This window comes from Nannochloropsis gaditana (assembly GCF_000240725.1).
Source record: "Nannochloropsis gaditana CCMP526 unplaced genomic scaffold scaffold142, whole genome shotgun sequence".
In the NCBI taxonomy this organism is placed as follows: Eukaryota; class Eustigmatophyceae; order Eustigmatales; family Monodopsidaceae; genus Microchloropsis; species Microchloropsis gaditana.
In genome coordinates this window covers 1-53,460 of record NW_005803811.1, presented here as the reverse complement: position 1 = coordinate 53,460, position 53,460 = coordinate 1, and the positions used below count along the sequence as shown (strand labels likewise).

The 53,460-nt window shown below is 55.4% G+C and overlaps 15 protein-coding genes across 15 annotated transcripts; 7 read left to right on the top strand and 8 right to left on the bottom strand.

Annotated features, from left to right (window-relative positions):
- Positions 1-2,447: 2,447 nt before the first annotated feature.
- NGA_0607000 (nonsense-mediated mrna decay protein) lies at positions 2,448-2,881 on the top strand (the record flags this gene model as incomplete). Its single annotated transcript, XM_005855664.1, has 2 exons — positions 2,448-2,611; positions 2,765-2,881. Coding segments are annotated over exons 1-2 (261 nt in total), but the record flags the coding sequence as incomplete, so codon positions are not given.
- Positions 2,882-4,860: 1,979 nt separating this feature from the next.
- On the bottom strand, positions 4,861-6,413 carry YIDC (preprotein translocase subunit YidC; the record flags this gene model as incomplete). Its single annotated transcript, XM_005855653.1, has 2 exons — positions 5,294-6,413; positions 4,861-5,214 (listed from the first exon to the last, which is right to left on the bottom strand). The coding sequence occupies exons 1-2, from the start codon at positions 6,395-6,397 to the stop codon at positions 4,861-4,863; spliced, it is 1,458 nt and encodes a 485-aa protein (XP_005855715.1). The 5' UTR covers positions 6,398-6,413.
- Positions 6,414-6,970: 557 nt separating this feature from the next.
- Positions 6,971-8,402, top strand: NGA_0606810 (uncharacterized protein; the record flags this gene model as incomplete). Its single annotated transcript, XM_005855662.1, has 3 exons — positions 6,971-7,410; positions 7,739-8,072; positions 8,214-8,402. The coding sequence occupies exons 1-3, from the start codon at positions 7,181-7,183 to the stop codon at positions 8,400-8,402; spliced, it is 753 nt and encodes a 250-aa protein (XP_005855724.1). The 5' UTR covers positions 6,971-7,180.
- Positions 8,403-11,418: 3,016 nt separating this feature from the next.
- On the bottom strand, positions 11,419-13,375 carry NGA_0605600 (uncharacterized protein). Its single transcript, XM_005855650.1, has 2 exons — positions 12,530-13,375; positions 11,419-12,364 (listed from the first exon to the last, which is right to left on the bottom strand). The coding sequence occupies exons 1-2, from the start codon at positions 13,328-13,330 to the stop codon at positions 11,900-11,902; spliced, it is 1,266 nt and encodes a 421-aa protein (XP_005855712.1). The 5' UTR covers positions 13,331-13,375; the 3' UTR covers positions 11,419-11,899.
- A 1,199-nt stretch (positions 13,376-14,574) lies between these two features.
- Positions 14,575-14,934, top strand: NGA_0606900 (uncharacterized protein; the record flags this gene model as incomplete). Its single annotated transcript, XM_005855663.1, has 1 exon — positions 14,575-14,934. The coding sequence occupies one exon, from the start codon at positions 14,575-14,577 to the stop codon at positions 14,932-14,934; it is 360 nt and encodes a 119-aa protein (XP_005855725.1).
- Positions 14,935-15,171: 237 nt separating this feature from the next.
- Positions 15,172-15,915, bottom strand: RP-L3 (large subunit ribosomal protein L3; the record flags this gene model as incomplete). The annotated part of the gene is made up of 1 exon (XM_005855657.1): positions 15,172-15,915. One exon carries the CDS (start codon positions 15,913-15,915, stop codon positions 15,172-15,174), a length of 744 nt encoding a protein of 247 aa, XP_005855719.1.
- Positions 15,916-16,849: 934 nt separating this feature from the next.
- Positions 16,850-18,567, top strand: NGA_0606500 (nad-dependent epimerase dehydratase family protein). The gene is made up of 2 exons (XM_005855659.1): positions 16,850-17,313; positions 17,461-18,567. The coding sequence occupies exons 1-2, from the start codon at positions 16,935-16,937 to the stop codon at positions 18,180-18,182; spliced, it is 1,101 nt and encodes a 366-aa protein (XP_005855721.1). The 5' UTR covers positions 16,850-16,934; the 3' UTR covers positions 18,183-18,567.
- Positions 18,568-19,534: 967 nt separating this feature from the next.
- NGA_0606400 (uncharacterized protein) lies at positions 19,535-20,559 on the top strand (the record flags this gene model as incomplete). Its single annotated transcript, XM_005855658.1, has 1 exon — positions 19,535-20,559. One exon carries the CDS (start codon positions 19,535-19,537, stop codon positions 20,246-20,248), a length of 714 nt encoding a protein of 237 aa, XP_005855720.1. The 3' UTR covers positions 20,249-20,559.
- Positions 20,560-22,927: 2,368 nt separating this feature from the next.
- Positions 22,928-25,317, bottom strand: PHHA (phenylalanine-4-hydroxylase). The gene is made up of 3 exons (XM_005855651.1): positions 24,239-25,317; positions 24,041-24,144; positions 22,928-23,871 (listed from the first exon to the last, which is right to left on the bottom strand). The coding sequence occupies exons 1-3, from the start codon at positions 25,279-25,281 to the stop codon at positions 23,414-23,416; spliced, it is 1,605 nt and encodes a 534-aa protein (XP_005855713.1). The 5' UTR covers positions 25,282-25,317; the 3' UTR covers positions 22,928-23,413.
- Positions 25,318-26,113: 796 nt separating this feature from the next.
- MMSB (3-hydroxyisobutyrate dehydrogenase) lies at positions 26,114-26,935 on the top strand (the record flags this gene model as incomplete). Its single annotated transcript, XM_005855661.1, has 1 exon — positions 26,114-26,935. One exon carries the CDS (start codon positions 26,114-26,116, stop codon positions 26,933-26,935), a length of 822 nt encoding a protein of 273 aa, XP_005855723.1.
- A 1,186-nt stretch (positions 26,936-28,121) lies between these two features.
- NGA_0606200 (rieske (2fe-2s) domain protein) lies at positions 28,122-30,959 on the bottom strand (the record flags this gene model as incomplete). Its single annotated transcript, XM_005855656.1, has 1 exon — positions 28,122-30,959. The coding sequence occupies one exon, from the start codon at positions 30,957-30,959 to the stop codon at positions 28,122-28,124; it is 2,838 nt and encodes a 945-aa protein (XP_005855718.1).
- Positions 30,960-32,247: 1,288 nt separating this feature from the next.
- NGA_0606100 (cell adhesion domain-containing protein) lies at positions 32,248-35,372 on the bottom strand. The gene is made up of 3 exons (XM_005855655.1): positions 35,265-35,372; positions 34,312-35,071; positions 32,248-34,170 (listed from the first exon to the last, which is right to left on the bottom strand). Exons 1-3 carry the CDS (start codon positions 35,319-35,321, stop codon positions 32,558-32,560), a joined length of 2,430 nt encoding a protein of 809 aa, XP_005855717.1. The 5' UTR covers positions 35,322-35,372; the 3' UTR covers positions 32,248-32,557.
- A 9,630-nt stretch (positions 35,373-45,002) lies between these two features.
- NGA_0605800 (uncharacterized protein) lies at positions 45,003-45,719 on the bottom strand (the record flags this gene model as incomplete). The annotated part of the gene is made up of 1 exon (XM_005855652.1): positions 45,003-45,719. The coding sequence occupies one exon, from the start codon at positions 45,717-45,719 to the stop codon at positions 45,003-45,005; it is 717 nt and encodes a 238-aa protein (XP_005855714.1).
- A 623-nt stretch (positions 45,720-46,342) lies between these two features.
- Positions 46,343-48,499, top strand: NGA_0606600 (sphingosine-1-phosphate lyase; the record flags this gene model as incomplete). Its single annotated transcript, XM_005855660.1, has 3 exons — positions 46,343-47,027; positions 47,146-47,665; positions 47,769-48,499. Exons 1-3 carry the CDS (start codon positions 46,443-46,445, stop codon positions 48,497-48,499), a joined length of 1,836 nt encoding a protein of 611 aa, XP_005855722.1. The 5' UTR covers positions 46,343-46,442.
- Positions 48,500-48,933: 434 nt separating this feature from the next.
- On the bottom strand, positions 48,934-50,999 carry NGA_0606000 (protease). The gene is made up of 5 exons (XM_005855654.1): positions 50,893-50,999; positions 50,559-50,751; positions 50,051-50,329; positions 49,660-49,924; positions 48,934-49,487 (listed from the first exon to the last, which is right to left on the bottom strand). Exons 1-5 carry the CDS (start codon positions 50,988-50,990, stop codon positions 49,036-49,038), a joined length of 1,287 nt encoding a protein of 428 aa, XP_005855716.1. The 5' UTR covers positions 50,991-50,999; the 3' UTR covers positions 48,934-49,035.
- Positions 51,000-53,460: the final 2,461 nt, after the last annotated feature.

Sequence of the window (53,460 nt, the reverse complement as noted above, 5' to 3'; positions counted from 1 at the left end):
CTCGTTGCCTACACCTCCTCCTCTTTGCACGTGGAGATGCTGCGGATTTTTACGGACGTTCGCTGCCGCCTTCCCAACGTTGTGATTGGCTTTATCACCCGTGCCAGTGTCCGCCGCGCCATGGCTTCCGGCATCACCGCCGCCACCATCCTCTCCTTCTTGAAGACCCACACCCACGTGGCGGTCCGTGCGGGAAAAGGCAGGCTTCTCCCCGAGAACGTGGAGGCGCAGATCGAGCTCTGGCACCAGGAGCGAAGCCGGGTGAAATTTGAGGAGGTGATGATGATCGATTTGTCCAGTTTAATGGTGGAGGAGTTCGAGGAGGTACGGACGTATGCAGAGAACCTGGCGGTCGTGTGTTGGGCGAGCCAAAGGAGGGGGGGGCGGGCTGGGGAGGCAGAGGAAGAGGAGGAAGAGAGGGGCATGGGGGAAATCCGGGGTCCCGAGGGGGGGCGTCGTAAGCGCAAGCAGTTACTAGCGGTGCGACCGGAAGGTCTAGAGAGGATTCGAGCGTTTGTGGAAGACCGAGGTTATACGCAGCACTAGCAGCTATGGGCGAGGAGCGGGAAGGCGGGCGGGAGGGCGGGCGGGGGAGTTGGACGGTCCATGCCGCTGGAGCTAGGGGGAAGAGGGAATTTCCAATATACCCACGGCGATCTCGGTGCTCGGGCCTGCCTCTAGACCTGGACCCATGCTTGTATGCGCATGGAGGGGGGTTTGCACCCTAGACATTCACGTGTAACTATAGTCATTCGGATGTAATTCTCTGCTGGCGTGACCTAGACATAGAAAAGCAAGTCTTCGATCAGTCCTTCGCATTGATTTGGTACTTGATAATCACTAATTCGTGTACGACGTTACGCTCCCTGCGACAAGCTGTCCCCTGAGTAAGTTGATGGATTTCTTCATCAATACGCGTCAAAGTCAACACAGAAACACGCTTTTGAGAGCGTGAAAGTCTACTTTTGTACGGTAGCTATACCAGCGTATCTGACTGTTGATATTCTCTTTCCCCCCCCAACGCTCATTTTATGCCTCTTACCATGTTCCTAGACATATGAGGTGTCTTAGAAATTTTTTTAAGTATGTACATGCGCTTATATTGAATGTATGTGCTAGAGTTTGAGTGCCAATGATCTTACAAAATTTTACGTGCTATTTATTCTTGCTGATACTAGAAGTAGCTAGGACGCGGCAAGTGGTATTCATGCATTAGCATTCCGTCGTATGTATATACAATATCGCTCTGATAGCAATTTTTACCTGTAAGGAATGAGGGCGCATAGAAAAAAACTTCGCAGCGTCGTCTTGGTGCGTTGCACTGTAGTACCAATGCGACGAAAACGAAGACGGTGGCGTGCCGCAGCCGTATCCACCCACATGACTCTACCTTCAAGTACTACACCTACTAAATTGCACTGTAGTATCTATCCTTCACGTCTGAGCTTCTTGGGTTTTGACGGAGTGGAAGCACGGAGCACGCTTCAAGGACTCTGCGACGGCCCATTATTATTTGGGCGAGAGGGCAGAGAGGGGCATCACGAGTATGAGGAGTCCAGGGCATGAGTGATCCATAGACATGCTCTTCTGTTTGCCACAAAAAAATGCTATGCTTGCCTAGTCGGACACAAAATTTCGTGCAATACAATCCTTGGGCTTTAATTGATGCCTTATCAATTGTGGCAACCTCGCCGTCGAGGGCAACTGCCCAATGATATCATACGATCCTCCAACCGTCACAGGCGAGGCACTTGGGAGGTCAAAGGTCATGGGTTAATAAACCACAATGGGGATTTATAGTTTTAATTTGTCGGCAACAAGGAGTGCTTGACAACTCACACGCCGTGGTGTGTCTCGCGTGCGCGCAAGGCTGCTTTGAGAGCTCCGATTGCAGAATCCTCTCCTGCTTTGACCCCTGCCGCTTGTCCAATACTGTATCCAGCACCCAGAGGCATTGTGAATTACCAGCGAACATATAGGGACGGCAATTCAGTGCATAAGTATGTGGCTGCATTGAAAAGCGGGGCGAACGTAGAGACGCGGCGATATATCGCATTCATATGCGGCTGCATTACAGAGCGGGAGACACGAACGCTCTTGCCATGCTCACTTTTTTTCCCCTTCAAATATCGTCGCCTTTCCACAGCAGGGTGATTGAGGCATGGAGACGACTGCCATTCCGCTGACACGAACAGCGGCCCGTGTTCTTTGCCCTTTGTGTGGTTTGTCCATGGAAAGTAATGCTGCCAACCGCTGCGGAAATTGCGTGCGAAATGAGATCGATTTGCAAGGGGAAATCAAGCCCTCCCGTCCTTTGATCCAATGCAAGCAATGCTTTCACTGGCAGGCCAAATCGAAACATTGGGTGGCGGCTGAACTTGAGTCCCGCGAACTACTGGCATTGGTGCTCAAGTTTGTCCCGGGCCTTCACAAAGGTGGAAGTGGGCCGAGGGGTGGAGACGGACCTATGGAGGTGGTGGAGGCAGGATGGATTTGGACGGAGCCGCACTCGAAACGGTTGAAGTTGAAGTTGACGGTTCGAAAAGAGGTACTGAACGGCGTGATGGTGCAGCAAAGGGTGCAAGCCGAGTTTGTCGTGCGGACCATACAGGTGAAGGGGAGGGGAGAGAGGTCAAAGGGAAAGGAAGCGCGCGTGGACTCATCGCCGTCGATGGCATGTTCTGGATATTCTTCGTGCCTCGAGAACCCCAAACCTGTCTTATTCCTCCATAATCCTCCCTTTTCCCTCCCCATTCCACCCCAGTGCGACGCCTGCGCCCTGTCCTACACGGAGCAGGCCTGGAAGGCCGTGTGTCAGCTTCGACAGCGGGTTACCCACAAACGGACTTTTTTTTTCCTGGAACAGCTCCTTCTCGCCCGGAAGATGGAGAGCAAGATCTTGGACATGGAGCTGACCCGCCACGGGATGGACCTATACTTTGGAGACAAGAATACAGCCCTGCAATTTTTGGCCTTCCTTCAAACCGCCGTCCCCATGCGGAGTAAAACTACCCGGAAGTTGATCGCCGAAGACCGGCAGAACAACGTCCACCGTTCCCAATGGTCCATGTCCGTTGATATCGTCCCTCTCTGCAAAGACGACCTCTGTTTCCTGCCTCCCGGCGGGGGGGGAGTGCAGGGGCTGGTGCTGGTCTCCCGGGTCACCGCCGTCGTTCAATTCCTCGACCCTTTGACCTTAAAAACGGGGGAAATGACCGCTGCCAAGTATTGGAAAGCTCCTGTCGAGTGCTTGATGCAAAGCGGGGACCTGATCCCCTACGAAGTGCTGGACGTGGAGCTAATACGCCCACGGCGGGGGGAGGGGAAAGGAGGGCGGGACAAGGGACAGAGGGAGGCAGGATACCCGGAGGGAGGGAACGGTCCATCTCGGAAGTGGCAGCTTGCGGAGGTCGAAATCATTAAGTCTTCGGATTTTGGGGTCCGGGACGTGACGCACCGGGCCGTGTCGCACCTGGGTCATCTCCTTGCGGTTGGGGACACTGTGCTGGGCTACGATCTGGGCACTGCCACGGCGCTGGGGGAGAGGGAAGGGGGATGGCGGGGAATGAAACACGAGCCGCCCGACGTGGTGTTGGTGCGGCGGGTGGACGTGGAGAAAAAAGGCGCGAAAAGAGAGAGGAGGCGGTTGCGGCGTTTGCAGGCCCGGCGGGCCCGGCGGGCAGCGGAAAGGGAGGGGAATGGGGAGGGAGCGGGGGCGCGGGGAAGGGATAGGAAGGAGGAAGTGGAAGGGGAGGAAAAAGCGGAGGCGGATTTTTTGGCCTTTGCGGAGGAATTGGAGGAGGACTTAGAGATGCAGGCGTTGATTGCGCGGGAAGAGTCTGCCGCGAGGCAACGCATGGCAATGGAGGAAGAGGGGGAGGGATGGGAAGAGGAGGAGAGGGGCTGGGAGGAGCTGGGAGAAGAAGGGTGGAACGACGGCACGGTGGGCGGAAGAGAGGACGGGCAATAAGGGACAAAAGAAGACCAGAGGAGGAGAAAGCGCCCTGCCTTCATCTTCAGCATGTCTAGGGCTGGAAAACCAAGGGTGTGGGGTTGGTTTGGGCGGAAGAAAGGGGGGATCATGTAAGTGGACACCCCTGCTTGAGCACGGGGATGTACAGGGGCGAAGCGTTGCAACACACTGTAAAGGCTGGTAGCAGACCGTGGGAAGGCGGTGCTCGATCTGCCGAGTCAAGGCGACCAGAGACGCGTACACAAGCGAATTGAAAGCATTCGGGCCAGACATGCGGAGATGCGAGACATCTGTCAAACATCAGGGTTCCTGTTGGACGGTGACACTAACGTGAGCCACATTGTTAGTCTTTTCCAGTCGCTTCTTCGACACTTATGATCGCTCGGCTTGCGTCGCGAGGTTCTTCTTTTCTTCCACTTGCTTTCACTTGTCCTGTTCCCTCCCCTCCTCTCAACTCCTCTCCCTCTTCCTCTCTTTCTATCTCCCTCTCTGCCTCTCCCCCCTCCCGTCCCTCTTCGCCACCACGCACTCCTCCACTCTGATACCCTCTCCTTGCGTCAATTTGCACCCAAAAAAGCAAACCCGCCATTTCCCTCAATTTCTTCCACCGCTTTCCAACAATCAGAGCATGCTTGGCGCCCACGCGGGGCTGTCAGTACTGAGATCAAACACCGAATGCACTTGCGCCGCGCTTGTATAAGAACATGAGAATAGCCACCTGGGGCTGTAAAAATCTTTCTCGTCCACCATTTTTCCTGCCCTCCCCTCCCCTTGCCCCCTGGCCTCCCCCTCTGCCCTTCTCAGAAGGCCACGCCCCCTGTCACCCTCCATCACCTCCCACCTCCTTGTATACAACGCATACTTCCTCCTCCCCCCCCCCCGCCCCTCTATTTCTTCCGGCGTTTCGACCGTTTATTCTGCCTCGGATCATTGCTGGGCTCGGGGGTTTTCGGCGTCGTCGGTGGGCCGACCGCGGCCGGATCCTCCCCCCTGGCCAATGCCTCCCGCCGTCGCTTCATCTCCTCCGGCGTCAACCGCACCGTCGTGGACACCACTTCCCCGTCCTTCACCTCCCTGAGGACCGTCAAGCCCCCCTCCTCCTTCAACACCTCCACCGTCGAACCCTTCTCCGTCCGGCCCAAGCGCTCATCCTGGCTCACCCCCACGGCGGGAAGCCCCCCGAATTTACGTTTTTCCACCCCCGCCGAAGACGACGACTCGTCGTCCACGTCCTCCACCTCCTGTTTCGGGGCCGGAGGTGGGGGAGGGGCGCGGCCAAACCCACGTCGGGGACCTTCATCCACAGGAGAGATCACGGACGGTGCCCCCCCCCCCCCCTCCGGCAACGGCTTCCTCCTCCTTGCCTTGTATGACGGCCCTGACGGCCACCGTGGTGAGGGTGGTGATCAAGTTGTTGGCGATCCAGTACACCCCCAGGCCTGAGGGCACGTTCAGGGAGAAGTAGCCGACCATGAAGGGGAGAAATTTGAGGATGGCCTGGGATTGCTGCGCGTTGGGATCGTCCTTGTTCGCGGCGGGCTGCAAGATTTGTTGGGAGATGCTCTGGGAGACGATCAGAATCAACGGTACCGTCAAAAAAGCGATGGTGTCGTGCCAGCCCAGAGAGGGGGTAAAGCCTTCCCACTGCTTCAGCCAATTCATCCCGTCCGCTGGGCCCGCCCCGTACGTCGGTCCCTCCAAATTGGGTAGCCAGAGAAAAGGCTCATTCAATTCGTTGGCGGCGGCCAAATTCGTCAAGGCCCGGTACAGGGAGATGAAGATGGGGATCTGCACCAACGCAGGGAGGCAGCCCGCGAGGGGGTTGACGTTGTTGTCGGAATAGAGCTGGGCCATTTTCTGTTGTTGAAGGGTGGGGTCGCTCTTGTACTTGGCTTGGATTTCCTTCATTTTCGGTTGGATGGCCTGCATTTTCGTCGTGCTTTCGATCTGCTTGTAGTTCAGAGGCAGCGTCACAAGTTTGACGAGGACGGTGAAGGCGATAATGGACAGGCCGTAGGTATTTTGCAACCCGGCGCCCTCCAAAGTTTCGTGCATGAAGGTAATGGCTTTCTCAATCGCGCCAATGGGAGCCGCCAGCCACCCGCCATTGTTCGCAGCGGCGGCCGCAGCTGCACCAGTCATCTCTTTGCTACCTTCCACGGCTCCTGCAGTATCGGCGGCTGTGGCTGCGGCAGCATCCGCTACCCCTTGAAGTGTCTGCAAAAGCCAGACCGACGATGAGGGGAGGTGGGTGTGCACCACCTCCGCCACGTGGCCAGGGTCTACCACAGCTTTAAGTGTCCTGGATGCAAATCGACGGTGTTGAGTACGTGTGTCTTGGAATGCTTGGTGCATCGGCGTTGGGGTTAAAAAGCCCTGCGTCAGGGCAGCCCCTATGACACAAATGCCAAGCAACAGCTTCATGATGCCACGCTGTCGTGCAGGGGAAAAGGAGAAAACGAGTGGGAAGGCTGTGAGCGCGTCCGACGAAGCAGAGTGTACCAGAACACCTTTGTGTACCCTTCTCGTGAAGAACATCGGCCTTTGTCCCCGGGGTCACATAAAAAAGGTAAGGTGAAGCTAGAGAATCAATCGGCCGGGATATGATACTAACCCGCAACCTCTCCGCACAACCCGATTAATCCCACTTCCACAACCTTTATGAAGCCGCCATGACCGCACGCCCCCCTCCGATATCACAAAGCCTTCTTTCACGACATTGAGTGTCCTCGTTTTGCCCCAAGTGGCCATGTGCGCGCCGTAAAGTCCACGAGACCGGGAGGTCCTCGCTCGCCCTACGGCCTCGCCCTACTTCAAAGGTTGCCACCACCACCGTGGTTGGTGACCAAATAATCGCCTTTCTACCACATCCGGTCTCGCGTGTTCCTCCCAAAACTGCCTGAGGGCCGTCGAACATTGGGATGATCGGTCCTGGCCAGGAATGGGAAGTGGACGATCGAAAGTCATGGTATTTACGACCATTTTTATGTTGTCTTTGCGCACACTACAGATTTGTTCATCTCTGAAGATTTAACCTGAAGGCGCTTTGGTTCCTCTTTGGGAATGGTTGTTTGAAATTCCTTCCCGCAGAAATTCGATCCCGGAGCAAAGGCAATCTTTTCGAGATCGAGAACGTGGACTGCGTAGGAGAGGTCTTAAGCGTGATTCATACAAGCTGGTCATCGAAGTACAGAACCGCCTTGCAGGATGGCCGCTTCAGAGCTCCCGAGTTCAGGGAATGTACCTCATGGTCTCGGCCAGGTTCAGGGCCCAGCTGGCGCGACAACTGGAATGCCAACGCCTGACATTGATTCGGATCTGCATTTGATATGGCCTGAGGAAGAGGATGGCTTTGGCTGGGATGAACAGGAGGACCAAGTGATTGGCCGGGAGGAAGAGGAGGAACCGGCAGCAGGGGAGGAGGATCAGGGCTCGAGGTACGTGCATGCACATTCCCTGACTTGCGTAGATGGCCCATGTGCCTGACCGTGCCCGAAAGTGTGTCTTATGCTGTCTTGTCGGCGCTTGTCTCATGCCCCCTCTTCGGGGTCGGACGTGTCCATGTCGATAGGCGCCTCCCCCACATCCATCGCACCTCCCCATCCCGCCAGTCCTTTCTTGGCCCGATTCATGACGTGCTCTTTCGCTGGAAAAGAGGTAGAATCGGCGTTATCTCAACCACTTACAGTGACTCTTCCCTCCCTTCCCTCCACCACACCCTCCTTCCTCAATCCTTCCCCTGCCCACCCCGCCTGCCTGACGAAGCGCGTCCTTCTTGCCATCAATGCCGTTCATCAACCTGGAGCGAGACGACGCAGAGACGGATGCACCAGATGAGGAGGAGGACGAGCCCAGCTATATGCACCAGCCTCCTACCCCTCTCCCTCTATTCCATCCTCCCCCGCCCCCTCTCTCCTTCCTCCCTTCCTCTTCCTTCCCCTCCCCCCCCCCCATTGTCGCCCCTCCTACCTGTCTGCTTTCATTGTCCGCGGGCCCTTCGTTGCCGGCTATGGGCCTGTGTACCCTGCAGCGGGAGCCACCGGGAGGGGGGGAGGCGGCAACGGGGAAGGAGGAGGAGAGGGCCATCCCGGCGTGGGATGTAAGGGACCGGTGGGAGTGGAGGAGGAGGACTGGAAGCGGGGAAAGAGGCCTTGCGAGGGGATGATAGGACGGGAAGACGCGCTGGGCAAGGTTTGAGGAAAAGTGAGGGGCATTTTGGGTGTTCATAACCGTCGGTTAGATCCAATCACCGGGATCAGGAAGGAGGCATCAGGACGCGCGGGACCCTCTTGCGGCCCTTGCCTTTCTCATGGCGCGTAGGGGAGATGGATGGAATGCTGCGGCTTGCCTGACTGGTGGCGGTAGGGGCTTCGCGGTGGAGGAGAGGGCATGGAAGGGAAATCTGGTGTTCGAATCTTCAAAGATTTAGCAAGTCTGCGAGAGGCGATGGTCTTGTTTCGAGGAGTGGAGAGAGATGAGGTTGCCTGAGGGGCGCTCTGTAGAGAACTAGGAGAGAAGTTTCGGGTACTTTTGTATGACTAGAGCCACAGTACCCCGCATGTGAAAGGGAGCCTGAACGCAAGAAAAGAAGAGAGGCAAGCGACCCAGCAGGTGTCAACAGGCTACCCCATCCGTGCTGAGGAAAGGGGCCTTCGCATGCATCGAGGTAGTGGGGCTGGCTGCCGGTGGAACAGACGAACGTCCACGCCCAAACGTGTAATACAACCTGCAAGGGTTTGAAAGCCGAGAACCCAATTAAGTGATCAGGCACTGAGGTGCCCCCGACGAAGTCCCCAAAGAAATTCCACGGCGGGCACACAGGCATTGAACGGGCGGATGGGGGTCGCGGATACCCATCCGAAAAGCAGCGCGCCCAGACAGCATACAAAGATCGCTACTGTTGACTTTCTTTTCTTTCAGTTTTGCGTCCGTCCGTCATGATACAGTCGACTGGCTACCATTCACCCCAATGACCGGAATGTGTCGTCAACAGGGCAGCATCGTACATTTTTGAGCCTCCACCCTCTGCCTCTTATCCCTTTCGCCTCCGCCCCCCCCCCCCCCCGCCCCTCTGGGAGAATCTTCCTTCGCCGCCTCCTCCCAAATAGACGCTGTACACAGAAACGTCCCGTGGACCCATTTCAAATCAGTTGTGTTAAATTTTAATCATACAGTTTGCGCGACTGTCTATGCCTATTTTTTCTTTTCCACCTCCTCCTTTCTCCCCAACTCCTTTACTCTTTGTGGATGCAATCCACAAACTCCCTCACGCATTGAAAGGCCCGGGAGGAACCCGCGTCCCAATTTTCGTAAAACGTCCCGTGTCCGCCCCTCTCCATATGCACGATCGTCGCGAGCTGACACCGTTCCACCAAGTGTTTGTATTGGAAGGTGAAATGCCCGGGGAAGCACATGTCGTCGTAGGCATTAATGTACACGACCGGACGGGCGATCCGGTCCAGCACCAATGCTGGATTGTGCGTCTGAAAGTATTCCTCCCGCGACGCTTTCCCGTCGAAGACATGCAAGTGCTCATGGAACTCTTGCATGGAACGGCTCCGTTTCAACCGTTGCAGGCCCGGGCCATCCTGTCTGGCCAACGTCTCCTCATTCCGCTCCAAGAAGAAGCTCTTGGCCTGCGTGGTCACCACCAAATCCGCTAGAGGCGTCATGTGCCTCAAGGAAAGCTCCATGTCGTAGCCCCCTGAGATCAACACCCCTCCCTCCAACTCGCACTCTTCCCCCGCGTCCCCCAGATACCGGGCCAGCAAGCTCGACCCTGCGCTGATCCCGACGCCATAGAAACCATTGTTTGGGAAAAATTCCCGCAATCTAGACAGAATGAACCTGAAATCAGCCTGGTCGCCTACTGTGTTGAATCGGGCCCGGGACAAGGGCATGTCGTTTCCCCTCCGGTTGAAGACACAGACAACATAGCCACACGTCTCCGTCATGAATCTGCAGAAATCATAAAGATCCGCGCCGTTTTGAAAGACGCCGTGGCATATGATCACGATCGGGGGGAGTCTCTCGTCACAGGGCATATGGTATACTAAGGCCTCGATGATCGCGTCGGTCTCCTCTTCCCTCCCGTCCACCTTGCACTGCATGACCGCGTCCCGCATGGGACCTGGAGGCGCCATCCAGTACGAGGACACGCACTCCCCGTCCGGCAATCGGATCACTTCCCGGGCAAAACCCCGAAGGTGGTTGTTGCGCCAGCTCCGATACATGTAGATGACGGCCTGCGCCCACGCCCCACAGGCCCACGATGGGGGCCGGTAGTCTTTCTGGAAGGATGGGCAGCGCTGGACAATGCTGCGCACCACAGGATTGGCGCCGACGTAGACTCGGATTGGGTACCGGAGAGTGAGCTTCACCAGGGAAACGGAGAGGAAGAGAATGGCGAGGCACAGCCGAGGGATCAAGATGTCCAAGGTCCAGGCTGCCGCCAAATCACCGATGTCGCTCAGGGGGCTCACGCCTTGGATAGCCATACCCACGGTCATGTCACAAGGATTGTATGTTGGAGGTGTCGCGATGTGGTGCTAGTATTGTCCGTGACAACGAAGTCTAAAGCGTAAATTATTGCCAAACACTTCTTTAAAATGGCGAAGGCTTTCAAGCCGCAGACGACGACCACGGCGTAGGCGAGCCTGCCACGACAACAGCAGGGTTTTAACACACTGACGGTGTCTGGAGGTGCGGGGCTTGGGGTGAAACGTGCCAAAAGGGGGTGTCAGGTCAGGCCTTCAGGGAGAAGCCAGGGAGGTGGCCTGCCTGCAGGAGGAGTATGTTGGGAAGGAAAAAGTGAGCAATACTGCTGGAAGTCATTGTCTTCATGCCTTTAATGGAGAACCCTTTACATATCCTGCCGATATGCAGTGCCATGACATTATAACTTCATCCACTTGGAACACCGAGTGCTCATGCGGTGACGCTAGGTTTCCTGTCATAAAAGTTCGCCACGCGGAAAAATGCAAGGAGCTAATATGCCTGCACTGGACAGCATGTACACCACATATGCACATAAGAAAAACCAGAAGCCGCAAGCCGCCCCGTCCCCGTCACCCTTTATGACTTTCGGGCTCGAGATGAAGGAGATCCTATGGCCGCAGGTCCACGTCGGCGCCGGCAGTTGACGAACAGTGTGACGTCACAATCTTTCTCGGAGTTCCGAGCCCCGCCTTGCGGGCGTACGGAGGCAAAGGTTGACTTGCGGCGAACACGGCTATCAGATTGTGTCATGTAAAGAGTTGATATCTCAGGACAATGTTGAATTCACAGTACGGGCTAGGCATCTCGCAGAGGCAATGTGCACCTGTGTCGTATAAAATTAATCTGTCTCGCAACCTCTCATAGGGAGCACTATGATAAGAAACATATTTCTAGGAACGAAAAAGACAAAATACACTGGACAAGCTACGTAAAAGCATTAGAGGAAGCTTGTCAAAGTATGGTCTGTTTTCATGTCATCCATACTCAGCTGCAAGGCTGTGCTGCATGGAATATATTAACCGAAGAAAAAACCCGCGTTTTCTTGTACCTATCGTCTTCTCCCCTTACACTTCCGCTCCATACACGCTAAGGAAAGTAATTAACCCGCGCCAGATTCATATGAAACCACCAGACAGATACCACATACAAAAAAATCCCATCCTTCCCAAACCTGCCCACAATCCACGAGGCCACGCAGACATGACAAACATCCTCACGGCTCTTCAGTCCTTACCCTTCATTCTTTCTGCGTTCCAGACATCTGATCCATAAGAAGACGAATGCAGTCAAACCAATTTCCATCAGACTTCAAGGACTTCAGGCTGTGAGTGAACAGGCACTGCCACCATCGATCCTTCATTCCCTCCACAATTTCTTCACATGGGTTTTTGTCATTTTCCTTTTCCTGGTCACGTCTCAAAGGAAAGCTTACTTCTTGGCGACCTTCTTGGCAATATTCGCCAAACTACCTTTGCCGGACGCCGCGGGGGCCTTGGCAGACAGGAGGGGAGACGCCTTAGCTGCTGCAGGGACTGCTTTTGGTGCCGGCGCGGGAGCCGTTGCAGCCTTCTTGACTGCCACAGCCGCTACCTTTTGGGGCGCGGGTGCTGCTTTGATCCCCAGAGGTTTCTTCGCGGCGGGAGCAGGCTTGGCAGCGGGCTTGGCAGCGGGCTTGGCTGCGGGTTTCGCGGAAGCTTTAGTGGCGAGCTTCACGGCAGGTTTAGCGGCGGGTTTGGCGACTGATTTCACCGCGGGCTTTACCGCAGGCTTGGCCTTCAGAGAAGGGGTGGGCCTGGCAGCAGGAGCTGTGGGAGCCCCGCCCCTGGCCGGGGCAGAGAGAGGGCCGAGGACGACGGGAGCCGCCGACTTTTTGGGAGGGGCGACAGCAACAGGCTGTGGTTGAAGTGCAAGCGAAAGGGTATGGTTGAGAAAAAGGAGGGTGTGATGCACCTGGCGCAACAGGGGACCAGACAGCAAATAGACTGGGTGTCACGACCTGTCCCAAAAGAGTACGGAAGGGCATGAGACGTTGAAAACAGTGCCTGTCGGGCAACCTACCGCGGACGCCACAACCTTAGCCGCCTTAACTCTGCCTTTCTTGCCCCCGCCGACCTTGAAAGCGGGCGTCACGTCTGCGCCTCCACCGCTAGACGAGATCCTCCTCGGTGCGGCGGAAGGGATGGGGACGCCAGAGGAAAGGATGGTGCCTGTTGCGGCCGATACAGCCGCCAAGCCCACCAGAGGAATCCCCGCCAAGACATCGATAAGGGGGTTCCCACTGACCAGCACAACCCCGGCTTCAGCCGCCAAAGCTGCGGCGGCAACCGCAAAAAAGGTAGCGGGAGGCGTGCGAAGCACTCCAGTGAGGATGGGTAGGAGTGCTGGTGCTTGCTCGATAGCAATGGGCGCCAATGTCTGCAGGATGAGTTCTTGGTTCTTCTCCGCCAAGGATAACAGCTCTAGCTCCTCCACCAAAGGCAGCAACTTCTCCAGGTCACTCAGTCTGAGACCAAGCTCTTCCAATCGAGACAATAAACCTGTCTCCGCGGTCAAAGACAGCAGCTTAAGCTCCGAGACTCGCCTGAACAAAGGGTAGCGCGCCCCGCCGACGATCATGCCATCGGGCTTGTAGGACGCGACAAACTTCCGGTAATTGGCCTCTCCCAAAATGGTGGAGGGAACATTTTCCGCCTGGTCCTCTCCAATAGGGAGGTTGAAATTCTCCATTTTCATGCTACGGGCACCAGTCGCCATGGATCGCACGCCCGATCTGCTAGACCCGAAAGCTGCAGGAGTAGGAGCCAGAAAGGCTTGCGACATAGCAAGGGACACTAGGGTGAGCACGGCGAAGGTCTTCATGGTGTGAAACGACTGGGAAGAAGGGGAGAACCGCGGTCTATGTGTAGAGTTCAAAGGGGAAGCGGAACATGGTCAATCGAAACCTCTTCTGATTCGGATGAGTGGTCTTGGGTCGGTCCAATCCCGTCATGACACAATAGAGACAAAACCCTGGTCCACCATGCGCGATTTACAATGCGACGTAGGTCAGGCAACGATGACTTTCATTATTAATGCCATTATAGCCATTGCGGTGAAGTAAAAGAAGATCAAATTTCCAGGTATGACTTGTCAGAGGGGCCAAGCCAGTAGTCGCTTATTTGCTGCGAGAGCATGCGTCACCAAGATACAGGGTTCAAGCACACCACCCGTGTATGTGCCCGCAAAAGACGGGGCACAATTGAAAAACCATACAGGGACGGGTGGTGGGGCGGGCATACTGCATTAATTTTATACCCGGGCGACGTTGTGGTGAGTACCATGGAGAGGATCCTTTCTTCTCGCTGTTCGAAGGGGAGGAGACAAGAGCAGGAACGCCTCGCTTCCTCGCCCTTTGCCCTTTGCCCTTTGCGGCACACACCTACGAAAGAGGGTGTAAGGCCAGACTGAGATTGTATGGTTACAATATTGACCACAAATAAGCTGGGAATGCTGTTCATACGAAAAAGTAAGGTTGGTATTTGATACATGAGAAATGGAATAATTAACCATCTATAATACGAAATACGGATCAAGTGCTTTTTGTACTCTTCGTGCCGCATCAAGTTCGCAAGGGTTTGCAGTATGAGCATCATTCAAGAATCTCCTTTTTCAAACCTCGCCATTACAGAAATCTCATGGGCGGCGGTCGAACTTTTCGTTTATCCCTTGGCGGTAAAATTGTCGTTCTCTCTACTCTTCTCGGGTCTACAAATGCCTGGCGCTCGCCACCTCGACTTCACACACCCCTAGCACACTTTGAGACTCTTTCAACGTCGTCAGCCATTGATGTTCATTCATTTCCCTCCTCGGTTGCCAGCCGGCTTGGATCAGCCATCTCTGGTCGCTTTCTCGAAAGCGTCCTTCTCCTCCTCCCTCTGACGGTCCTTCCTCCGTCTGCCTGTGCCTTCCCGGGCCTGGAGGATTGCACCAGTGAATCCAATCCCTCTTTCACCATTGTGACCTGCGATCGTTTTGGCATAGATCCTGTCGCGGGACGGCCGAAGCGCTGTTTGTCTGCTGAAAACTGCATCAGTTCCACGAGTGTGAATAATCCCAGCAAATACATGTCCCCTTGGGTCTTCAATGGGGCTGGTGAAGACGTGCCTACCGCATGGTTGTCCCTCGTCCGTGCAGTGGAAGCCCAGGAAGGATTGAAGGTTGTGGAAATCGACAACGGAAGCAAGCAATACTATCTCCGGGCGGAAGCGCCGAGCAAAGTACCCCCCGGCGGAGTGGACGACTTGGAATTCCTCTTATCGCCGAAAGATGGCTTGGTGTTCTTCCGCTCCGCCTCACGACAAATGGCCTTCCTCTACCCGTTGACCCAGCCCGTGGGCGATGGAGGGAGCATCAAGAAGAGGCTGGAAACGATCCAGAAGGCCGTGGGCTGGTCGACTGTTGAGGAGTTTTACGACTACAAGTAATTCTTGCGGCAAGGCAAGCGCCTGGTTAGCGGTTGGTTAGCGGTGGTGATCACTTGTATATGTACTGAATAAATTTTTATGCCGGCAAGGCATCGATTCTTGGAAAAAAAGGCTGGGCTGGGTGGCATGTACAGAAGCATAGAAAGCAGAAAAAACAACCATCATCTACGCGCCATGTTCGTCTCTCTTCCGGGCGACACGGTCCTCCTTTTTGAATTTCACTTGCTTTCTGGCTCTTTATTCATCGTCCCTCCCCTCTGGCGGTATCAAAGGATCCGCTTCTGGAAGTTGCGCCGTGATTTCCCCCGGGTAGGCGATGCCTGCCTCGGGCACAAACGTGGGTACGGGGGGCGGCACAGGAAAATGGGCGCCTTTGATGGCATCGCTGACTCGCACGTAGGTTCCCTTCGGTCCTGGCACGTGCCCTTTCACGTACAGGAGGTTTCTCTCCGTGTCAATTTTATACAGCCAGAGGTTTTGCACAGTCACCCTCTCTCCTCCAAGACGACCCGGCATCTTTTTCCCCTTGAAGACACGGCCAGGGGACGTATTTTGTCCCGTAGAGCCCAAGGATCGATGAGAAAGGGACGCGCCGTGGGATGCCCCTTGTCCTTTGAAATTCCATCGTTTCATGACGCCCTGGAAACCCTTGCCTTTGCTTGTCCCGACCACATCCACCAGCTGGCCAGGCACGAAATGCTGGGCTAACACCGGGGTGCCTGGGGCCATGAGCGCATCTGGCGTCACTCTAAATTCCCAGAGTTTTCGTTTGGGTGCTGCGGTGCCGTGTCCATCAATCCAACGGTCCAAATGGCCTCGTTCAGGTCGAGAGGCGTTCTTCAGCTTCTTTTCTCCCGCCCCGAGTTGCACCGAAGTGTATCCATCCGTCGCCTCCTTTTTCACTTGCACTACCTGAACGGCGTCAAGCTGAAGAACTGTACATGCGTACCGTCGGCCCCATTGGTCATAGACGCCGAGCATTCCGACTTTCAATGCGATGGCGCCTGACCGGCGGGTCGGTGGTGGAGTGCTTTTATCCCGACGTGCTTTACTGTCCAATCCGGATTTCTGAGGCTCAAAATTTATCCGATCCATCAACCGTGTGGCGGTTGAAAGGGATGCTGATGGTGTCGCTTGCGTGAGTGGTAAAGATGTCGGTTTACCGAACAGAGTCAAGGACGCATTTCCAGCACCGCTAGTTCTTCTCCCGGCCACGCTTCCCCCGGCACACAGCAAACGCCTCATCCGTAGAGACCGTTCCAATCTTTGCAATCCGTTCCTTACCACCCTGCAGCTCCTGCAAGGTGCAAAAGGATGAAAAAGGTGAGCAACACTCGACTGTAAGAGGCTTTCGGGTTGTGAACCGACCGGCGGCTCTCCGATATCCAGCTCCGCACGCTGGGGCTCGCGCTTAAAGCGATAAAAAAACAGCATGTCTCGCAGGTACAATGTTTGATCCTACAGCGACGCCTGAAGTACAATTCCTAGGCCTCATTTTAACGAGGCTGAGAGTTTAAAGCCTTTTCATGGCCATTGCGCACGAGCCAAAGGACATGGCGGGAGTGCACGATGGACAATGCCACCAACATGATCCGCTTTTTCTACTTTGTGGGGGATGGGGACGTGGGAGGTGTCTGATCATATAGATCAAAATACCACGCAAGGGCGTCGACACATCTCTGCGCAACGTTCCTGTGTCAGGAAGACACGAAAAAACTTGGCATTCATGGCCAAGATCGCATGCGAAGGCAGAAATGAGGAAGGATCCGGTGTGCCATTTTTCCTGTGTGTGGTGTCCTTCAAGTTATCTGCTTGCACTTAGGTCACGCTCTCAGCCCCGCTCAGCCCGTCAAAAATGCGCCGCACACAGACACATGTCAAGTCAACCTGTGTGCCATGCCTCACAACACCACACAAATCACACAGGATCTGGTGCTACCAAAGGGAGAAGCTGATCATTGGCGTGCTGCATTAGGAGTGCTGGCATCCTCCACTTCACTATGGTGTCTGCGCTACCCAGCGTCAAAGTCTTAGTTACCGGTGGCGGCGGGTTTTTAGGCAGATACTTGTGTCAGGTATTACTACGAAGAAAACGACTCAATGGTCGGGCCCTGGATAGCATCGCCATTCTTGACACAGGCGCGGATACTCATGTGCCCTGTGATACAAAAGTCCAAGTCTTCCCGCATGGACCTACCAACCAAGCATCTTCCGCCATCAGAGTGGAGAACTTCAGAGGGGACATAACAGACCGCAAGCTGGTGGAGAAAGCCATGCAGCCGGGGTCGGAGGGGGGCCACGTCACAATATTCCACCTGGCCTCGGTGATGAGCGGGGAGGGCGAGGAGGAGTTTGATAAATGTGTAGCCGTCAACCTGGGTGAGTATTTCTTCCCCTTCATACGTGTGACACGCATAAATGGGCATCTTTCTGGGCGTTCCGGACGCGCCCGTGTCCAAGGTGGCCATTGATGGCTCGAAAGGACATCCTTTTTTACCATCTCCAATCCTCCCCTATCGCCCACAGATGGCACGCAAAACCTGTTAGAGAAAGCCCGTGCCCTACACGCCAGCGGTCGAGTAGGGGAGAAGCCTGTCCGCTTTGTCTTCCCTTCCTCTTTCGCTGCCTTTGGGCCGCACCCGGAGGTGAGTGACGAGACGAAACTCACCCCGCAAAGTACCTACGGGATGACGAAGGCAGTGGGGGAGCTTATGGTCAACGACTACACGCGGAAAGGGTGGGTAGACGGCCGCACGGGTCGGTTGCCGACGGTGATCGTTCGGCCGGGGAACAAGAATGGGGCGTCGACGGGATGTTTCTCGGCAGTGGTTCGGGAGCTCTTGATGGGCCACGACTACGTGATTCCCTATGACCCCCGCCAGACCCACCCCGTGATCAGCACCCGGCGCACGATCAAGGGGCTCCTGGCCTTGGCCGAGGTGGAGGGGGAGTCCTTGGGGGGGGATCGAAGCGTGAACCTCCCGGCGTTGCAAACCACGATGGAGGAGCTCTTGTTCCACACCCGGCAAATCGCCCAGGGGCGTGGGATCCCCATGGGGGAGGTGTCTGTCAAGATCGATCCGTGGGTCAGTGGGATAGTGGGCAGGTTCCCGCAGGTCATGCGAAGTCCACGCGCAGAAACCTTGGGTCTTCCAAGAGACGGGAGCGTGGAGGCCGTCATCGAAGACTATGTGGACGAGTTTTTGGACGATGAGATGAAGGACGATTACCCTCTCTTCTCGATCTAAGAAGGCGAAATTCAGGTCGGTGTACCGTGTGTGAATGGGAAAGAATCTGTGCGAACGGCGGGGATTCAAGCTAAGCTTCCGGCAAGTGTGCATTTGTACATCTTAGGAAGAATTAGGTTCGGAGGGAGGAGCATACGAGTAAGGCCGATTGATACGAGATTCTAGTAGGAGGAGCAGATTCTCGATTCCCTGCCGATGCGACGATAAAAACGTTCAATTCGGTGAGGACCGCAAGAAGTGGCGAGGAAAGCGCTGTGCGTACGACGCAATTCGAATGCCGGTAATCCATGCGCGGAAGCGAATCAGAATCCTACAAGGGACCTTGTAGAAAGCTTTATGGCACATCAAGTAATTGCTGATAATGAAAACAAGAACACGATTTTTATGTATACCAACTATACCTCAAGCTTTCGCAAGGATTCATGCCAAAGCGATAAGATTCTGGCTCACGGTTATCATGAGAATGAGATCGTTGGTTTGCCTTCCGAATGGAAACATAAGCGATGTGATGAGTTTCAGCTTTATGGCGTTCTTAATCATAGGCACCGAAGCAAGGATGGTTTCCTCTCTCACTTTTACGCGAGCTATAAGCGATGAAGCCAGAGTCAGGATGGAAGAGCGCTGATGAGATATCAAGAATTTGTTGGGAGCGGCCTTGTCATTTCTTATCCGAATAACATGGACTCGTCGTAATATTTAATTGGTTTGATGAAGCCGGTGGCAAGACTCAATGCTTTCGTCGAGCCTGACCAACTCTATCGAGGAGGCATAGATGTTTTTTTTTAAAATTTGGAAAATCCGTTGGGAGACACACGCCCTGGCGCGTGCTTGCTTCTAGCGCCTGAAAGGGCCCGTAGGCACGAGCCCCGGGCAACTTTTTTCATCCGTCGCTTGTTAGGTATTTCTATTTCTACTCTTTTGGTCATGTAAAATGCGTGGTTATTGCCCAACCTTGTCAGCATCGCCCTTTATTTTCTCTTGCTAGTCGGAGCCCGATCGTGCTGGGGCGACTCGTTACTTGCTTGAGTGTTTCGTGAGCGAGTTATACACAAGCAGCACGCGCAGCACGCATAAGATGCCTTATTTTCCGCATTAAATTACCAGGGTATTTCGTGCAACGCTACACAAATAAAATTATCGCCAGCTTGACCCTTATACATTATTGTACTGCTCCTGAAAATTGTTCGTAGTGACGCCGAACACATGACATCCAAAAAGTGTCAAGGTTCTTCCCGCCCCTGACGGGCACACATGGCAAACTTTTCTCACCAAATGTATTTTCTCCTCCAATTCTGTTTCACTAATCATAGACTTTCCACTGCTTCAGCTCTCAAACAAGGTCACCGTCAATCATGCCTTCCGCCTTTGTCTCCCGATTCTGCCGCTCTAGGTGCGCGTCAATTTTCGCCTTCATTTTCTGCGGCATGCTGCTCCTAAATCCCATGCCTGTCGATGGATATGTGACATTGCGACCCCCTAGCCTTTCCAGCATGACCCGTCCTTCCCCATCACCGTCGTCGACTGCTGCCGCCTCCGTATCTGCTAGCAACGTTGTTATTTCAGACTCAGGGCTTATGATCAAGAATTACCGCCCCCTTCCTCCCTCTGACAACGACCCCCTTGATGTACGCTGTGCGCTGCTGCACATCTCTGCGCGTAAGGCCATCAAGTCTGGTAAAATGGAAATCGCGCGTCGCTTTTACGAGCTTTTCCTGTTTAAATGGAAAGGCTACCGGACTGAGAACGCCATTGCTCATACCTACTTCCTCTGGGCCCTTCTTGAGCAGCGAGCGGAAGATTACTCGAAAGCCCGACGACTTTTTCAAGAAGCCACTGCGCGCTACCCTACCCACGCACGTCTTTTCCAGGCCTGGGCGCTGATGGAATCTAAGTGTGGAAAGTTAGAAGAGGCGCGTCGTCTGATTGCTTCGGCGGTAGAGCATGACAAGAGCCTGGAGCCAGTCTTGAAGTGGAAAATGTGGGGATTGTCCCCTGCTGAGGCCGCTGCTGCTGCAGTAGCTGTAGCTGCGGGGGGGGGAGCACCGAGAGCTGTTGGCAGCGCGTGATAGCGACAATTTTGGGAGTCGAGAATGTGAAAAAGTTTGTGCATTGACTGTCAGTTCCAAAGAAAATTTTAGTTTAAGTGGCAAAATTACAGCTGTACAGAATTTTAGCAGGGCCGGTTTTAAAGCCGAAATGAAGGCAAGAGAAAGAGAGAAGAATTAGGAGAGATGCATGATGTAGGTGGAAGGAAGCATTGGAAGTAGAGCCAGGAGGATAATTCTAACAAAAATTACGTCTGGCCTGTTGTATATTTTAGACGACAAATGACCGGAGCATTTCCCCCAGAAGAAGTCGACGAAATCCAGATATGGGATCCTCATTCTCCTGCTGATTCCTCTTTCGTTTCTGACACGATCCACGTCTTCTCGTATGATCTTGTGGTGGGCACCTCTTGAGAGGATCCAGACCTCACTTACGTCTTTGCTACAGCATCAAGAGCGTAGGTAACAAAAATATACATCAAATCATCTTCGTTCATCGAGAGGAACGTGCAACTTAACAACCCATGCCCTGCTCGTATCGTTTCTCTCAATCCTCTACGAGCGAAGCTAATTTCATCCCGTCCGTACGGGAAAAGCGGATCCATTCAGCATATATTGGATAGGGTAAAAAATGATTGTGTAAAAAGCAGCATAGCCCGGTGCTTCTCGATTTTATAAAAGTTTTGGCAACCAACACGTTGAACCTCCTCCCTCTCGCCGTTAACTACAGTGCAATTAAGTGGGTGTAAGGCCACGTACCCCCTTAAAGTAAGGGATACTTTAATTGGAAAAACATCTCAAGCAACCACTTAACTTTAAAGCTAGGCATGTGGCTAGCAGCGATACTATCTGCACAGAAAAGGGTTTCCTACAGAGGATTGCAGCTGGCGGCGGCCACGCTCTGTCTTCTCAGTGGCCAGGCGCGTAGAGATCGTCTATGCCTTTTTTCCTGTGCGTTCTCTACTTCCCCTTCGCAGTCGCCATCACCACCGGCAATACCTGCGTGTCATCCAACTACATTCACTGGTCAATCTGTTCGCACTATTTTAGTCGTAGGCGACGGGGACTTCTCTTTTTCAGCGGCACTTCTCCCTTGGTTGCCTCCAAATGTGAAACTTGTTACGACATGCTTGCAGAGAGACGAGGACGATTTGATACAAAGGTACCCAGCCGCCGCAAGAAACCTCCAAATGCTTCGTGAGCAAAAAAGCGGTAAAGGTTCTTTGGGAAATGCAATAGGATTTGGCCTGGATGTTATGTCATCTACGTTCATAGCTTCAGCTTTAGCTCATATAACTGCTCCAGAGGATCTGAATAGCCCATCACGTTGGCAAAAGATACAGAAGATAGAAACGCGCTCCTCGCAAAATGGAAAGGATTTGTCATATTCGTTCAATGACCTTGCGCTGCCAGGGAAAATCTCCAGCAAGTACGATCGTGTCATTTTTAATTTCCCCCACGTCCCCGGCAAGAGTAATATCAAGATGAACCGTGCATTACTCAGCGCGTTCTTAAGCAAGTCAGCACACATCCTCCAAAATCCTGGCGGAGAAGTCCTGCTCGCGCTTTGCCGGGGTCAAAGCGGTGTGGAAGCCCGGGATAAGCGGGCATACAAGGCCTCGTGGCGATTGCCAGGGTTCGCGGCCGATGCAGGTCTAGCCATATACAGCAACGAAGCATTCCCGGTCCGTGACACGAGATATGTCAAAGGTATGTATCAGCCGTCAGGGCACCGAGACGGGGGGAAATCCTCGTACGTCTACGATGGAAAGGATCCCAAGCTTTACACGCTGCTCCGACCGTTCCCCTCCTCCTCTGCCTCCGGGCCTTCTTTTTTGCATCGCAAAGCCATATACGGCCCAGTATACGCGCATGAGGTACACCTTTGGATCAGTCCTTGGTTGCAAATGAAAAGCCACTCGGAAGTCGCGTCTCTACTTAAAATTGCTATCGGAAAATGCCTCGGACCGGAGGACGCGAGGCTAGTCGCAAAAGTGACGTACACAGAAAGCTACTTGTCTCCGACACCGTCGCATCAGCCCAAAAACCGAAACAGCGGTTTCAGCAGCAGCGAATTGGAGGAAGAAAAAGTGGATTTTGCTTTGCAGGAGTCACGCGCCTTCGAGGTGCAATATGCCTGGCGAGAAGGCGGGGCATTGACCCGCGATAGAGCGGATGAGCTGCGGCAACGCGTAGAGGATGGTTTGAAACAGCTTTCTTCGGGCCGTTGTTCCTCCGAAAGGAAAGATATGCATGACACAGCAGGACAAGGACAGAGGAGTCTTGTGGGCGAAATTTTGTTGCACAAGGCTGGCCTGCCCGTGGGAGACGTGACCCCATTGGCTGCACCTACTGTGTTTCAAGCCTTGTAAAAGTATGTGCCTCATAAAACCTTCTGTATTGTGACCATCTACAGAGAGGAAGCTTGAAGCTAGCGATCTTCATCAAAATTTCTGCACAGAAGATGGGATGCACGCGAGCCTTCCTGACCTACCTATTTCTCTCGTCCCTTGGGGAATTTTCTTGGTCCCTTTCGGACTCGCCCGTTCAAGGAGCATACAGCCATCGATCATTGTGTCCCCATACCACGAATTGTCTACAAATGATGTTTGTCGAATATAGTTTTGTGATTTATCTTGTAAAGGCCTTCTACATACGTGTGAGATTCAAAATCGAGGGCCTCGGAACGCAAAAGCTTGTAATCCGTGTGCTAGATTGTCTGTAAAATCGGTCGTTTTTTCTTTGTAAAAGCTATTACTGGCGCTATCGATAGCATTCATGTTACATCAAGCCATCTCTTACGGCCCTTTCTTCACAGCCCGGCTACTGTGACTCAGCGATCTGTATATCCCCCCCGCAATGTACAGTATTTTAGACCCTATCGAGTAACACCCTTCTCATCGACAACTTTCTATCACCTCCTTCTCTGCATCCCGGTCCACTCCAAAGGAAGTCATCTACAACTTTCTATCACCTCCTTCTCTGCATCCCGATCCACTCCAAAGCTCGCGTTGATACAGTAGAATGCGTATGGCACTCACTTGATTTTTTTCCCTGCCCCCCCTTCCCCCTGCTACCTGGCATGCCTCGACGCTTGACGCTGGCGTCGTGGCAAGGCCCAGTCACTCAATGAGTGCGGAGTATGTGCGTTGCCACCTGTCCCTTACTTCACTTCCTCACGTCCTCTTAGCCCACCTTTTTCCCCACCCGCACGGCTCTGTCTACCCATATGCTCTGCACCTCCGGCATGTAACGGGCGTAGAATGGCCGGCTCATTTTCTTTTCACAGTACCTCCTCATTTTCTCCTTTGCATCGAGCAGACTTTCGGCCACGAAGTACACAGGTTGATACGTGGTGATGGGATACGACTGCACGGCCGCTACCTCGGGATCCCACGGCAGGAAGGTCGGGCCTCCCTCCTTCCCCTCCTCCCCCCCGCATGCGTATTCCAGCTCACCAAAAGACGACAACAGACCAGCCCCGTAGGCCTTGATGCTGGAAGCGGTCTCGTTGCCTTGTTCCTGAGAAAGCTCCGTCCCCGCTGCGTGCTGCCGGCAGAGACCAAATTCCACGGAATGCCAATAGCACGCGGCTAGCTTTTTGACTTCCTCGTCCGAAGCACCCAAAGAGGCCAGGCCAATTTCTGGAGAATATGAGGCAGGGGGAAATATTGGGTTGTTTAGAAGGAAGCCTTACGCTCCAACAGCTATCCTGACCCTCCGTAAGGGGCCTTGTGGTAGCCACGTGCCTCCACAACGTCCTCGTTCTTCTTCCCTCCCTCCCTCGCCCTCCCGAGTTTAAATCGACCCTACCATTCGAAAAATCCGCAAAATCTGGATCTGCAAAAAGCGGCGCATGCCCTAGGAGCTCGTGGCAGATATCTGGTTCTGGTGTGTACAAGGGACGGGAATGGTGCCTGCCAGCGAGCAAAATTGACGTCATGTCTATCAGCCACCACCAAATTCAAAGCACGTTTAGGTACCAGACACTACTATTGCAAAGTCACGTACCGAATGTATTGGGTGCAAAAAAATACCCGGAAAGCCAGGCCGTTCAAAAAATCCCGGGAGGAGAGCAAGCCTGCCACAGGGCGCAGCCGAAAGTCGGTACGCCGGGCGAGGAAACGGGTGATATCCGCCTGTTGAGGAATGCTTTCAGGCCCGTATCCGCACTCCTCCTTCATCAAGGCCAAGATGTCCAGGTATTCCCGGCAGGCATACCGACGCAGGAGCTCGTCTTGGCGGCGAAACACCGCGCTCCAGGTCGCGATCTCTGCTGGCATGTAAGCAATGTGTGGAATCGTCTCTCCGTGCCGGTATTGCCGGGCAATCTGAGCAAGCTCGCCCCGCCGAGCCCGATAAACAGGGTCGGAGAACCCCGGGTGGTCACTGGTCAAGTCCACACCGGCGTCGAGTACACGGTTCGCGATCGTATCGAGTTGCCAGGCCTGTCGGGGAAACCAGGGGACCTCCGTCCTGTCCAATACCAACAACGAACGGCTGTGCTCGCCCAGTTCTTGGAGCAATGCATCCACCCGTGCGATCCCCCGCGATCCCTCAAAATCGACGTACATGTCGAACACCAACCGCCCCTGCCCTTGGTCATCGTATTGCTTTTTCGATGGCCGGGACTCAAGACGGGTGATGTTGACGTGGTGGGCGGCAAAATAAGACAGCATCTCTGCCAAAGCGCCGGGTCGATCTTCAACCTCCATCAAAGCTGAGGTTTTGTCGAAAAAAGGGTCTTTGTCGTCTTCCTCGACGGCAACTGAAGACCGTTTCAGGTATTCGGCAGCTTCAGGATGGTGCGCATTGGGGCATTCCTCAGTGCTCACGACGGTCGTAGTGGAGGAGGAAAATGATCTCCACACACGTGAAAGGGACTGGCTTGCGGGCGACAGGTGCAATGGCGAAGGGGAAGACGATGAAGGATCAGGAGGCTTTTGCTCGTTTGGAAGGAGGGTACGCAGGGATCGGCACAAGGGGGCAGCTTTATGACGCGCCAGCAGTGCTCTGGAGAGCTTCTTCGTCATGACGTGCTGAATGAGAGCCATGTGTGTTATCGCCTCACACAGAGCCTGTGGCTTTGTGAACGTAGATCATTTGTCCGGTGGGAGTTAAAAAAAAAAGAAACGATGTCACGCTTGTTAGGGGGGATAAGTCACCAAGTTATCCTTCCTATCGTCGAAATGGAGCCAGAATACAATGGTTACTATAGCCAGTTGATCACATTTATCCCTAGCAGCATGTGGAATGCAAGCGACCGTCGAAAGAATGGTTTCGGACCGGGGTGGAATGGCCCGGGGCTGGCATTTTATTGAAGCAGGCATCGCCACGCACATGTTTCCATGAATATCAGCGAGGGAGGTTTCCTTTTGCTTCAATTACACACTAAAAATAAAAACAGACGTCATCCTGGACGCCGAGGTGGGGCGTATGAGTGCGGCAGCCTCAAATTTATGCCGTAACGTGTAAACAATTGTGGGTGTGGATGAAAATGTGGTTGGGCTATCGGACAACGAAAATACAAGGAGGAGGTTCCTTGTTCCTGCCTGTCACGGAACGTAATTGGGTCACATGCATGCAACCATACGAAGTTACTGGGATTTACAGCGATCCTGTCTATCAAACAGATTGACAAATAGTATGCTCCTCCGTTCTCCGACAAAGCTGGTCAGACGTGGGCTTGTGCTTCGTTCCTCTCTCTTCTCTCGCTTTGACGCAGACTGGCGACAACGACACTGCAGCACGACGGCTGAGACCATGGATATAGGAGGAGTCACCTTGGGTTTTCTTGGCTTAGGGCAAATGGGATCACGCATGGCAAGCAACTTGCTGGATAAAACGGACCTTCCAGTCGTAATTTATGACACAAATCCTAAATCAATGTCATCCCTCGAAGCGAAAGGTGCTCGAGTTGCTGCCTCGGGCGAGGAGGTAGCACGCCAAGCACATGTCATTATGACCATGCTTCCGGCCACGCAACACGTCCAGGCTGTATTCGGTGACATTATCATCCCTCACGCCCGGAAGGGAACGCTATTGATTGACGGTAGCACGATTGATCCCACGGCAAGTAAGGCCCTGGCCGCCCGAGCCAAAACGATGGGGCTGGACATGGTGGATGCGCCTGTCAGTGGTGGAGTAGGCGGTGCCGAAGCAGGAACATTAACATTCATGGTGGGTGGAGACGTGCAATGCGTTAAAAAGGCAGAGGTGTCCATGCTTAGGCACATGGGCAAGAAGGTGGTGCACTGTGGACCTGTGGGCACGGGCGCTATCGCCAAGATATGTAACAACCTGATCCTTGGCATCAATATGGTTGGAGTTGCGGAAGCTATGCGGCTAGGCGTGGCCCTGGGAATGGATCCGCACATTTTGAACGGCGTGGTCAATGCTTCCAGTGGTCGGAGTTGGGTTACGGAGACCTACAATCCGTGCCCAACGGTCGTTCCCTCCGCCCCGTCCTCCCACGATTATCAAGGCGGCTTTGCCTCCAAGCTCATGCAGAAGGATCTTGGGATCGCAGGCGACGCCGCCAAGGTGGTCGGAGTACCATTACCGTTGGGCGCCGCGGCGCAACAATTATACGCTTTGATGCAAGTCAATGATCTTGGCAATAAAGATTTTTCCAGCGTTTATCGCTTTTTGGAGGGAGCGAGAGGGAGCGACAGCAGCAAGAATGAAACTGGTGGCAAAAGGGAATAAGGCACAAAGCTGTAAAAATGATTGAGGCAAGCCGGTAGGGGCCCTTGTGACGATGGAAGCAGGTGGGGGAGACGGAAAATAGTTTTCGCGAAGACACGGAGAAAACGGATGTGCGACTGTGCTATCCCACCTTATGAAGAATAAAAATATCCCGAAATATCGATTTTAGTGCTTCGCCGTCCATCGAACAAGTCTACAAAAAATTTGAGCGAGTACCCGAAAATCCTGCGCGCAGACGAGGGCTCTTACCCCCGTCCCACAAGTCCTCGCAAGTCCAAACATCCTTCTCGCCAACCACATCTCGTCCAAGACTCTTTATTTCTTTCGTACGGCGGTTGTAGCTCGGTCATACGTGATGCTCATGCAATGTCCACCTGTTGCAACACATGCAGGGTACGCGCACGTTAACCGCATCTCCCAATTCTCAACCTCTCGAGGGCTTTACAAAGATATCAACTAAAGTTCACATTCTTACACAACTGGACCACCACCCGCATTACACTCAACGTTTCTTTGATCTTCGGCGCGTAAGTTGAATGCACTCATATCACACAAGGGGGAATAGGAAAGAAAACAGGGCCAGAGTAATGTTTTTGTCACCGACTTCACATCTATTCAACATGTCTTTGCGTGCACACTTCCGTCTTGCGCGGGCGAAGGTTATGACACAACAGCCGATACTTCACTTCTTGACCAGCGAGGAGCCCAATGCAGCATTTCTAATGGTTTTAAAACTTGTTGCGCTTTCCTGCGATAAGTACAGATGCTGCTGGGAGACAACCTGGATCTTGGCTTCTCCCTTTCGGACGTAAATCCACTCGCTCTTCGAGGGGCCTTCCGTCAGATGTACTTTCGCATCTGCTTCATAAGGCTTTCTCTTGTTTGCCGCCTGCAAAATCTTACATGCTTTCTCTGAAGCATCGGAGGATGCTATTAAACAAAGGGGGGGATCCAGAGCATTTGTATCCTCCAACACGCCTGGACCCACTTATCCGACGAATAAATTGCAGAAATGTCTACAAAAATTAAGAAGGGATGCCCCGGACGCGACCACCAGGCAAGATCGCCCTCAATTTTCGTTGGAATCACCACCGAGGGCCCACAAACTCTACACATAATCATAACAAAATTGTACAACAATAGTCAGCGAAATTGCCAGTGCAAGAAATCAGGTTCACAACGTCAATCACACTTCGCCCTTTCCTACGGCTGCCACAGTCAGCGGGCGCCGGGTAAGAACAAATATCGAGCCTCTGTTTCCCCGGCATATTCGAATGTGCTCATCCACAAAGGTCGTATCCAGCCAGCCATTCACGCCAAACACATCCATGTGTGGGAACGTCACCTTGAAACCCCCCACGTCCACTTTTGCCGAGGTGAACTGTACATCTTGGCGATGGCCCTTGTTCCTTCCTCCATCCTCCACCCCCAGCGCATCGCCCTTATTTTTCTGGCCTCCCGCGGGAGTGGAGATGATCCCGTTCAATTCCACCTTCGTCGTGATGCCCAGAAGCCCTTGGTAGACCGCCGTGTTCGACAAAAGGTTCTTCGACGTGTCGATCGTCTGAGTAGATTCTTCTGTGTCCACCCACAAGGGCCGCCCTTTGGATGGTGTAAAATCTAGCAGATATCTCTCTCCACCGGCGGAACGCAGACGCTCCTGTAAACGCGCCGATTTTTCTTCGGAATACAGCAAGACATCGTCCGTCTCCCGAGGAGAACGGGGAAGAGGCTTGGATGCCGGTTCTGCAGCTGGAAGGGAATGGGCCGACCCTCCTTTCTCTTCTGCTTGCTGCATCCGCTCGCGCGCCTCACGGGTCATGCGTTGTTGCTGCCTTGGGGTCATGGTCCGCCATGGGTAGGGCCCTGCCGCGGCTGTGGCCGTCGCGTCCAATGCCGGGCGCAGGTCTTGCATTCGGAGGGACCGTTGTTCTTCCTCCTTCTGTTCATCGTCGGGAGGAAGGGACGCTAAATCACCAGGATTAGCATAGACCAAATGCCACGTCCCATTGACGGCGCTGTCCTCTATTACTACCTCTCCATTCCCGCCTTCCTCGTCCTTGAACTGCCTGGCAAAGCCTCGTTCCAAGCCTTGCACGATCGACAGAATCATGGAGTGTTGGCCCCGGGTCGCTTTTCTTCCCCTCTCCGTGCACTCAATCAAGCGCAAGAGTTCCATTTCCAACGCGCGCCTTTCGGCCAAAAATTCACGAGACTTGCTAGCCTCCATGAATTCCTTCAAGGCTTTGCGATAGATTTTCAGAGGCTTGTCGTACCGACTCAAGACATACCCGGCCTGGTGTTCCTGATACAGAGACTCCAATATCTCCTTGTCCTCGTTCAACGTCAGACGCATGACCGACTGGAAGAAATGGTCCAGGCCCTTGTTGACGGGACTCTCGTCCTGCGGGTGCACGTACATGAAATTACGGTAGAGCTTGTAATGCACCACGGTCAACCCGTCCTCCACGGGGACGGCCACCACATAGATCGTCTTGACATCCTTCCCAAACTTGACGCGGGTCACCGTCGTGTACGGCAAGTGGAACTCGTTCTCCACCACCACCTCTTTGACTTGGCCCACCACTTTACTGATACTAGTAGGTCCCGCCCGGTATTTGAAGGTGGTCCTGGCGTACGGGAGGAGCTGAGAGGCCTCGTCGTCGAAAAAATAGTCATAATTCTCCGAGAACGGCAACGGTTCCTGCATGTTCCCAAAGGAGTGCACGTACGATATGTGGAGCATGTCCAACAAATTCTCAACCACCAAATTCGCGCTCGCCTTGATCTCCGCCACGCCTTCCACCACTCGGAAGGACGGGTCCACCTCCTCCGGTATCAGGAAGGGCTTCACGTGCTGCTCAATCGCGCCGGCCCGCATGGCATCCGGGAAGAGGTAGATCAAGCCTCCCTGCTCCAAGGTTTTGTACCACACCGTGCGCGCCGTCCGCTTGTTCTTGGCCAGCATACCCTCGTCCACCCCCGGGATATAGCGGAGCTTGCCTTCACCGTCGAATTTGTAGGCATGGTAGGGGCAAACGACCAGGTCCCCGTCCAACCAGCCGTCCGACAGGGCAGCGGCCCGATGCAGACAAATGTCGCTGATGGCCTTGACCTCCCCCGAAGCGGCTCGAAAGAGGCAGATCGGCTTGTCGTCCACCCAGATCTTTTTCAGCTCCTTCTTTTTGAGGGAGGAGGAATGACAAACGGCCAACCACGTGTTGGGCACCTTGCTCGAGATTCGCGCAATATTTTCGTTCACGGGTTCTGGTACCTTGCCCAAGGCCACGTCGCTGGCGCTCAGGGACGTCGAGGGGGAAGGAGAGGAGGAGGAAGATTTAGGGACGGCGGCAGGCAAGGCACTGTCGCAAGGTGATTGCAAAGCGGTGGCCGCGACATCAGCGGCGCGGGATTGATCCGGAAACGACACGGTCGTAGTGGAAGGACTTCCAAGGGTTACCAAGCTGCTGCCCCCTCGTCCCCCGGCCCCGCCCTTGGTCTTCGCCAATGCAGTGGCCGCAAGGGTTGCAATCGCCTCCTCGTGCGTCGAATCCGCGTGGGTGTCGATGGAGGCTATTCCCTCGAAAAGGGACTTGAACTTGGTCAGGATCTCATCATGGAGGGAGGGCGTGGAGGACGACGGAGCCTGAGTGCCTGCAACCTTGTCCTTATCCTTCCCCTTCGAAGACTTTTTCTTTTCCGGCAGTCCATCGTCATCGCGGTACTGCTCTTGGAACGGGCTAATGGCGTGGACCGGCGAGGAAGATCTGTCCCTGGCATGTCTCATTCTTGCCCCGCCTTTTTCGAGACAGGTGGTAGGTAGAAAGTACGGGACGCGTTGACAATGCGCCGTCCTCTGCGCTGTTGAAGATTTGTGAGGAGCCCATGAGAACTGAGTAGGCGGTGCAAAGGCATCCACCATGATGGGACTGTACAGGGAGGAGGAGCCACGGAAGGTACTGGCAGCTGCAGCAGTGGCAGCAACAACGGCCAATAACGTATAAGGTGAACATGCACCGGACATTTTGCGTTTCGTCCCAGCAGTCCGGCATTGATGAGGAGGTATTAGGAACGGGTCTTGCACTGGTGACATCTTTGATAAGCTTTGTCGAGGGCAAAGTCAGATAAGAAGTACCACAAGGCCCAGCGCGGAAAAATGGCCGCGGTGGCCTTCACAGAGTTCTGAAAGACGACTTGCAAGCGCTCCTGTCGGAAAATGAAAATGGAGAAGTGGATTTAGAATGAGTAAATACCGATTGTCTTGGGGTAGACGAGAACGTGAACAAAAAGAGAGGGCGTGTCAAGAGGAGTTGTGGGCCGAGCCCAAGTGACGAGGTAAAAGGAGGAAGAGAAGATCGAAGGCGTCAGAGGCACACGTAAACACCTAGCTGCCACTGAAGAAATGGCTGTGTGTGGCATGCAGCACACGGAGCAGATTGGTGACGGAATAAAGGCCTCGGAGGGGGTAGAACACATCAAGGAAAAAGACGACGCCACCGACTTTCGTCGCTTTTCTGCGGGGCCATGTCATCATCAACGCAGGCGACCAAGCCCACACTTCCTATCACATCGCGAGCTCACAAGCACCACAAATGAGCGGCATTGCCTTTAAAACTACCTATATTCACTGTCATGATGCTTACCGGGAACGCAAGGGTGTCATAGGCCCCAATTTCGACCAGGGCGGGAAGGCCATAAGGAAGAGGGCGCCTGACAGAAAAATCATGACACGCACGTTCGCTTTAATTTTAGTCTCGCCAAGACCCAAATAAATGAGGCCGCGCGTTCTGACACCGGCCAGGGCACATGCTGACTTGGGCATCGGAGGACCACACGACAGCGGCTAAATCAAACTCGCGTGGCCCTGCCTGTCAGGCCCGCTGAACTCATTTTCAAGTACGTACCAATTTAGAAGGCAACACATGCGTCAGTTGGAGCCTGATCATGAGCGCGACGTACTTAAAGAGTAGTACGTGTTGTGGATTCTCGCGGAGTGACCCGGCGAGATAAATGGTCTGGCTGAACATTTGTTGTATGAGGACACGAAGCCAAGTGGACGCATTTATTTGTCCATGGGTAGTCATGGACGACAATCAGCGCTATATCCGTGGTTTAAGTCGCAGGACAAAAAAGATATCAACCCCGGGCATTAAATACCCTCAAGTACACAGCTAAATGGGCCAGGAAGGTGCTTCATCAAAAATACCACACCAAAACACATTACCTGTGGTATGCACAGTTTGCAAAAACAGAGTGAAATAACACTTCAAGATTCAAAGAATAAATTTTGGAGAAACACAAATACTTGCAAGCACAGTTTTCTCTATGTGTATTTATTATACAATTGCCACTTTATCTATCATAACTCTGAACGAAGTTATCCATGTCGGGTTCCTAGATGGCACGCATGTCCTTTCAAAGAGCAATACACCAAGGGCATGTTTTCAAGTCTTATTTCTAGCTGATTACCTACGCGTACATTTACATGACTCCCCGACAAGTCTTTCTCCGCCTTTACTTCCTGGTGTTATCGCATTATATGCTTTGCAATCAAATTTTAAAGATGGTTCTCATAACCGTTCAGTTACCGCTGACCTATGTAATCTATGCCTAAAAACCATGCTACCAAGCCCGCGAAACTCGCAAGAACAAATGGCCCCGATACTGCTTGTACACATAGTTTCCCAGCATCAGCTCACGCACCTCAGCATCCGTTGCCCGTGCCATGAGGGGAAAGTCGCCAATCTCCACCTCTCGATACGCCGAGGCCGTCAGCCACCGCAAATGGTTCTTGTTGTGCCCTTCGTAGGCGCCGTGCGAATAATACTCATGCCGCTGTTGCCTGCCCAGCACCTGGGCTTCGTCCTGCGATTTTGACGTCACGGTCACCTTGGAAGCGGGTGCGAGAGGAAGAGCGAGGGGGGGTTGAATGGTGGGCGACAAAGGTGGCAGAAGCGGCATGGCTTCTTGCAGGGAATTGAGGCTCTTGTTCCCAAGGGCCAGCGTCTTATGCGCGGGCACCCGACGCCGGAAAATCGCTGTGGCCATGTCCGTGGGAGACGTCATCGAAGGGAGGGAAGTGGCACCATCGTCGGTCGGAAAGGATCGAAGGCTCTCGTTCGGATTTTCCTGATTTGACAAGGTCCCTGCACTGTGTCGACGTTGGAAAATAGACAGGGACACGGAGGTCCGCAAAGGCGGAGAACGGGAAGACGGCGACGCGCCCGAGATAAGGGTCGAGAGGGCGACACACGACGTAGCCCCCATGGCCCAAGCGCTGGGGTCGGCGTTTTGTTCTTCCTCCGTCTCCGGGAGGAGATGGCTCTTGAGGCCGTTCAGCCCGCTTCCCAAGCTGCCACCCGCACTATTGAGGAGGCTGAAGCAGATCTCCACGGACTGATGCCGGCGAAGGTCGGCCTTTTTCAGTCGGGGCCCGTCCACGGCATGACCAAAGGAGAGGAAGTACATGTAGACTGCTGCCACGTGCCGTGATCGCAGCCGGTACCAGGGAATGCCGGGGGGATCCAACTGAACGAAGGCGGTCAAATGGCGCAGAAAGAATCCCCGGCGGCCGATCAAGCTGGTCTGGAACTGTTCAAACACAATCCCAAGCCCTCGGAGGGCAAGCACCTCCTTCTGCACCACCACCATGATCGGCCATCCCGACAGGTAGGCCTTCACGCCGAGCGTGGCAAACGCGTCCAACAGGGCGATGCGTGTCGGTAGCTGCAAAGGGGCCTGTGTAGCTGCTGCTGCTTTCGTTGCCGCACAAGCGGCTTCTTGTGCGGCCGTTGAGATTGCCGCAGCTTCGGCACGTTTAGCTGCCGCTACGGTCTTTCGTTTCTCTTTCTTGCTTGCATATACCCCCATTTTTGCCTTCATCGTGGCCGCTGCCCCCGTCCTGGCAACTGCCACGGCCGCCGAAGCGGCTGCAGCGGCTAAAGCAGTCGCCGACCTGACTTCTTCTTCCTCTCGCGCTTTCCGCTGGCTAAGCAGGGTGGCGGCATGCACGACCACCTGTGTACCCAAACTATGCCCCACAAGCCTGTAGGGAGCCTGAGCCCCCCTAAACACGTCCGCCAACAGGTCCGCGAGGGTTTGGGAAATGGAGGGGGAAGGGCGGGAGGAGGCGTAGTACATGACGCGACCCCTCTGAGGACAGATCGTCCGATAGCGCATTCCGCACCGGCCGTTCGAGGTCCATATTTTGCTCTCTGTGTCCTGTGGAACCTCCTCTGGAAGACAGAGCACACCAGAAATGGGGGACAGATGAGCCTTGTGCACAAGGGGAGCGCATGCGGACCAGGGATATAAACACCTTTCAATGCACCGCTCACTCCAACAACCCCCCGTCCCCTCCCTCCGGTCGCACCTACCGTCGGCATGATTGTTCCAGAAGAAAATTCCGATATTCCAGCCTTCCCGTACCCATCGATCGGCGGCATTAATATCCAGACCGTACAGCTTATCGCTGTGTGCCCAGTTGAAGGTCTCTCGAAAACGTCGGGCCGTGGTCCGGCGAGAAAACCCGTGGACATAGATGACAGTGGGTTTGCAGGGGTCAAAAAACTTGCACTGACCCTTGGGATTCGCATCAATCGTGCTCTTTTTCCCCTTGCTCCCGCGTAGGAGGGACATGCGGAAAGTGGGAGCAAGATCCTCTGCCGCGGAGGAGGAAGAGGAAGGCAACCATTTCTCACACTGGTTATCAAGGCCGAAGAAATAGAGACCCATGTCCACAGGAGCCTCGTCTCCGTCGTGCACGTGCACTGCTGGAGTTTGGAGGACGTTTTCGGAGAGAAAACGAGCCAGGCGGAAATATATCACCACCAGCATGCTCCAAACAGTCAAAACGAGAAGCACCGCTGGCCACACCACATTGGCGACGACTGCCACAATCAGTGGGGCGTCATAGAAGGGGACAACGTCCTGCTTCTCGTAAATATTGCGAGGCAGTGTGAAGGGAAGAGGATTGACAGCCGAAGTGGAGGATTCTGAGTTTATAATGCCGTCCAGCGGGTGCTGTGCGTGCGGGATGGATGCGAGTGGTGACCCCTCGTCGGAAAAGGACAGCGGATCCTCCCGTCTCCCGGCTGCGAGCGGACCATCGACCCTTACACTCGTTGAGGATGCATCCTTTGAGAATGAGTGAAAGACAATTGTATTTTTTTAATTCAAGAGACTGTGAATGAAAGATTGCCGACGTATTGCCGGTATGGTTGTCACCATAAAATGGGGCAGATTACACGAGTCACCTACGTTACCCAACAAGTCGGTCGCTAAACAACGCCTCAAGCGACCAAATAAGAGAATTTTCTAGGACTATTACCTCAGCTGTATCACTATCGATGCTTTGCGGTACTACAGTCTGTCCGCCGCCACCCATGGCCTCGGAAGCCCCTCAAAGCGAGCAAGCTGTCCCTCCTATCCTCCTGTTTGGTACGTTCGAAAAACAAAAAATGTTAATTTCTCCATCAAAAAATAGTTAGCTTGTTAGGAGTAGGAGGAAATGGATGAGAGGCGTTTTTGAAAGTGTCTGCCTTCCTGTGAAATCCAGCAAGCAAATCGCGAGGAAGGGGGTCGAAACACGCAGGAAGGTGGGGGTTAAGGGTCAGGAGCAGATCTTTGGGAAAACCCGCCGCAATTACGATACGACGCGCAACATGAATTGCACATATTTAACATTTTATTAAGAGTAAAGAAATTATCATCGTTGATTTTCATGAATGTGGCATGTGGTCGTATTTTTCTAGATATTGAAGACGACACGGCGACACAGAGGAAGATGGTACTCCGTGACGCGTGGCAGCCGGCCCATTGGAAAAACTAAAAACATAATATCACAGGGGTAAGAGCCCGTCAAAAGCCTTGTGGTCCCGTGACAAACAAGATCCACACTTCATTCACAATGCGCATTGCGCACAAAGGTGTCAACAAACGCTGAGGCGGGCGGAGAAGGAACGCGAAGGGTCGGCGTTGACACGGAATTTCCCCAACGGCTGGCCAAGAGCGATCCCGAGCATTTCGAGAGATGAAGCAGTGGAAAGGACGGGGAGCTTCCAAAAATTGAATTCCCTCCAGGATTCCATGGCCCCGATATCAGATTCTTTTTTCTCTCCTTGTGGATGCGTCGGTGTATGAATCGTCGTAATTGGCTTGCTACATCCTGTGGCAAATGTGTAGTTGGCCGTTAATTTTTTAACCTCCTGGTACTGCAACCTCTTAGGAGTCTCATAGTTAGTGATTGTCCCAATACTTTCCGTTCGAGTTCTGAACGCCTTAAATCAAAATTCATTGCCAGTTTGTCTAAAAATACACAAATGATGTAATACACCGTCTTTTTTGATCTATACAGGAGGGCTTGATTTCTCTGAGAGAGCCACATCGTACCAGAAGAAATGACATTTTTTCCGTTGCGCAGTGACAACTTCCTTGATGGCAAGTGCTCCCAAAAAAAGGGCCCCCAAAATTAATCCGGTGTCATGTATCGGGTATTCCTCATTTCACATATCGACTCTTGACTGCCTTCGGCCCAGGCCTCCTTTTCAAAGGACTTCACACAACACTCCCCTTGATACGCACAGGTAAATACTGTGTATGTTATTCTGCACACTAATGCACATCTTTTGACGAAATTTTAGTCATATCTTCTGCCTGAAGGGCAACTCGCGTAGCCTCGATCTCTTGTTGAAGCGTGAATTTCATTTGCAATATGTCAGTTTCTTCCCCCTCCTTCCTCTTCCCGTCTGTGTTTCGTTCTCCGTGTTGCCAGCCTTCCCAATTCTCTGTCTCGTTGTCTCTTCTTTCCCCATTCTCGCCCTCTTCCAACGACGAATCGTCCTCCAACAAGGCCATCTGGATCGACAAACGCTGCAACTTCGTTGTAAGCGCAAGCCTTCTCTGATTGAAGCCTGATTCCACCCCTGCATTCTCAGTTGCGTCCTGTACTTCCTCTTGGGGGTATTCGAAGCTTACATCATGTTGTACCGAGTTTTGGGGTTGTTGTCCATCGATTTCTCCTTTTGCTTCTCCCACCGATACAACATTTGTTTCGGAAAAGCGGTCTGCACCTGCGTGTCCTCCCTCTGCCCCTTTTCCCCCCGACCCTGTCTCTCCTGCGCGGCTTTCTTCCACAACCTTCTTGTTCCCAAGGCCTGTACGAGGATCAGTCTTCACGCCATAGCACGTTGCATTCACCTCTTCCGTGTTGCATCGCCCCTGCTCCTCCGTCTGCCTCTGGCCCGGGACCTCCGCGTCCGCTCCCATTCCTACAAAGATGGGTGACGATGCAGTGGAGCTCAGGGACCTACCTGGAGATGAAGAGGAAGACAGCGACATAGGAGTCAATGGCATGCTCGGACATAACGGGGTACACGACGCCTCGTCGCTGCCTCCTTCTTCGAGCCGCCGGTGCCGGTAGGACTTGGGACCGAAGAGCATCTCATCCCGAGTTTGCACAGACGTGTTCAACGATTCAACCGCCGCTGCCATGCGCTGTTGAATCGACTCTAGAGTAAGGTCGTTGCCGTGTTCAGGCGGCCATTCCCCGTCATCCGGTAAGGGCGTGGAGCGCGCTAGTACCTCCTGGGCCTTCGATGCCCCCGGGGAAGTACGAAAATCGGTCAACACAGGCGTTGAGGGGGGAGGGGAGGGTCTCGGCACTATGGGCGGAGAGCAAGAGACGGCTGGCGGTTGCGACATGTCCATCCGCGGGGCGGACGTCGCCTTCTCAATGGAGGCGGGAGAGGATGTCTGTTGGCGAGCCGTCGGAGCGGCATCTGCTTCAAGCGCCTTGGCCGGCGCTCGGCCGCTTCCCTCGGCCATTTCCGTCACCGCGGCCACAAGTGCGACCGCCGCCCTGGTCCGGGGCGTGATGTCTTGCTCCTGGCCCTGCCTTTCCCTCGAACGCGGGGGCCCGGAGAAATTTGGCAGCCTGGATTTGCCCGCCTCGGGCGGGTGGTCTGAGGTTGCCTCTCGCTCTTCCTGCGCACGTTCCCAGGCGGCTTCCACCTCGTGCATCTGCTGCAAGACCGTCTTTTCCACCAGAGCCACATGTTTGATCTTGGCCTGCAGCTTCACCCTCTCCTCTTCGATCCATATGCGTGCTTCTTCCACCTCCTTCACTTTCACAGCCGCCGCCTCTGCCGAGATGAGCAGGCGCTGGCGCAGACTCTCCGTTTCTTCCTCTTTTCCCGTGGCCGCCGCATACTTCTCCAAAATCTCCGCCCGCATTCTCTCCATCTCCCCTTGCACTTCGTCGCGCCATGCCTCGAGCTCCCGGCGTCGTCGCTCTAGGCCGCGCTCCTCCTCCGTCACTGCCTCTTTCCATCGATCCACCCGCACGGCCTCTGCCTTCACTTCTTCCTCATGCCGCAACACGCGTTGTGCCCGCTCCTCCAGAGCACGCCTTTCCCCGTCCCATTTCTCCCGCTTTTTGTCCAGCACGGCTTTCGCTTGCACCAACTTCTTCTTCTTTTCCTCCAAGCCCATCCTTTCCTCTTCCAGCATACGTGACACGCTTCTGGCCTCTCCCAACCGAGCCCGTACCTCGGCCGCATCCCGCTTCCTCCCCTCCACCACCAGCCTTTTATCGCTCCCTTCCTTTTGTCCTCCCCCCCTCCCTCCCTCTTGGAAATACGCGTCCTCCAAACTGAGAAGAATTGCATCCCGACGGGCCACATTATCTGCCAAGCACTCCAACTCCAAGGCCCGGGACCGCAGCTGTGCCTCCCGGCGTTCCACCGCCTCTTTGGCAGCCTCCAACGCCATTCTCTCGCTCTCCTCGATGGTCAGGCTCCGTCGACGTGCCTCCCCTTCCCGACGTAACGCCTCCTCCAAAGCCTTCTGCCGTTCCGACAGAATCGCCTCGCTAGTCGCCAACCTCTCCCTCCACCGTGCCCCTTCGCCCTGCAAGGTCAGCACTTGAGCCTCTGCCTCTTCCAGGGCCTTTTTGTACTCCTCCATCCGTCTCTTCGCCTCCCGAACTTGAGCGCGCCCTTCTTCGAGCTCTTGCGTGAACACCTCGTAACGTGCGGCGATTTCCTCCACTTCCCTTTCCTTCTTCAAGGCCTGCTTCAACTTGCGCTCAGCCTCCCCCACTTTCTCCTCCGCCATGTCCAAGCGGTCCTCGGCACGCGATCGCTTTGCGTCTGCCTCCACATTTTTCGCTTCCAACAACGCTCTTTCCTGCTGGCAGGCCTCCAACTGTTCCCTCAGATCCTTCTGTGTCGCTTGAACCGCCAACCGCGTCGCTTCCACCGCGGTCCGCTCCTTCTCCACGGCCTCCCGCGCTTGCTTCATGTCCCCTGCCTCCCGCATCAGCCTCGACGTCCAAGTCTCCAATTCCTCACGTTCCCTCGCCAGAGCCTGCGCGGTCTGGGTGTTCTTTTCGGCCCGGGCGCTGACTTCCTCTTTCACCCCACTGAACCCCAGGAGCATCTCTTGCCTTTCCTTCTCCAGGGCGACCTCCCTTTTCCTCAACTCCCGGGCCAATGCTGATAATTTCTGTCCCTCTGCCACCACCCCTTGTTCTCTCACCTCCAGAGCCCTGCGGTCCTCCTCCAAGGTGGCGGCCGTCTTCTGCAAGGACTTCTCCGTCCGCTCCAGGTCTTCCCGCTCTTGCTTCATCCGAGCCTCGGTTTCGCGCAATTTCGTTTCGCGTCCACGTGCCTTCTCTTCCACGTCTCGCCGCAAGGAGGCCGCAGACTCCTCTTGTTCCACCCGCCCCGCTCGCAAAGCCCGTTCTTCGGCCCATTTTTTCTCTTCCCAGGCCTCCATTTCCTGCGCTAAGGCCCGTCGATGGGCCGTGAGCTCGGCCTCCCACTCGCGCTTGTCTGCCCGCCCCGCCTCTGCTTCCTTCTCGAAAGCCGCCCGTTCCTTCTCCAGCCGGCGCTTGGCCTGCACCAATCCTTCCTCCTGCTCACGACGACGGTGCTCCACGGCCTCCCGCATTCTCTCCAGCTGCTCTCTTTCCTTTTTCAAGGCTGCCCGCTCCGCCTTCCACTCCGCCTTCAACCGACCCGCCTCCGCCTCCGTCGCCTCTCCCTGAAGCCGCACCTCCTTCAAGGCCTGAGCCTTCATACGTTCCACTTCCTCTGTCGTCTCCCGCTGGTACTGAAAAAAGACCTCTTTCTCCCGCTCCACCTCGCGGTGCAAGCCCTGCGCTTGCATTGAGACCTTGGTCAACTCCGCCGTTGCACCCTCCACCTTCTTGTCGAGCTCGCGCAGGTGGTGCCGTTTGGCGTGGATTTGTTTGCGCGCCATTTCTGCCCGCCCTTCCAACTCTCGCGTCTCTCCTGCCACCTCCGCCAGGCGCTGGCATTTCTCCTCCAGCTCCCTCCGGACGCCTTGCACATCCTCGTGCACGCTATCCCATGCCAACTCTCCTTGCCGCAACCGCTCTTCCATCGCCTCGCGTCGTCGGGCTTCCTCTCTTTGCAGGCCATCAATTTCTCCTTCCAATTCTTCCCTCCGAGCCTCCAAGGCCCTCACTCGCTCCTCCACCCTCTCCAAGGTGCCTCGTGCCTCCTCCTCCCGCTCCCTCATCCTTTTCTCAGTCTGATCCATCGCCCTTTGTGCCTCTGATTCTCGTCTTTCCAAATCGATCCGAGTCTCCTCCAAAGTGCGTTTGGTCTCGTCCATCCCCTCCTCCCTCGAACCCAATCGACCTTCCCACTCCTGGAGTCGAGCCCGTCGTTCCTCCAAAAGTTCCGCCTTCTCCTCGAGCGTAGCTTGCTTCGCTTCTATTTCTTTCGTCCGTGCATCGAGCTCCAGCCGCTCCTGACGTTGGCTTTCCAAGATACCATCCATAGACTGCACTTCGGTCTCTTTCTCCGCTACCACCTTCGCCCGTTCCGCCAGAGCCAGCTCTCTTTCGCGCAATTTTTCTGCTTTACCCCGCACCTCCGCCATGGCCGCGTCCAATTCGTGGGTGTGGGAGTCTAGGGATTTTTCTTGAGCCTCGAGGGCCTCCACACGGTGTTTGACCTCCTCCTGGTCCTGAGCGAGGCCCTGCTCGCGGGTGGCCAACTCCTGTTCCCGTTCCCGCAATGTCGTCGTCTGTTCCTGCGCATGTCGTAGCATGTCGGCCACACGTTCTTCACGGACCTTTGCAACACGTTCCAAACGCAAGGCTTCTTGTTCACGCCCTTCAATCTCACGGAGCAAGGCCCTCACTTCATCTTTTTTTGCCAATACTTCCTTCTCTAACGTTAATAAAAGCGCCTCCCGCTGACTACCTCCGATGCCACTGGCACCACTCGATGCAAAGGATGATGTACTTGCTACCATTTGGCTTCGCCTCAAACTGGCAATGGTCCCTTTCGCTCGTTTTGTTTCATCTTGCGCCCTCTGAAGTTTGACCTGCAAGGTCTCCCGTTCGCGCAACAAGGTAGAGATTTGGGACTCTAACTCCGTGGCACACTGCAACAGAAGATCCTCCCGCGCAGCCAATGCTACGGCATCCATTGGCTGTGATGCTGACGCCGATGGGGCTGGCGTGAGTGCCATAGGCAGCGAGGGAGTTGACAGCATTTTAACAGCAAGTGCTGAAATTGCCTGTTACCGTGCTGCTTTTCGCGCCGTCGCTGAACGAGGCGCAGCCTCACTTGCCGCCGGCTTCCTCCACACCTCGCCTCCGCGCCTCTGCTATGGTACAAGGTGTGAGTAAGTCCTGTGAAGCATGTCTGCATGAATGTATCGCGCGGATAAAGGGCTACGCATTGGCAACGAAGAGGAGGAACACGGAAACACGGCCATGCTCATCAAATTTCGCGCCTTTTTTTCCTTTTCAGATGATGTTTCTCGTCCCTTCTTCGCTCGACGTCGACATGGGCCCATAGTGCGCTGCCACGCTATATGCCGATCCTCAGGGTGCATGCACCAGTCTTACAACTGCGGTGCAAGGCACGCTCTGTCAACGCGACTCAGGGTACGAGATTGTGAGACAATACAGGTATCCAGGGGGTTTCCCGCTCACCCGATCATTTCACTAACCATTGCTTGGCAACAGGCATCTGCCTGCCCTCCCTGCTAGGTGTCGTCGTGTCTCGCCTTCATCGTACCGGCGCGGAGGAGACACTACAAGGACGAACCAGAAACTCCCTTCTGAAAATTTGGACGCAGTAAATTGAGACATAGGCGGTAGATTATGTACAATATAGGCGAAAAAAAGGTATTTTATAGTTGCGAGGAAGGACAGACATACCTAGGCCCCTTCCCGACCACCTTGTAAAATGTAGCACTTTGCAGGGCAAATCCATCATCATTCTTTCTCACCGCCACCTCTTGTATGTTTTTATAGGCTTTCGTCAACGACTTGGCCACCAAGCTGTTGGGTGGCGACGCTATTTTGGGCACGTCACCCCATCATCACCATCACTTCAAGTTTCAAGGCTTGCAGCAAAATAACAACGGAGTCCTGACTCTTGAAAATCTAGTCCTATTTAAAATCCAGGATTTTCGCCTCCAATTCTTGTCCAAATGTCTGCAACTTCACGCCCTGTCCGGGAAAAATCAACTCGTCCTCAGCCTCACACACTACGAGGTCCTGACCGACGTACTCCGGGTCATCCTGCGTGAAGCCAACAACGAGCAAGACTACCTGAGTATCCGCATGGTTTTTTTCCTTTCAGGTCTGGTAGGAACGTATCTAGGGCAAGGTGGGCGCGGCGGGCATTCTTCCTTGCGCACCATAAAATCAGCTTTGCGGACGCACGAGGCTTGGAAAAATGCGACCTTTTACTTGGGCGTCCTGGACGAGTGCCTGGCCAGGGATAAACAGCACTGGATGCATTTGCAAGGGCCACTGCAAGAATTTTTCTGCTGCGAGGTCAAAAACGAGGAAATCATCTCTTTGTTGCTTTCCTTTCGTCTCAAGGCTCTGGCGAAGGCCCTGCTGGAGCTGCAGGCCCCCTCCACCATCCTGGAAGAGCTGCTAGTGCATGTCCGCGAAAAGCATGGCTTCGCGCAAAAAATGGAAGACCTGTACGCTCCATTGGATCTTCGCCACATGCTCTGGCTTGTGGACGTCCTCGTTCGGGCGTGGCACCTACCCACGCTGGCCGATGCAGGAGACAGCTGGGACACTGAGAAGAGCGCGGAGGTTACCCGTCCCGGCACAGACAGCGGCAGCACCCGCACTGATGGCAGCGGGCTAGGGGGCACAGTAGCATACCTGGATACACTTCGCCGCCGTTCCTCCTTGTCGGCCATGGTAGGAACCACCACCCCGAAATCCTCCCTCTCGAACGTCCTCCGGTGGGCTTCGGAGACGACGCTTCGGGCCGGTCACGGCGCCAGCCTGGGCTTCTCCCTCCACCACGAGATCTTCCGTTTCGTTGTGGACCGAGTGGTGGCCAACCCGCGAAAAATCAATCTTCGCGCCTGCGTCTTGCCCCCGGGGCCGGCCGTGGAAGGTGACAGTCCAGGCAAAGGCATCCCTCACCCCTCCGCTTGCCTCTGCGCCCGTCCCAACAAGCCCTGGCGCATCTTGGGAGGCTATGAGCCGCAGTGGGAGGGCATCCGTCGGTATACACCTGTCATCCTCTGTGAGGTTTGCTTTCGCCTGGCCTTACATCGGGGAAGACTAGACCAGGCTTGTTTTTTGCAACCGGTCGGGATTGCGGCGTTGCCCGCCACCCAATCGCAGCGCCCGGAATCGATCCTGGCCTTCGTGTTTCCAGTGCCCGTGCCTAAGATGGAGGAAATGGAGCCAAATGGAAAAAGGGAGAACGGGAAGGCGGGACGAGGAAGGCGACGAGGGGCCGGGGGGGGAAGGAGTGGTGACGACAAGGAGGGCTGGGGTGCGGCGGAGAGTATCGTCCACTGGCAGTAACAGCACCAGCACGAGCAGTCCTGCATTATCCGTGACCCCTACTGCCTCCCCACAGGTCACCTCGACCTCATATAATGCGCAGCGCAATGACAGCGGCCGCGCGGACGGCGAGCTTTCTGCAAGCCGAAGGGCAGATCGGAACGTGACGGACGCCTTCCCCCGAGGTCGGGCCCTGCAAGGGTCAACGGAGAGGAGGGATTCTGATGACTCCACCTCTGGCCGGTCTTTCTCGAAAACAAGAGGGCCTGGGGTCCACGGCGCGGGCGCCAGTCCCTACCACGTTCGGAGCAGCAGCGTGAGCTCGGCTTTGTCCTATTCCCCCTCCACCCCCGGATGGACAGACCCCGACCACCGGGGCAGCCATAGCCGGCCTGTTCGGAGGTTTGAGGGCACCCGGTTGTCATCCTCCTCGGCCGCCGGTCTCTCCCCGTCCTTGTCCGGGCATGCACGCGCCAACCGGCGGGCTTCGGGAGAAGCTTCGGTGTTGGCTGGGCGACGGCGGGAGCACCGTGGCTTTGATCTCCTGAGGGAGGGAGGCATGGAAGTGCTCAAGCATGGCCGCTTTGGCTGCGTCGTGCCGCATTATCGCGTTCTCTTTGTGGACCGGGAGGAAGTGTACTGGTGCCGACGGGAAGAGGTGGGAAGGAAGAAGAAGAAGGCAGGGGCCAGGCGAGGGGGTTTGTCGCTGTCGCATCTGCTAGAGGTGAGGCTGAAGAAAGGGGCTCGCATCGTGTCTTTGACCTTTCAAGAGCGCGCGTTCGTGGTGGAGGCACTGTCCGATGAGGACTTTGACGTGCTCGCGGCTGTTTTCACGGCGGTAATGAACGACAACGTGCAGGACAGCCGACAACCGATCGTCATCAGCCGAAGACGGCGCTAGCGGACAATGCGGCCTCTCGCCATACAAATGCAAGAAAGGTGGAGCAACATTGTAGATGACAAAAGGCTGGAAGCAGTGCTTCCTAAATTCAGACGGTGCAGTCGGTTTGTGGGATCTCAACAGCCTGGCTGCCCTGGTCACGCCACATTTTTTTAAACAAAATAAGTTTGCCGACAACACAAAAACCGAATTGCCAAGGTCTGTAATTTGCTTTGCTTTAATTGCGTGCGCCAAGTGTGTCAATGTCTGCACAATCATCATGTTTTTGATTCATGCTCGTTGCCCTCCATGCATCCCGACACAATAAATTCAAATATATTCACAAGGTCGGATCCTCCCTTTCCCGGACTCATTCAATACATGCGCCTCAGCCTTTCCATGCGCTCCTTCCGCTTGTTGTGCTTTACCATTCGGCCGTTCAATTTGTCGTTGTAGGCTTCCTCCTTCTCGCTTCCCGCTATTCTTCGCTGACGAGCCTTGCTGGATAAGACAGCCTTGCGTCCGGAGCCCCTGCTATCCATGATGCCGTGAACCCCACCTTTCCCACCACCTTTGCCGCCTTTGATCCGCTGCATACGCTCAAAAGCAGCGAGGGATCCTGTCTCTTCTCCAAAGGATGCGGTAGCCTGCTCTAAAGCCGAAGACACGGCGGACGTCAATTGCCCTCCTCTTTCAATTCCTCTCCCCCCTAATGCCCCTCGCTTCATTGCTGCAAACCCGCCTCGAGACGGAACAGGATCCAGGACGTTGACATGCTGCCGCATCCGAGCAATGTCTTTGAGTTCAAGCATAGTGCGCGCGGCCGATGGCTCATTTTTAACCTGGGGTAAATCCGAGGTCGTGCTCCTGGACCCACCGATGTCGCCCTCCTCGTTATCCAAGCTTATCTCGAGCAAGGACTCCAGGATATCACCTTTGTTTCGCTGCCCACGAGGGTCGGTGTGCAAGGGCGTAGGGGGTGGTGGGGGCGCATCCCGGTCACTCACATCATCGTCCAAGTCGCTCCCATTTGATTTGACTGAGGCAGCGGCTTCATTCAAGACCATCCCTCGACATTCCGGTTCGAGCATGAGGCCTCCCGCGCCCAGTCGGCAAAACCACCGGCAGTGATTCCGGTGCTTTGAACGAAGCGGATGGAGTCCTATGGTACGCGGGAAAATGGTTCGTATTTTGGACGGTGAGTCTCAAATTATCCTTGGGCGTGAGTTTTGGGTCTTTTCGGAGTGGTGTCAGTGCATCCACTCGCCTTCTGCTGTCTTGAAGTTCTCCCTCCAGCATTAGGGAGGTCCCAACAAAATACTTATACAATGCGACCAGACGACGTCGGTACAAATGGATTTCCGTGCGGAGAATTACATGCAGGGGTAGCAGGAGAGATGCGGCGGATGCTTCGGGATTTGATTCGAAAAAAATTAAGGGCAACGAGTGTCTTCTTTGGTGATACGATGAGAGCCTGCCCCGGGCGAAAAAGATGACTTGACGTGACAAGTGTCTTGGGAGAGTTGGCGTCGAATGTTTCGGCACAATATCCTCGTAGATTACTATTTATTGACAGCTTGCCCCCCTCGTTACCATATTTATGGCACAAGTGGGATGAAAACTGTCCATTTTCCTCTCAAATCTGATGACACCTCCTGACGCAAAGTGCCAACGGGCACTCAATGCTCACATGCCGCTTTCATCTTATCCATCCATAAAAGCAGCCTCCACGTCTCTAGAATCAAAGAACCGCTATATTGTGTAGCTTACCACGCAGATATTACGGTGTCGCCAAGAACTACCGTTTCGGCAGCATGAGCGCACACAGGAGCGTCGGGCGGGGACGCGCATTAGCCTCGCATGGACTAGTGTTGCTCGAGCATGCAGTGTTTTTCGTCGTCGCTTGTAGGACTTTGAACATCATCCGGACAAAAGGATTTGTGGGCGTGTACAGTGCCACGTTCAAGGCTCTCAGGAACTTGCCAGGGGTGGAGAGGTTAATCCAGCGGTTGCTTAGAAGGCAGGTGGAGGGAGCAGTACGGCGCCTGGCCAAGTCCGAGTCTCAGATATGCCGTGAAGCGCATCGACCTGTCCTCCGGCTTCCTGTCGAAGGGCTTTCCGGGGAGGAAATAATGCAACAGCTCGAGGCGCTTAAAGCGGCAGAGCGCCGCAGCATGGAGCGAGGGTGCAAGGCGTTCGGTTACGTGCATTACAATGCCGAAGGGACGCCATTGAGTGCCCATACCCAAGTGCTTTTAGAGGCCTTTCGATCCTTCGAAGAAAGCAGTGGAGCAGACACGACGGGCTACCATGACAAGGTGGTCAACATGGCCTTCACTGCTTTCCTGAGTGAGTCGACCAACCCCTCCAACCCCGTCTTGATCCCCGTCGTTCGCAAGGTAAGTCTTCGAGTCCGTGTGGATTCCCCTTGGCTGTGCATATTGCAAGTCCGCGTGCATGACGCGCCTCATCCATATCCATGGATCCTCCCCCATTGCCCCCCCCCCCTATTTCCAGTGCGAGAACGAGGTGATCGCCATGACCGCCTCCCTCCTCCACGGGGACGAGGAGGTGGTGGGTACCCTGACCAGCGGGTCCTCGGAAAGCATCCTGCTCACGGTCAAGACCTACCGCGACATGGCGCGGGCCACCCTCCCCCACGTCCGCGAGCCTGAAATCCTGGTGCCCATCACCGCACACCCGGCCTTCGTCAAGGCGGGTGCCTTGTTTGGCGTCCGAATCGTGATTGTCCCCATTGGCCCCGACAAACGCGTCTCGCTTGCCGCCGTGGAGGCCGCCATTTCGCCCAACACGATTTTGCTCGTGGCCTCGGCCCCTCAACAGCCCCACGGCGTGGTGGATCCCATTCCCGCCCTGGCAGGGATGGCGCAGGAACAAAACGTGCCGTTGCACGTGGACGCCGGGCTGGGCGGGTTCATGCTCCCCTTCCTGGAGAAATTGGGCTACGAGGTCACGCCATGGGACTTCCGATTGGACGGTGTGTCCTCCATCTCTGTGGACATGCACAAATACGGATGTAGGTGCCAGGCTCCTGGGGGGTAGGGGCGGTGGGGCTTGGGAAACGTCTTTGTCAGACCTGGACCCTTTGTGACCCCTCCTCCCTCCCTCCCTTGTCCCAGACTGCATCAAAGGGGCCTCGGTTTTGCTCTACCGGAACGCCGACATGCGCGCCCATCAATTCTTCTCCTACACGGAGTGGCCAGGGGGAGTCTTCGGCTCCCCCTCGCTCACGGGGACCCGGCCAGGGGGAAACGTGGCGGCGGCCTGGGCGGGCATGATGCAACTGGGGGAGAAGGGCTACTTGCGGCTGGCGAAAACCGCCATGGAGGTCTGCCATTGCTTGAAGGAAGGGGTGCGGAGCGTCCGAGGTCTGGGGTTGGTGGCGGAGCCGGAGATGACCTGTCTGGCCATACTGAGCCGGGACCCGCGGCTATGCATCCTCCTGGTCGGCGACGTGATGGAGGAGAAAGGCTGGTGGATGGAGCGGCAGCAGGCGCCGGCCTCGTTGCATTTGTCCGTGATGCCGCACCACCAAGAGGTGGCGGACCGTTTCCTCCAGGATTTGAAGGCCTCGGTGGAGGACGTGCGGCGACGGGGGGCCAGGGCCTTACATTCCCGGGGGAAGGCAGACATTTACGGGATCGTCGAGAGCATACCCGACCGTTCCCTTCTGTCGAATTTCGTGGTGAAATTGTACAACGAGACGCACAGGTTACGTCGGGATGACGACTCGGTGCTGATCTCGCCCTGCATGGTGGAGGAGGGCCTGGGGGCATTGGGGGAGGAGGAGGAGGAGGAGGAAGAAGAAGAGGAGGAGGAGGAGGAGGAAGGGGAGGCGGAGGCGCAATGACGGTGCGCGGGTGAACGAGGCAATTAAGGACATGGCCTCTCCATCCGCAGAGTCATGCAAGAGCCCTCTTTCCAGGCAGCTAGAACGCTGGGAGGGCAGGGGGGCAAAGGGGAGGTTGCTTAAGGATGCGAGGGAGGGCAATAGAGATCGCGGCTGGGTTGTGTAGAAAGGAGTGAGAAGAGGAGGAGGGAGGAATGTGCTGGAAGGGGGTGGGGGTAGTCGACGAGTGGAAGGGATGGGAAGGAGGGAGAGACGGGCCACTGTCGACGTGTTCATTCACCCGGGCCACTGTCGACGTGTTCATACACCTATATAGCTATGTGTGCACCGCATTCTCCTGTACCAATCAATAAGCGAATGCGGCATCGATCAATCTTTACGCAAATGGAGACACGGGGGTTCGTGCCTTTGAGCATGAATAATCTTAGCAGCAATAAATTTGGCTTCCCATCCTCAGGACGAATCTATACCAGTTTTTTTTTCCCCATGCCGTCCTACTGCGCAACCTAGCTTCTATTACTTCCCCTTTCCCGGCTTCATCTCTTCCTTTCATCGGCCACGCTCGTCACGCTCATCATCAAGGGATATCGCTGCCCATGCCTCATAACCTTCACCGTGAAGGTCTTCTCCGGTTCCAATCCGATCTTCTCCGTGACATCCCCCAGGCCCTTCACCCGCGAGCCGTCGATTTCAATCACCACGTCTCCTTCCTGAAGGCCGGCTTTCTCCGCGGGGCTCCCGGCCTTGACCTCCAGCACCAGCATACCCAATTCTTTTTCCCCGGCCCGCTCTCCCTCGGCGCCTTCCACGTTCACGAGGCGGAAGGACAGGCCCACGTAGGGCCGTCGGACCCGCTTGTATTTGATCAGCTGCTGGACGACTTGGAAGGCGGAGTCGATGGGAATGGCAAAGCCGATGCCGTCGGAGTACTCCAATTTCATGCTGTTGATCCCCACCACCTCCCCGTCCAGGTTTACCAAAGGCCCCCCTGTGCGGAGGCAGAAAAGGGACAATGGACTGACATGGTCAGCACCTGCAATAGTGTTCCCACGCCAAACACGACAAAATCGATCGAAAAATTACCAAAAAAACAAAAAAAAGAAAAGAAAACAAACTGAGGCACATGCAGAAAAAAAGGTCGTCCCAAACAAAGCCCGCACCGGAATTTCCCGCATTGATGGCCGCGTCTGTCTGTATGTACTCCGCCCGTGTGTGCATGAGCCCCAGCTCCGAGCCCAAGCGGGCCACCGTGCTGACGATCCCGACCGTCACGGTGTTCGCCAGGCCCTGCGGGCTGCCTAGAGCCACTACCCATTCCCCCGGCCGCAGGTTGCTGCTCTGTCCGATCCGAGCCACTGGCAGCTTGGCGCCCTGGGTGTCGGCTTGCAGCAAGGCCACGTCCGTTCGGGCGTCGATGCTGTGGACCTGGGCGGGGGGTCGCGGGGAGACAAGGGAGGGGGACGGGGATCAGGGGGCATAAGACCGAGGCTGCCAGGACACGGAGGGGTGGCCACCACCCAACGCGCGGGATCGGGGAAGGCCAAAACTCACTTTCCCCGAAAATTTCCGTCCGTCTGTGAGGGTGATCATGACGGGTTCATCACCCCCCATGCTGGAGGCTATCACGTGCGCATTCGTGACGACCAAGCCGTCTTCGCTGATGACAAAGCCGGATCCCGATTGCGTGGCATAAGTTGGGGTCCACCGCCCCGCGTGGAAACGAATGTTCACCGTGATATTGGCAACAGCAGGTGCGGCGGCCTCGACTGCGTCGGCGACGAAATAGCGGCCGAGGCCATTTCCGTGGGCGGAGCCCTTGGGAGGGAGGGGCTGAGGAACCCGACATACAGAGGGCGAGCACGAAGGAAACAGGTGATTAGCAAAGAAGAAATGGGCAGAGCAGGGGTATGAAACGGGAGAGAAAAGGGCATGGCATGTTATAGCGCGCAGTAGGTACGAAGTGCACGCTGGCAGTTCGGCGAAATAATGAGGAAAGGGGGCGTGGAGGCAGCCCCGCAAGATAAGATTCTCACCATGGAGCCGGTTGACGCCCACGTACCTTAGCGTCGGCGCGAGCAGTGGAGTCCTCATACGCGTGTCCAAGCAACATCGATCCTAGCAAGAAGGCCGCGGCAACGCCCTTCGATTTGGCATTGGGAACTGTCCGAATGGCGGCGGAGGAAAGAGGCAGCAAGGGGGGAGTCGCGAGGGCCGTCGGGGACCTTGGCGCGTGCGATCCTCCAGCAGTCAGTCTGCATCAATTCACGCAGGACAACAGACATAGCCAGAAAAGAACGAGCGAAATGAGGCGCGCTCGCACCAACTTGCCCAGAAATGCTCGGGGAAGGGGAATCCTATGTTCCAGTTCCCTCCTTCCAGGCCTCCCTAGTTACCTGTTGCGTGACGACCACGAGCACGCAAGCCTTCCTGTACCCATTCGCACGCCCAATGACCTGAAGAGAATTTTTTGACCTTCTCGGCGCAAGGCCATGACCCCTGTGAAGGGCACCAATACAGATTTCCCTGTGTGAACGCGTGCTGGTCACAGGGAGGAAAGGGGGGAGGTCAGCGAGGGAGGCGGAAACGGCGACTGCTACACTAAAAACATTCAATTTATAAAGCCTTCCACCCTGCACAAAGACCAGGCACGTTTTCCTCGAGACGAACGTAAGGATCTGCATGCGGCTGAGGAGGAGTTGCACGCATTCGTCGGGTTGCGCGCAGCCTGTGCTTTTCCTTAGGCTAGTCTAGGAGGGGCATTTCCTTTTCCATGATGCGAGACGAGCGTCCCCCCAAATGGGACGCTCGTTGTGCAACCATGCCCACCACACTTCATGGGCGAAGAAGAACGAAGGCGAGCGCAGGACGGCGTGCACTCTGGCTTGGCGTCCTGTCGTGTGTTTTATCAATTATGGACGCGCGGTGCTCATCTTGCCTGCCTTGGCAATGTGAGGAATCCGCCCTCTCGTGCTCCTCTCGCTCCTCTTCTTGCCCCCGCACCACCACTTCAGCGTCCTTACTTTGTTCGTCGCGCTTCCTTCCTTCGTTGCCATCCTCTACCTTGGCGTCTTCCTTGAATTCCTTTGTTCATCGCTGCGAGCATTCGTACTGGGTAGCCCACGTTCGCGGAGGGATCAAGCGATCCTCCGGACCCGCCACCACCACCACCACAGCCACGGCCACGAGCGAAAAAGATGACGGCAGAGAGCTCAGTCCTACCGAGGTCAGCAACGGAAAAGTACGGGGTCGGACGGACAAGGGTACGCTGGGGGTGGGGACACAGACCGCGAGCCCTCAATCCACGCGCAGGGCTGTGTCTCCCTCCGCACCATCAGGGCCGGCGGCAGATGGCGACACGGCCAAAGATGAGGTTGATGAGGGTACGCGTGGGAAGGAGGGGGCAGATGTGGCTGAAGAGAAAGGGGGAGCCACAGACGCGGCCTCCGACAGGGAGGTGGGGAGAGTGAGGGGCCTGGGGCCGGGAAAGAAGGGTGACTCGGCGCGCTCTGCCCAGACGAGGGGGGACGCATTGTCGGGAGGGAAAGGGAGACAAACGGCTGGAGGCAAGCCAAATCGGAGAACTCGGAAGGGAGGGGTAAGGGAAGCAGGCGGGTCCGAGGCCCGGGAGGCAGGGGCATCTCTTCCGGACACGGAGGCCACAAAGATGGCCGCATCCCTCCCTGCTCCTCGCCCTCCCTCCCGCCCTCCTCGCCGGCGAGGGCCCCAACCGCCTCCCCCGGCGCCGGAGCCGCCCCTCTCTCCATTGGAGGAGAGCCTGCTTCAGACCGCAGCCGGGCGGATGACGCTGGCCATGGGCCTCGTGCTTCGGGAGCTCGCCCAAGTGTACGTCCTCCAACTCTACCTCCTCGTGGCCGTGGTCATGCGGGTCCTGCTTCGATATACGACCCTCCTGCATCGACTGGGGCTCGTGGGAGAAGTGCGCCGCCCGGAAAGGGAAAGGCGGGGGCGGCCGGGAGGGAGGGAGAGCGGGGTGGTGATGGATCTGGAGGATGAAGAGGACGAGGCGGAAATTCTGTCGGCCGAAAATTTGATGCCAGCGCCTGTAGAGCGGTTCAAGCGTGTGTCCGCGGCGTTTTTAATGCGGCACGGGCTGATCGACGCGGAGGCAGAGAGGGACACGACAGGAGGCTGGGGGGAGGGAGGGAGGGAGGGAGGGAAGGGAGAGGGGGGTCCGTCCTTCACCTTTAGCTTCACACCCAGCGATATGGCAGCGGGGAAGCGTGGATCAACGACATTGAAGAGTCCAGCCATGCTGCGGGGGAACAGGGGGCTGGGCGGAGGGTTGGCGGCCCTGAAGAAAGGAGGGCGGGAAGGAGGGAGGAAGAAGACAAAGGGAAGGGAGGGAAGGACGGCGACGTCGCCTTCCGCCTGGAAGCAGCTGGTCCCGGACGTGGCAGAGGGCGCGCAAGTTCTGTCCAAGTCCTGGGCGAGCCTGACCAAGGGGCTACGGAACGGGATATTGGGGTCCGAGAAGCAGGGTAGGATCAAGCTTCCCCCCCGGCGCCGGGTCCTCTTTGAAGACGACGACGACGACGAGGACGAGGAGGGGGACGATGGCGGAGGGAAGGCATGGCCCGACGGGCGTGGAAGCGTCAGGGACCGCACTGGTTTGGCGCCGCGGACGGATCGGATCGGGGTTCCCCCTCGAGCCCGGCGTTTGTCGCCCCCCGGGGAGGAGGCAGGGCAACAGGCACACCGGCTGCCGCGGCAGACAGAGGCAGGTCAACGCACCGCATCGGGTACGTGTTTCACAGGTGATACAGTCAGTGTTGAAAAATAGTTTAATACGCTCACTCAGTCCCGCCTCTACCTATGCCCTTTCCCCAGGCCGCACGTCCGAGGTGAGGGCCGAAGGTCTGCCCGCCCCCGCACCGGAGGACGAGGACGGGGACGAGGACTGGTTGGCCTCTTTGCAGCGCCGTGGGGAAGCGGAGAAGAAA

Excerpts from the sequence above, each read along its gene's own strand:
- NGA_0605600 (XM_005855650.1), bottom strand. The coding sequence starts at position 13,330 with ATGAAGACCTTCGCCGTGCTCACCCTAGTGTCCCTTGCTATGTCGCAA. Across the intron at positions 12,365-12,529 it reads CTAAGGTTGTGGCGTCCGCG|CCTGTTGCTGTCGCCCCTCC; the intron begins GTAGGTTGCCCG and ends CTTCAACCACAG.
- NGA_0606500 (XM_005855659.1), top strand. The coding sequence starts at position 16,935 with ATGGTGTCTGCGCTACCCAGCGTCAAAGTCTTAGTTACCGGTGGCGGC. Across the intron at positions 17,314-17,460 it reads ATGTGTAGCCGTCAACCTGG|ATGGCACGCAAAACCTGTTA; the intron begins GTGAGTATTTCT and ends TATCGCCCACAG.
- PHHA (XM_005855651.1), bottom strand. The coding sequence starts at position 25,281 with ATGGCTCTCATTCAGCACGTCATGACGAAGAAGCTCTCCAGAGCACTG. Across the intron at positions 24,145-24,238 it reads TTTTGCACCCAATACATTCG|GCACCATTCCCGTCCCTTGT; the intron begins GTACGTGACTTT and ends GCTCGCTGGCAG. Across the intron at positions 23,872-24,040 it reads TTTTGCGGATTTTTCGAATG|AAATTGGCCTGGCCTCTTTG; the intron begins GTAGGGTCGATT and ends CATATTCTCCAG.
- NGA_0606100 (XM_005855655.1), bottom strand. The coding sequence starts at position 35,321 with ATGGGTGGCGGCGGACAGACTGTAGTACCGCAAAGCATCGATAGTGAT. Across the intron at positions 35,072-35,264 it reads TCGATAGTGATACAGCTGAG|GATGCATCCTCAACGAGTGT; the intron begins GTAATAGTCCTA and ends TCATTCTCAAAG. Across the intron at positions 34,171-34,311 it reads CTGGAACAATCATGCCGACG|AGGAGGTTCCACAGGACACA; the intron begins GTAGGTGCGACC and ends TCTGTCTTCCAG.
- NGA_0606000 (XM_005855654.1), bottom strand. The coding sequence starts at position 50,990 with ATGGCCTTGCGCCGAGAAGGTCAAAAAATTCTCTTCAGGTCATTGGGC. Across the intron at positions 49,925-50,050 it reads GACGGAAATTTTCGGGGAAA|GTCCACAGCATCGACGCCCG; the intron begins GTGAGTTTTGGC and ends CCCCCCGCCCAG. Across the intron at positions 49,488-49,659 it reads CATCAATGCGGGAAATTCCG|GGGGGCCTTTGGTAAACCTG; the intron begins GTGCGGGCTTTG and ends GCCTCCGCACAG.